This window comes from Microcebus murinus, chromosome 3 (genome assembly GCF_040939455.1).
Source record: "Microcebus murinus isolate Inina chromosome 3, M.murinus_Inina_mat1.0, whole genome shotgun sequence".
Taxonomy (NCBI): domain Eukaryota; kingdom Metazoa; phylum Chordata; class Mammalia; order Primates; family Cheirogaleidae; genus Microcebus; species Microcebus murinus.
This window is the reverse complement of record NC_134106.1, coordinates 93,734,000-93,802,162: the sequence shown is the minus strand read 5'-3', so window position 1 is coordinate 93,802,162 and position 68,163 is coordinate 93,734,000. Positions and strand designations below refer to the sequence as shown.

At 43.4% G+C, this 68,163-nt stretch overlaps 2 protein-coding genes across 2 annotated transcripts; one reads left to right on the top strand and one right to left on the bottom strand.

Annotated features, from left to right (window-relative positions):
- Positions 1-13,417: 13,417 nt before the first annotated feature.
- On the bottom strand, positions 13,418-24,858 carry CLRN2 (clarin 2). The gene is made up of 3 exons (XM_012737533.2): positions 24,437-24,858; positions 17,157-17,336; positions 13,418-14,127 (listed from the first exon to the last, which is right to left on the bottom strand). The coding sequence occupies exons 1-3, from the start codon at positions 24,687-24,689 to the stop codon at positions 13,862-13,864; spliced, it is 699 nt and encodes a 232-aa protein (XP_012592987.1). The 5' UTR covers positions 24,690-24,858; the 3' UTR covers positions 13,418-13,861.
- Positions 24,859-29,345: 4,487 nt separating this feature from the next.
- Positions 29,346-49,733, top strand: QDPR (quinoid dihydropteridine reductase). The gene is made up of 7 exons (XM_012737534.2): positions 29,346-29,596; positions 30,469-30,561; positions 34,191-34,287; positions 36,791-36,931; positions 45,026-45,134; positions 46,573-46,656; positions 49,038-49,733. Exons 1-7 carry the CDS (start codon positions 29,495-29,497, stop codon positions 49,141-49,143), a joined length of 732 nt encoding a protein of 243 aa, XP_012592988.2. The 5' UTR covers positions 29,346-29,494; the 3' UTR covers positions 49,144-49,733.
- The last annotated feature ends 18,430 nt before the right edge of the window (positions 49,734-68,163 follow it).

The following is a 68,163-nucleotide window of genomic DNA, read 5'->3' as shown; positions in this document are numbered from 1 at the left end:
GGCAGGAGGATCACTTGAGCCCAGGAGTCTGAGGTTGCTGTGAGCTAGGCTGACACCATGGCACTGTAGCCCGGGCAACAGAGTGAGACTCTGTCTCAAAAAAAAAAAAAAAAAAACTGTTAAAAATGTTGGGACATTGGGATAAGAGGTTATTTATTTAAAAATTGTCTTATTATACCATGATATAATTTATTGCATCATATTTTTATTAAACAATACAAAACTTATTGTCATTCATAGTAAAAATTTGGCAAGAATACCAATGATAATGAATGTTTATTTTAGAAAGACCCAGATGACATGTTTCTGATAAATCTCAAAATTGAAGATTTTCAAAATTAGGTGCAATCTGCTAGCTGCTTGACAACTAAACACCTAATATGGAAAATGTTTGGTTTTCTAGCAGGTACTGCAGCAGCCTGCTGATGCCAACTTCTCTCTTTCCTCTGTTGCTTTGTCAAGGATGAGGTTGGCAAGAGACCTCTGCCTGCTTGCCATTCCTCCAGGGCGGGTAAACGGGTGTCTCTAATCTCAAATGGTTGGGGTGGTCTCCTCAAATCACCATGACAGCCCAGTAGTTGTTTTAATGGTGTTTCCCCTATAGTTTTGTCTAATATAAAACACTCTGGAGTTGCCATCATTCTTCTGATATCTATAACCACATATCCAGCTTCTTGAGATTCTATTTTTCATCTATAAAATGGGAACAATGATAGTGTTAGGCTTAAAGAATTCACCTTTCCCAAACTTCCATCCAAACCTCCTATAAAACCCACCACTCTCCCCTTCCTAGGGGTGTATTAGGCATGTAGCCTTTGCCAGGCTTCTAGAGAGATAAAGGAATGAAATGCAAGAGGGGAACTTACTTTCCTTATCCCTCCCAGTTGTTTGAAAAGAATTTATTACAGCAGCTGTTCTGGCCCAGTTGTTCACTGCCCCCGCCCCGCCCCTGAAAAACCCTCTATAAAATCAAAGGCTCTCGGCTTTTCTCTCATGGATGCCTTTTTTGGCCTCCACCCATCAGCACCCAGATGCTCAAACAAAACAAAACAAAACAAAAAACCCCAGCATTTTACTACACATGAGTCTTCGTTTATCTCTCTCTTGGCTCTGGACCTGACAGATAGTACTTACCTTAAAACTCCAACATCTGATTCCAGTGCAAAGTACTAGATGAGCCTAAAATTTTGCCATGCCCTAGGCAAGCAAGTGCTCAAAGATTGATGTGGGCATGTGGAAAAGAACGGGAGCTATTGTAGCCGGAAGGAATTCTCATTGGCCAAACGTGGGACAATTTGAGCTTCAAAATAAATAATAATAACAATAGATAGTCAACCAAATGAAATAGGAATCCAGTATATATACTGATATAAATATATGAATGAATGGGAGAGAAGGGAAAGCTCTTCCATATAGTAGAATGCCAACTAGCAAACATAGATGGTGTGATGGAATTAGAAAATGAACCATCTGGTAGCCACTATAGTAATAATTGTTTCAGGAAGAATCATTAATGGATGCTAAAACCATGGTTTGAATGGTGAGAATTTGATAGGAAGTAAGATATTTACAAAGTTTCAAAATACCTCTCAATGAGATATTGACTAATTAGAATGGGAAAATTATTAATAGTAACTATGGTGGAGAGACCCAGGGGTACTACTTCTTAAAGTGATTAAAGTTAATGTTGCTGCCCAACTAGTTTCATTTGCCCTCAGCCCAAGAGGAAGCCAGTACACTGAGACAGCAGGTGCTACAGCAGAGAAAGAGTTTAATAATTCCATATAGCACTAAGTGGGGAGACAGGAGACATTTCTGAAATCCACCTCCCTGAGAATTTGGGAGACAGGGTTTTTCTTTTCTTTTCTTTTTTTTTTTTTTTGAGACAGAGTCTCGCTTTGTTGTCCAGGCTAGAGTGAGTGCCGTGGCATCAGCCTAGCTCACAGCAACCTCAAACTCCTGGGCTCGAGCGATCCTTCTGCCTCAGCCTCCCGAGTAGCTGGGACTACAGGCATGAGCCACCATGCCCGGCTAATTTTTTTTTTTTTATATATATATCAGTTGGCCAATTAATTTCTTTCTATTTATAGTAGAGACGGGGTCTCGCTCTTGCTCAGGCTGGTTTTGAACTCCTGACCTTGAGCAATCCGCCCGCCTCGGCCTCCCAAGAGCTAGGATTACAGGCGTGAGCCACCGCGCCCGGCCTAGAGACAGGGTTTTTAAAGACAGTTTGGCGTAGGCAATTGGGTCTGCTAATTGGCTGTGTTCACGGTGGAACCATAGCGTTGTAGAAATTGTCTTCCTTGCTGACCTGGTTTAGGTAGAGGTCACAAAACCAGTTGAGTCAGTTCCTTGGTATGGGTTACTGTCTGGGTGGTCAGCTGTTTCATTGGAATGTGTGATGTGGAAAATATCTCAGAACCTAGCCCTAGGTTTCAGAAAGGTGATGTTATCTATGGAGAAAGCTAAGAATCCTTATAACCACCAGCTATGTGGCTCCAAGTGGCAATTATAGAGAAGCAAACAGGGGACAGTGGCTCATTATGTCATTATTATTCGCTAGACCCTTACCATAATTCTCACCTTGCACCCCGTTATTGATTTGTGTAAAGGGCAGTTTCATTAACATCACCAGTAACAGGACAAAAAAGATACCACGTGCCTTCTGTGCCTTCTGTGGGATGTCCTGAGGTGGGCACAATGACTTTGCAGGTATTCTTGCCAAGAATGCACACCTGAATCTAATCCTAAAGAAGCATCAGGCAAACCCAAAATGAGGGGCATCCTATAGAATAAATGTGCTGTGTCATTCAAAAATGTCATGGTTGTAAATGTTAGAAATGACAGAGGGACTGTCCTAGTTTAAAGAAAACTAAAGAGATATGAAGTCTAAGTGCAAACTGGACCCTGCATCAGGAGAAAACATTGAAAAAGAAACCTATAAAGGACATATGGAGAACCACTGGCAAAATTGGAATAAGATCTGTAGATTAGATAACAGAACTGTGCCAGTGTTAGTTTCTTGGTTTTGATCATTGTACTGTGGTTACTGTACTTTATTTTTTAAGAAAATACACACTAACGTGGGTAAAGTTGGAAGGTGTCTTTATCTTATTCTCAAATGATTCAGCAAAAATGTATGCACACACACACTTGCATATGCACACAGAGAGAAAGAGAGAGGAAGAGAAAATAGCAAATGTGGTAAAATGTTAATGTTTGGGGAATCTAGGTAAAGGATATGTAGGAAGTTTTTGTACTCCTTTTGCAACTTTTTGTAAGTCTGGAGCTACATCGAAATAAAAAATTAAGAACTTGCCATAGGAATTATATGTGATAATACAGGTAAAGCAGTTGGAGTGTTTAACACAGTGCCTGGCACATAGGAATTACTTTCTGCAAGATAGCTAGTTTATACATTTATCTGCCAATGTACAATCTTCTACTCTTTTCAGTCCATCTGTCTACTGTCTATGGAACACACTGGGTTTGTCACTCCTTCCACACTCTGCTTGCTTGTATTTCTGTCTTTGCCTGGCATGTACCCTGTAAACCTCCTGGCCAGCAGGGAACATTTTTAGTTGTACTCTGGTTCCTTTCCCAAGAAACTTTATTAACTACTACCTATACCCACCTCTCCCTTTTCCTAAACTCCTATAAATCAAATTATTGATCTAAAAGGTAAGCATTGGTTTATATTCTGTCATACGTGACTTTTTTCTTTGTAAAAACAAAATAGTGAGATACCATTAACACCTGTTAGAATGGTCCAAATCCAGAACACTGACAACACCAAATGCTGGTGAGGATGTGGAACAATAGGAACTCTCATTCACTGCTGGTAGGAATGCAAAATGGTGCAGCCACTTTGAAAGAGAGTTTGGCAGTTTCTTACAAAACTAAACATCCTCTTACCTTATCATCTAGTGATCACATTCCTTGATCCAAAGAAGTTGAAAACTTATGACCACACAAAAACCTGCACGTGGATGTTTATAACAGCTCTATTCATAATTGCCAAAACTTAGAAGCAATCAATATGCCCGTCAGCAGATGAATAGATAAAGAAACTGTAGTACATCCAGACAATGGAATACTATTCAGTGCTAAAAAGAATGAACTATCGAGCCATGAAAAGACATGGAGGAAACTTAAATGCATATTACTAAATGAAAAAAGCCAGTCTGAAAAGGCTACATATGGTAATACATACATATATACATACATACATACTATATATATACATATTTGTACATATGGCAAGATTCTAACTGTATGACAGTCTGGAAAAGGCAAAAGCATGTAGACAGTAAAAAGATCAGTGGTTTCCGTGGGTTAGTGCCAGGGGTTAGTGGGGATGGAGGGACGAGTAGGTGGAGTACAGAGGATTTTTAGGGCAGTGAAACAATTCTGTATGATACTGTAATGGTGGATACATGTCATTATACATTTGTCCAAACTCATAGAATGTACAATACTAAGAGCGAATCATAAGGTAAACTGTGGTCTTTGGGTGATAATGATGTGTCAATGTAGGTTCATTAATTATAACAAATACATGCACCACTCTGGTAGGGCTGTTATAATGGGGGAGAGGGGGTATATGGGATAGCTCTGTATGGACCTCTCAATTTTGCTGTGCACCTAAGATTACTCTAAAAAATTATGTCTATTAAAAAAGAAAATGAAAATGATTATGATTTCCAGAATTTCTCCAGCAGAGAGTTCCTTGATTAGAAACATGTTTGCAAACTACCAAACAATATGTAAATAAACAATCCATTGTGTAAGAAAAAAATTATGTGTATATTTAGAAAACAGTATAGAAAAATGTACATGTACAAAGGAATTTTAGAAATGGTTACCTTTTAGAATGAGATTGAAGGAAGAAAGGATAGACTTTCAAAAAAATGTGTATTTTAATTTTTTGTGTGTCTATTTTAAATAGTTTATTTTCTAAATAATTCAGGAATAGTTCTGGGTGCTTGAGATCCATCAATGAGCAAAAAACCCAGGAAGATCCCTGTCCTCATACAGACGGCATTCTCATGGGGGAAAACAGGCAATAAACAATAAGTATAATACACATATCAATTATCTAGCATGTTAAAAGATAAGCAGAAAGAAAACATCGCATAAGCTAGGGAGGACTGGCAACAGTGGGAAGGTCTAAGGCAGGTTTCAGTATTAAATTGGGTAGTCATTTTAGAAGATGTCATTTGAGGCAAGACTCAAGGTCATGATGTGACCTCAAGCCGTCTGAGAAGTCAATTCCAAAAATATAAGGGAGGCAATCCTAAAACTGTGAGAGATGGTGTATCATTTACTTGGGGAGTATGGGTCTTTTTGCCTGGACAAAGTTTAGAGTTAGGTATAAAAATATGTAAAAGAAGCAAAATCAAGGTATTGATATTTTTTAGTTTAAAATCTGTGCACCCTTATTATTTTAGGAATTGTTGATGATAGAGAAGCTGGTGTACTAGGAAAAAAAGGCAGCCTTATAATCCTATTGATTTGGAATCATACTCTGATTATATACAGTGTTGGAACATTTAAGAGAACTTACATTTCACAGCATTTTAAACTTTGATTTAGAAGTATTAAATTTTGTTAGTTAATTGAGTACTTAGAAAAGAAATGGAATTAACTTATATAGGCAATTTCAAGATTGTTATTTAATACATTAATAAATGGGACCAAATAGTAATCAAAAGCTCTTTAAAAGTGATCATTAAAATTTGCCAGCCTTAAATATAAAGATTTGTTGCTGAATTTCAATTTAAGAAAGAGGTAATTCTGTGAATTTATAACTTTAACAAATTGAATATTACCTGTCTCAATGTATTATTTTCATTTGTGCTGAAAAGCATAAAACCTTATATGTAAAGGGGAACTTGAAAAAAAATCACGCATTCCCACTCTTTGCTTTCTGAACTACAAAATGGTGTTTTTGCTATCATTTTGTAAACTCTACCTAACTTGTTAATATTTGCCATAGTGATGACTGAGAAAAGAGATGAGGCCTTCTTGGTGAGGGCCTTAAAAAAAAAAAAGTCACACAGGACAAAATGAAAAAAAAATCCATGACTCATTAATTTTCAAGGATTTTTCTTTTCATGATAAGGAATAACGTACAATGGTGGAACTCTTAAAGGAGGGCTTTTTAAATGGCTCCGCTGACCAGTCAGCACAGGAACATTACGTTTCAATACTAAAGTAAAACTTTGAGTGGCTTGTTTTGGAGACAGAAACCACCCTTAACAACATAGTTAATAAATAGCAGACATATGCGAAACTGCCTCCTAGGTAGGCCACTCGAGCTGGTGTTACCAAAAGTGAGCCTCAGCAGGGACATACAAGGTTCACTTGAAGATAGCTCACCACTGTCTTGAACAGTGTTGAGAATTTCTGTTGGCCTCACATAAATATCTCCATTGCAGTAGCATGAGTACTTTCTGTCCTATTCATTCTTTCCTGTCCCTTACTCTCTTGAAATCTTTAAGGTTGAGAGACTTGTTATGGAAGAAGAAAAAAACATATTACATCTAAATTTATTCTTCCCCAAGAGATCAATGGCAAAAGGAAACTCGCTGTTCTTATAAAGTTATTTATCACTGCTGCTTATTATTTTTCCCAAAATAAAAAGCAATAAGACAAATAATTATATACCCTGTTTTTACATTTGTTTTATTTAACCAAGAACTCAACCATGACTATCACAGAAATCCATATGCAGTATATTCAAAATATAGTTGAATTGGAGGTTGGAATCTTCACAATGTTTAATTATTAGTGTATATAGACAGCATCTGCACTCACATTGATAATCACATATTACCAAATATCATACACGAAAATGCCTAACTTATTGCCCAATATATAGTTAGTTAGGTGCTCTATTCACTATAAATCTGGATATATGATATAGTATTAAAATTTTAGAATGGGATAGAAAATTAGACATCATCTTAAGCAACTTGGTTATTTTACAAATGAGAAAACTTTGTTTCTAATTCTTTAACTTGTGAATAAATGTGAAGCTGAAAGAAGCAATCCTTCAAGATGAATCCTGAGTGGCTAACTGGGCCTAAATTTAAAATAGAACCAAGAGGCCACCTGCTGACTACAGGTCACACAGGTACTCTGAGTTTCCTGAAAATCCACACCTTTTTAAGCTTAAGACTTTCAGAGCTCACTAGAGCCAACCAATCAGAGCTCACTTGCTTCAACCGATCAAGGCTCTTCTGTATCAACTAATCTGAGCTCAGTTACATCAACCAATCAGAACTAAGCAAGTTTGAACACTTTATTTGCATAAATGGACCTGATAGAGAACCTGGGCGGGAAATTTCCAATAAAACTCAAACCCTCTTTTTGTTTTCTAGAATATATCTTCATTTTACATGGAGTGCTGTCTCCCTCCAGTTTGCAAACTGTTCAGCAGAATAAAATCTCTTTCCTCCAGATTCTTTTTCAGAGAACTTTTGTTCACATATTCAAACACTGATAATAAGAGCAACTAATTTTCAGGGTTTTTATGAGGATGAAATGAGATAATGCATGTGGAATACTTAGCACAAAGCCTGGCACCTGGCAAATGCTCAGGACTGATTGGAGCCTTAATCTTGCCAAGTTGTGACTCTGTGTTCTGACTCATTGTTGACAGTGCAGTAGAAAAGAAAATAGGATCATATGAGCAAGGGAGAGCATAAAACCTAGTATATATGGCAAGAATGTCATCATAGGTTTCTTAGGAAGCTCTACTCTTATTTTAACAATGAATGCTAAAAGGAAATGAAGGTTGAAATATTTCACATGTAGAAATTCACCTAAAATTTAGAAATTCATCTAAACTAGGCACAGGGACTTCTCTGACTTGGTGTGTACCTCTCCAGCATCATGTCCTGAAGTCCTGAAATCATGTTTCACCTTTGTGATCCCCTGTGCCTTGCCTAGCTTGCTAATTCTCTATGATTCCCAAGGATGTAGCTGGCCTAACATATGTGTTTGAAGTAGGTGAGCACCCCATTCCCAGCAAGTGTTTTCTAAATATATGTTCCCCCAAAGATGTCCTGTATTATCCGGGTGGGCTGAGTGTAATCACAAAGGCCCTTACAAGAGGGAGGCAGGAGGGTCAGAGCCATCATCACCGGTATGATGGAAGCAGAGCCTGGATATATGATATGGGACCATGAGCCAGAAAATTCAGGTGGTTTCCAGAAGCTGGAAAAGGTAAAGAAACAAATTCTCCCCTAAAGCCTCCAGAAGGATGGCAGCCCTGCCAACACCTTGATTTAAACCCAGTGTCCTAGTCTGTTTTATGTTGCTATAACAGAATACCACAGATTGGTTAATTTATAAAGAAAGAAATTTATTTCTCACAGTTCTGCAGGCTGGGGAGTCCAAAATCAAGGCACCAGCATGAGGGCCTTCTTGCTGCATCATAACATGGCAGAAAGCATCACATGGAAAGAGAGAGAGAGAGAGAGTACAAATTAATCTATTCACGAGGGCAGGGTTGAATCACTTCTTAAAGGTCCCACTTCTCAACACTGTTGAATTGGGGATTAAGTTTCCAAAACATGAACTTTGGGGGACACGTTTAAACCATAGCACCCAGGAAGACCCATTTTGGACTTGTAACCTCTAAAACATGTCTTAAGATGATAAATTTGTGTTGTTTTAAACCACCAAGTTTGTGATAATTTGTTTCAGCAACCATAGGAAAATAGTGTAATTGTCGTTTTGGATTATGTTGCAGATTTTTGCTTAGGTCTCCTCATTAATCATAAACTACTGTGCAGTGACATTATGATACAGGAAGTGGAATTTTTTTAAATGAAAGAGCTAGTATTTTTATTACATGTGTTTGGAAGCTTGAAGAGTTGTTTAATCCAATCTTCACAGGCTTTTTATTTTTCTTGAAAGAGAGAGAAGTATATTTGTAACATAACTCTGCTCTGATTGGACATGAAAGTGTTCTTACCATACAAAAGTCTTTGATTAATTGTATATGTTATTGGTTATATTTTCATTAATGAAAATCATGTATTACTCATTTTTTTACAGAGTGAACATAAAGTAGAACTTCTTTTCACTGATAGCAAATTACTCTTCTTTTTTTTTTTGAGACAGAGTCTCGCTTTGTTGCCCAGGCTAGAGTGAGTGCCGTGGCATCAGCCTAGCTCACAGCAACCTCAAACTCCTGGGCTCAAGCAATCCTACTGCTTCAGCCTCTCGAGTAGCTGGGACTACAGGCATGTGCCACCATGCCCAGCTAATTTTTTCTATATATATTAATTGGCTAACTAATTTCTTTCTATTTATAGTAGAGACAGGGTCTCGATCTTGCTTAGGGTGGTTTCGAACTCCTGACCTCGAGCAATCCACCCACCTCGGCCTCCCAGAGTGCTGGGCAAATTACTTTTCTTAATTACAGCTAAGTGTTATTGCTTTAGTCCCTGCAATTAGTATTAGTAATAATATCATATCATTAATAAAGCATATAAATGTATACACATGATAATTATCTTTAAGGGACATATGAAAATCAATCATCATTAGCACAAATGATGTCATAAGATAATGTTATGATTAACATTTTGACTTTACAGAGACTGGTAGGCTGAAAGGGTCTTGCACTGCAAGACTGTAAGGCGATTAGACACCTGTGTGAGCATTAAGACAAGGCCCCGCTCTGGGCAGAAGCATCCCTGAGGATGCAGGTCATGACAAACCAGGAGAGCAGGGGCTAGACTTGAGCAGTTACTTGCCCCTTTTACGTGCACCTCCCTTGGGTGGGGTGCAACTTGCACAGCCATTTGCAGAAACCACAGGAAGGAGCCTCAGGACTCATTCCAGAAAGGCAATCCTGGTGTAGTGGGAAAGTGGTGGCCTCGACATCACACAGATTGGGGTTGGATCTTTTCTCTGTTATTCATTAGCAATGTGGCCGAGCAAGTTACCTAAGTCCTCTGAACCTAAAATTGCCCATCTGTAAAATTTAGATAATAATACTCATCTTGAATAATTGTTGTCAGAATTAAGGAGAAAGTATGCCCAGTGCCTGGCCCACACAAGATGGTGGCCTGGCTGGGTGTGGTGGCTCACACCTGTAAGCCTAGCTTTTTGGGAGGCTGAGATGGGAGGATCAATTGAGGTCAGGAGTTCTACACCAGCCTGAGCAAAATAGAAAGACCATATCTCTCAAAAACAAAAAATTAAAAATTTATCCAAATGTGTTGCTGTGTCTATAGTCCCAGCTACTTGGGAGGCTGAGGCAGGAGGATCGCTTGAGCCCAGGAGTTTGAAGTTACAATGAGCTCTGATGATGCCACTGTGCTCCAGCCTAGAAGACAGGGTGAGACTTTGTCTCAAAAAGCAAAAATAAAAACAAAAACAAAAAATGGCAGCCTCTGAGAGGAAAAAACCCAAAGTGTGTCTTTGCTCTGCTATCAAACTGCACTCAACAACAACAATCAACACCGAGAGAAGACTTCCGTGACCCAGTGTAGGAGATTCCTCCCCTTCACGAAACAAGCAATCAAATCAGTCACCAGCTCGGTGTCCTCTAATTCAATTCGTTCTCTACGGTTCGATTCCTACTCCTACGGTTTCAAACTTTTAAGGTATTATACCAGCGGTGGCTCACACCTGTAATCCCAGCACTCTGGGAGGCCGAGGAAGGAGGATCATTTGAGGTCAGAAGTTGGAGACTAGCCTGAACAGGAGTGAGACCTCATCTCTACTAAAGATAGAAAAATTATCCGGGTGTGGTGGCCTGAGACTGTAGTCCCAGCTACTCAGGAGGCTGAGGCAGGAGAATCACTTGAACCCAGGAGTTTGGGGTTGCTGTGAGGTAAGCTGATGCCATGGCACTCTAGCTTGGATAACAGAGCAAGACTTTGACTCAAAACAAACAAACAAACAAACAAACCAGAACTTAAAAAAAAACTTTTAATGTGTTATGCATGCTTCTGAAACTCTTTTGAAATCTATGGACTTTTGCACACATGTAGAAAAGCCTGCCCTTTGATTCCTTAGAACACATCCATCTTTATCAAGGTCAACCGTAATTCTATTCTTAGAGGCAAAACTGAATTCATTCTGTCCCCTTCTTTACATGTCAGTCTGCACATGCCTGAAGCCAGTGAGCAGGTCATAGGCCAAGGCCGTGCTAACTTTGCATAGCTACATCACAAGCTGTCTCAGTATGAATCACTCCCAGCTGCTCAGAGAATGAAATCCTTGGAGGGCAGGAATTTTTGTCTGTTTGTTCACTGCTCTACTCCCAGCACCAGATCAGTATCAATACTTGTTGAATGAATAAATGTGCCAAGATCCTCAGATAGTTATCATATAAACTGTTGACAGATTCTTCTGTATTTATGTTCATTTTTCTAAGAACCCATCACCAGGATGTTGTGTTCAAACTTGATATGATATTGACACTTCCTCTTGTTTTTAAGACAGCATGGCAGACTGCCACTATCTTATGGATCCATCTCCTATCACATTAACTGTCTCGTCTAGCCATGTGCCACCTGCATCTTTAATGAGTGACATCAGTTCACTGAATAGTACGGATGCTATGCTTGGGATAAGAATAGGGGCTAGAAGGGACAGACAGACTCAGCAGGGAATCATAAGCATTTAGAAGAGAGAGATACAGTGATCACTTCCTGCTTCCTGGTCACCAAATCAAGTGTCATTTAGATGGAGCTAATTTGGGGGATTAGATAGCTTTTGTTTGGCATGAAGGTAAGAGACCTGGGAAAAGATTGATCCCAGCTAGCATTATGGGAAAATGAGTTAATAGGGTTGTGTACCTGTGTTAGTCAGGGTTCTCCAGAGGAAAAGAGCCAACAGGATGTGTGTGTCTGTGTGTGTTCATGTGTGCACATGCACACACATATAGAGAGATTAATATTTTAGGAATTGGCTCTCATAATTGCGGAGGCTGGCAAGTCCAAAATCTGCAGGGTAGGCAGGCAGGCTGGAAACCCAGGGAAGAGTTCCATTTCCAGTCCAAATGTGGTCTGCTGGCAGAATTTCCTTTTCCTTAGGGGAAGTCAGTCTTTTTCTTTTAAGGCCTTCAACTGATTGGATAAGGCCCAACCATATTATGGGGCTGATCTGTTCTACTCAAAATCTATAAATTTAACTGTTAATCTCACCCCAAAAGTCTTCATAAAAGCATCTAGAATAATGTTTGACCAATTGTTTGGGTATTATGGCCTAGCCAAGTTGACACATAAAAAATTAACTATTGCAGTGCTTAAGAAAAACCGACACAAACAGCTGGGTTTCTCCAGCAGGCCGATGAGAGCAACATTCCCATCTTGCTGGGTATTCACATACTTCTAAGCCTTGTAATTTCATGCCCTTTGTCTCCCCTCCTCCCTGACTCATCCTCGAATGCCCTTCTCCAACCTTGCTTCCTTTACCACTGGAAATAGTCTACTCATCTTTCAAAGCTCAGATCAAATGCTAACTCTGTGATACTTTCTTTAATACAACATTCCAATCTGAATATTTAATTCTTTCTTTCATCTTTTATGCCTATACTATTATAGCTCTTATCACATTGCATTGCAATTGCTTGTACGTCAAACAACAGATTAGCAAAGTGGTTAAAAGTAGAGACTCTGGTTCCAGACATTGTACTGTGTTTCTCTGAAAATAAGACCTACCCATAAAATAAGCCCTAGCAGCATTTCTAAGCATTTGCGCAATATAAGCCCTACCCCCAAAATAAGACCTAGTGATGGGTGTGGCTACGCAGCGCATCTGCACAACCCATGCATTTCGTGGAGGAGCGGTAAAGAAGATGAGCAGCCCTTCTCACCTGCCCCATGAGAGCTCTATTGCTTGACATGAGAGATTGGGGCCAATGGTTCTAAAGGAAATAGAGCTGCAAGAAATTCAGGATGGAATTCGGGGTTTGGAGAGTTATGATGATGTTCCAGAAGAAGACGACTTAACTATATTTGAATAAATGTAGGTTGTCGTACCGTACTTAAAAAAATAACACATCCCCTGAAAATAAGCCCTAGGGTGTCTTCTGGAGGAAAAATAAATATAAGACCCTGTCTTATTTTTGAGGAAACATAGTAGATTTAATTCCTGATATCAGTAAGTTACCCAACCACTCTATGCCTAAGGTTCTTCATCTGTAAAATGGGGCTAAAGTAGTACCTAACACCTGAGTTTGCAGGGAGGACCTAATGAGTTATATGCAAAATTATTACAACAGTATCCAGCAGATAATAACCACTCAAAAAAAACCACACAAAAAATGGTATTCATTCTCATTCTTAGTGTTATTGTTGCTGTCCCATTCTTGTGTCATGTGGAAAGATTAGGTCTTCTGGATAGCAGAGACATTACCATATACTTCTTTGTATCTCCCCCAATATTGTTTGGAATAGACCAGGAGTCTATAGACATTTATTGGACTTTATATTTGTGTAGACCTTATATTTGTTGAGTGCTCTGCAGTATACAAAGGCTGGCAACATTGTCGTCTGTTCAAACGTCACTACAAGTTTATTATGCCCATTTTACAGATGAGGAAACTAAGAAGTACACATTTAGGTGAACTGTCTAATGTCACATGCAGCTGGCAGGTGGCAGAGTCTCCAACTCAAACTCCAAGGTCATGAGAGAGAAGTGCAGGGATGCAGGGGACTGGGGGAGGTTTTCCTTTTCTGGTCCAGGCACCAGCCTTGGTCCTTCCACACTCTTCTTTCTGCCAAGAACAGAGTAATTATGGAGTGGGAAGGCTGCAAAAAAAAAACAACGATGCCTCCATTCACACTACAGGACTGATTTAGGAAAGCGTGTGAGCAGGAGAAGGCCATTAATACAAGATATCCTCGGCTGTGACCGTGGCCTCTTCGATTTTGGTCTTGATCTCAGGGAGGGGAATTTGACTGATGGCCACCACCACCAAGTTTGCCGCATGGGCAGAAGCGCTGGCCACGCAGATCCAGAATGACTCCTCGTACTGTTCTTCCACCACGACAAACCGAAAGAGCCTCTCCTGGAAGTTGGCGATCTGTTCGGTCAGGTCGTGAAACTTCACCGCGGCCATGAAGCTGGCGATGGCCAACGCCACGACTCCACCTGAAACCCAGAAAGGTCACCCTCATTCATGGCTCCTTTTTTGCAGCTGTGACGACTCCACATGAGTTAGCATTTTCTGGGCCACGTGTGACAAACTCATTTTGAGTTTAAAAAATTACGAGGGCGGCATAAATTTTAATTTGCCTTTAAAAGCAGCGTATAACCCACACAGTGTAAGGCGGAAAGACAGGGTTGAGGGGGAAAAGAGAATAAGTTTTATACCACATTGGCCTTGAATCCCAATCCCTGCATTTTTTCCCCCTTACCCACTACCATCCTTCCTAGGGGATCCACATTTGGAGAAGTATGATCTGTAAGTATCTTGGGATTTCTCGGTCGATCATGAGGGCTTTTTGTGGCAAGATGAAAGAAAACCATATTGTGCTGCTTGGGGTTTCACCCTAGGGCTAGACTGTGGCTGTCCTCTTCTTTTTTTTTTTTGAGATAGAGTCTCCCTTTGTTGCCCAGGCTAGAGTGAGTGCCGTGACATCAGCCTAGCTCACAGCAACCTCAAACTCCTGGGCTCAAGCAATCCTGCTGCCTCGCCTCCTGAGTAGCTGAGACTACAGGCACGCACCACCATGCCCAGCTAATTTTTTGTATGTATATTAGTTGGCCAATTAATTTCTTTCTATTTATAGTAGAGACGGGGTCTTGCTCTTGCTCAGGCTGGTTTCGAACTCCTGACCTTGAGCAATCTGCCCGCCTCAGCTTCCCAGAGCGCTAGGATTACAGGCGTGAGCCACCGCATTCGACCAGTGTGGCTGTCCTCTTTAATTATCCTCTTTCCATGTTCAAGGATAAGAAGAGGACATAAGAGAAGGAAGGCCATAGAAGAAGGAAGGGAAAGCAGAGAGTGGAAAACTGGAAGAATTCCAGACTTCATTTACTCTCCTATCTGTTGCTTAAAACTTTTAACTTGATGGTGGGTAGGGTTTGCTCAAGTGTGTGCGTGCTCTCTCTCATCCCTGCTTGGATTTTAATTAATATTAAAAAAGCCACATTTGTTATGCTTTGCTTTTTTTGGACACCAGAGAAAATCATATACATGAAAATGCAAATTTACTTTTATCCTAAAAGCCAGGTTTGATCATTTTAGTATATTTCTTCACATTTCTTTTTGTTTAGTAAAATGAGCATTATAGTGGTCTTACTTTTATCTTAAATTAGATTATTTTTCCCTCACTTGATCATTTTCCTATATTGTTAAATAGTCTGTTGTCTGTCTGTTGTCTAGCATGACTTCAATAGGGGCATAATATTTTACTCTGGCTACGCACTATAATTGACTTAACTGTGGCCTTACTTCTGGATGTCTAGGTGACTTCTATTTTTTTTTTTTTTTTTTTTGAGACAGAGTCTCACTTTTTGTTGCCCTGGCTAGAGTGAGTGCCGTGGTGTCAGCCTAGCTCACAGCAACCTCAAACTCCTGGGCTCAAGCGATCCTCCTGCCTCAGCCTCCCAAGTAGCTGGGACTACAGGTATGCGCCACCATGCCCGGCTAATTTTTTGTATATATATTTTTAGTTGGTCAATTAATTTCTTTCTATTTTTAGTAGAGACGGGGTCTCGCTCAGGATGGTTTCGAACTCCCAACCTCGAGCAATCCGCCCGCCTCGGCCTCCCAGAGTGCTAGGATTACAGGCGTGAGCCACTGCGCCCGGCCCTATTTTTTTGATATTGTAAAGTGCTACAGTGAATATCATTTTATATACATCTTGTGCTCTTGTCCAGTTATTTCCTTAGCATAAATCCATATGTGGAATTGTTCAATTGAAGGATATTCATATTTTTATACCATTTGGCACTAAAATTTTGTCAAAAAGGATAAAAAAAAGTTTTGCCTGTTTTTAACACTCCCATTATTAGAGTTTGAGATTATTATCTCTCTGAGGAAGGAAATCGACAGAGATAAGCATTTATTTAATAAGCAGGATTGAGCACTTTTTACATGCCAGCCACTGTGAGGTTTCCTGCAGAGGTAAACAAGACACCTGTGGGCCAGACAGTGGTGAGCCATGTATATAAATAATTCTACAGCGTGGTCACTATCTACAAACAAAGGCGAATTCATAATAATTGATGTCTTGATATTACGTTATAATACATGATAAAATAACATTACCTGCTTTTATACTTTATGGTAACCATGTATAAAGTAAATGTCATGAGGGATTATTTCAAATGGCACCTTGACCATTTAACCTGGCTTTTCTGAGAGAGCCCTCATTTCATGGGATTTTGTTACTTTCATTACAGATGATTAGTGTACAATTAAATGCAAATTAATCTCCATATGTCAATATACTCTCAGATCAACACACACATTTTTTGGTCTTAGTTTTTGGCTTGGAAAATAGGTCACGATTGGCATAAATGAGACCATGGATCAAGGAAAAGACGAAGGGCTTAGAATTAATTAGACTTGGGTTGGAATGCCACCTTTGCTACTCATTGCTGTGTGCCCTTTTAACTTCTCTGAGCCTCAGGCTCTTTGTCTATAAACTTGGGTCTAATAATACCTCCTTATAGGGAGGCGGTGAGGTTTAAATGAAGTAAGGCATGCAATATCCCCAGGTCCGTGCCGAGCCCTCCGTGGGTGCTCCATCAGTAGCATCTAGTAGAAGTGAAGGTGTTTGGAAAGGTGAGAGGAGGGAGAGCTCCATTAGCCAATGAGCCCTGTCTGCATCCAGGTGCCTGGGGACTCCAAAGACATTGGCCACTAGGTGGCACTCATTTCCCCCTCAACTTGGAGCCCGGACCCAGCAGCCTTTCACAGACCCTCTCCCGCTCACACCTCCCACCTGTCCCTGACCTCTCTTGGTGGCTCCAAATCCTCAGTCACAAATGTGCTTTAAGAGTATGGTTCTTTACAGACTCTGCAACTTCTAGTAAAGAAGACCTTCATGACCATGGAGAAGACCCAGGGAAGTCAAGGCTGAGGGGGGCATTTTAGTTCCTTCGCACCTTCTGCCCAACCACTTGGTGAGGGTGTGGCCACGAGCTTCTCTCCAGAGGGGACGTCTTACCTGCGAGGATATTCCACAGGCAGATGCCCCCAGGGCCGTTGACTGCCCGATATGGGACCTGGACCATGTTGAGAATGGCAAAGCCCGTGCTGACCAGGGCCAGGGCCAAGGCCAAGAACAGGAGCAGCAGGATGGTCACGTGAAGGCCTGCGTTGAGCTCCCTCACCAGGTGTGGGAAGACTGGGGAGAGAAGACACAGCCGTTATTTCCATGTCAGAGCTTGGATGGCTGTCACAAAGCCCGAGCTTGCTCACCAGGAAGGCTCTGATCGACTCGGATGAGGACAGGCAGCACGTGTTGGGTTTTCACACGGCGGGAGGCTTCCTGCGCTGGACTCACAGCCCCCAGAGTTGCCACTTGTCACTTGACCAACAGTCCTCTCTGGACACAAAATCAAAATGTGCCCCAGTTGTCAATTTAAGTTGCATCGACCCTGCAGCTCTGGGATCTGATGTGATCTGATATACACAAGCCCCAGATGGTGACTCAGCATGGCAGACGTGTCACCCCCATGTATGAAGGACACGTCGTTCTCATGTTGCACAAGACTTCGTGAAAATATTAATTTGCCGTATGAATGTGGCAGAGTAAGTTAGGGAAATATTAATTTGTCTTTGTTGTCTCTGTGGACCAGTACTAAGCTGTGGAGATGAAATGATTATATAAGAGAGTCCTTCAAATACTGCCGGGAAAAGAGTCAGTTCTGCCTGGGAAAGAGTCAGTTCTCAGGAATGGCGGCTGTGCTTATTGCTGTTAATATTTTGACTCTCTGACTTGGGAAAGTCATGTGACTTCACAAGCCTCAGTTTCTCCATCAGTACAATGGAGAGAGTAATAGCTGCGTATGAATCGAGGATAATCGACATTTACTGAGCACAGTCATGGGCTAAGCATCTTACACCTATGACCTTATTCAAGATATGAGGTAGATTTTATCAGCTCCCTTTACCCACGGGCTTGGAGAAATTAAATCCCTTGTGTTTGGGCAAGGCAACCCTAGACTCTATATGGCACTGCAGTCCTATATACTATATGGTATAAAGAGTTTTGAGTCACTATTTTTAGTAGCTTAGTCACTATTTTTAGTAGCTGTAAGCGAAGAATTTAAAATTATGAAAGCTAAAGAACCCCTGAGCATAGCTATTCCTCTGCAGCCATTCTAAGGTTTGTGCAGAATACCTCCTGGTGGAATCTGGGTCCATCTCTTGGACATCGGACCTCCTCACTTGTCACCTGATACCACCGACCAGCCCTCAGGTGTCTCCCCTCAGGAGCGGATCTCAAAGCTTTTCTGGTTCTCCTCTCCCTCCTCCAACTCCTCTCCCCTCTGCTTCCTTTCCTGGCTCACCTGCCTCTCTCTTTCCCCTGAATCTCCCCACCCTGACAGCTACAGTATTTGTCCCTCGTCCTGTAAAGTGTCCTTTGCACTCACAAGTTTCCAAGCACTCCACATTTACGTCTTTAGTTCCAATCTAACTTTCTTTCCAGTTCTGTATTTCCATTTATTTTTTATCTCCCTATGGTTATCTCATCGGCATTGGAAACTTTACCCTGGAAGACAAGCTCCTTTCTAGGGTGTTTGTCTTCCTTTCCTGTGCTTCCTTCCCATCTCAATGTCCTTTAGATTTTTTTTTCTCTTTTCAAACCCACAGCCCCTTTTTATTCCAGACACGGTAGCATATGCCCCATTTTTAAAATTGTTTCATTATCCCCTTTCTTGGCCATGCAATCCTTAGAGCACATGACTAGCATAGTAATGCTCACTAAACCCTTAAAATAGAAAACAGCCACTTATGTGATTGGCAGAGATCAAAGCGTTTGCTAATACACCGTGTTGACGCTAGTGTCGGGGGAGGCACTCTCTAATTTTGGAGGGATATTAATTCATGCAACCTTGTTAGAGGGCAATTTGGCAACATCTATCAAAGCAAACTTACTTCTGGGAATTTATTTTCCATAAGCACTCCCATGTATGCTCAAAGCTTGGATCAAACATTGGATATTCATTACAATAACAAAAGGTTGGAGAAAAACCAACATGTGAATCAATAGGAGATTGGTTTAATAAATTAAGGTATCAATAATGCACATGATTCAGCTATTAAAAAGAAATAATCATACCCACATAATGATATGAACCGGTATCCAGATTTGATTTAATAAAAAAAATGGAGAAATAACCATATTAGGATGATGGGAAAGAGGGAATTTTGGACATGTAGAGTGATATAGAGAAGGTGGTAAAGAATGCCCAGTCCTCAACTTCCACAGTGGGAATTGAATTAACTGTATTAAAAAAAATCTTTATTGGTAAAGGATAAATTTCATTCAACCCCCACATTCATGTGCCATAGCCCAGGACTTAGGATCTCCCAGTTGAGATCTTATTAATTTTCATATATGTTACTATTTGGAAACTTGAATCTTTTCTTAGGAACTCTGGGGTCTTGCTCTGTCACCCAGGCTGGAGGGTAGTGGCTTGACCATAGCTCAGTGTGGCCTCAAATTTCTGGGCTCAAGTGATCCTTCTGCCCCATCCTCCCCAGCTGGGACCACAGGTGTGTGCCACCATGACTGGGTAATTTTTATTTTTTGTAGAGATGGGGTCTTTTTTTTTTTTTGAGACAGAGGCTTACTCTGTTGCCCCAGCTAGAGTGCCATGCTGTCAGCCTAGCTCACAGCAACCTCAAACTCCTGGGCTCAAGCAATCCTTCTGCCTCAGCCTCCCGAGTAGCTGGGACTATAGGCATGCACCACCATGCCTGGCTAATTTTTTCTATTTTTGGTAGAAACTGGGTCATGCTCTTGCTCAGGCTGGTCTCAAACTTCTGAGCTCAAACAATCCGCCCACCTTGGCCTCTCAGAGTGCTAGGATTACAGGCGTAAGCCACCATGCCTGGCCTCTGAGATGGGGTCTTGCTATGTTGCCCACGTTGGTCTCAAACTCCTGACCTCAAGCAATCCTCCTGCCTCATCCTCCCAAGGCACTGAGATTTAGGTGTGAGCCACTGTGCACAGCCCCATTTACTTTTTGAGAGGTGGCTCTGCATTTGGTCCTGTCCCACAATGCTGTCCCAGGAAAGCTGAAGCTCACTCACCTTTCATATTTGTACCCAGTTTGCAAGAGTTTTAGATGTTTCTGACTTAAGAATGAAATTTAAGTTTCCAGCTTAAAATCCATAACCACAGAAGCACAGGATCCATGATGATAAATGACAACAGTTGCCTATACCGGGTGCAGACTCTGTGCCGGGCACTTGCATGGACTCCTTCTCTTCCTGCTCATGGACACTCTCTCTCACTCTTACTGTGGAGAAAACTGAGGCTCAGAGGAGTGAAATAGTTTAGCCAAGGTCCTACAAGCAGAAAGTGTTGGCTTAACTTCTCTGTTATGGGGCTTATAGTAGAAGAATCAGAAAATTTGGATAAGCAGAGGTTTAAAATTCTAATTGTAGTGTCACTTGAATTCTAGAGGTCTTATTTTATTTTTTTTTTTTGAGACAAAGTCTCACTTCTGTTTCCCAGGCTAGAGTTCTGTGGTGCGTCAGCTTAGCTCACAGCACCCTCAAACTCCTGGGCTCAAGTAATCCTTCTGCCTCAGCCCCCCGAGTAGCTGGGCCTACAGACATGCACCACCATGCCCGGCTAATTTTTTTCATATATATATTTTTAGTTAGCCAATTAATTTATTTCTATTTATAGTAGAGATGGGGGTCTTGCTCTTGCTCAGGCTGGTCTCGAACTCCTGACCTTAAGCGATCCACCCGCCTTGGCCTCCCAGAGTGCTAGGATTACAGGTGTGAGCCACTGCACCCGGCCAAGAGGCCTTATTTTGATTTTAAATAAATATTCTTATTTTGTGTGCATCAGAGCTACCTTACTTGAATATCAGAATTGATTGATCATTCTATCAGCATCTAAAACCATTAGGTAATTTGCTTGCTCCGGATCCCAGACAAGCCTGGCAGTTCCTTTTGCCCCAGCAAGGACAATAAGAAAAGCGGGACATTTGAAGTCCAAGCCAGGTCCTGGCAATTGGAGGGATACTTGGGGTAGGAAGTAGGGAGGGAATCAGAGCAAAATACTGCAAAGCAACCTACTATGTTAGGTGCTTTTACAGAAATTCTTTTAGGTATTTATATCTCTGTTGCCCAATTTCCTCATCAGCAAAATGGGCATAATAACATTTCTCCCCTATCATAGTAAAAACTGAAGGAAATGAACTATGAGAGGTGGCTTCAGATAGTAACGTGTCCTGTGCCTAGTACACGTTTACCCGCTTCTCTTACCAGATAGTGAGCTTCTCCAGGGCAGGCACTGGTCTGTTTTGTTCATACCTGTTTTCCTAATAATACCCGGCCTGTAAATACTGAATAGGACAGTTGAATGTGAATGTGTGGACATCGCTAAATTAATGTTCGCCTCTGTCTTTCTCCGGCCACCCAAACAGCCAGGTTGACTTCTTTTTATTTCACAAGGTCTCAGTACGAAAAAGAACCTTAATCAATTGTCTGTGATGAATAGTTCTTTGGCTTTCTCCATGACCGGTGTGGGAACTGATTCCCTTGGGTGACTCTCTGGGAGAGCTCTGGGATGAGGCAACAGGCTGTTAGTAAATGAGACCCAATAAAAACTCCCTACTCCACAGTTTACAAAGTGCTCTCCCGTCCCCATCTCTGCTGATCTGCACATTCCCCAAAAGCAGGGATTTTTTTTTTCTTCAGATCAACAGTAAGTGGCAGAAGTAGGTAAACACTGACCGAGTTGGGGGTGGGAGGCTGTGACATACCCCATAACTGCCTTGAGGTCAACTGTGCTGGAATTAAAGGCGGTTATTCTACAGGAGACTAGCTTGGAACTGGACAACCTCAGATGCAGGCAATGTCCCCAAGCTGCAGTGTCAAGTCTGCCAAACACCTGAGGAACCTGGCCCCAGGCTCCTAGGAAAAGATTTCAAAGGGAATTGCAAGCAAGGTACTATGAATGGGTGTTTATATGTCCTCCTTTGGGACAACCCGGGGCATCAGGAAACAAAACCTTCTCAAATACTATGCTCCTCTGGGCTAATAATAAAACATTCTTCATGCATCTCACGCAGTTCAGATGTTTCAGAGACCAGACTGTGGGTTAGGTGAAGGGGGGGGGTGCAGATGTTTCCCGGCTGTGCTCAGAAGGAACAGGGAGGAGCGCAAGCAATGTTTACTGAGTTCCGCCAGTGGGCACACATTTGCTCATTTGCTTCTGGCTTCCAACTAGAGGTAGTTTAAATTTCTGTGAGCTGGGAATGGCGGGGGTCTAATCATTAGGCTAACCATGGTACGGGACTGCTGTTTAATCCTCTCACCCCATTCAAGTTTCACCACTGTCCTGCTGGGTCTCAGAAACCCATACCCCAAAGCATGGCGCTTTGACATGCTGAACCAAATAAGAGGTCTCAACGTCTCTCTGACTGTCCCCCCTCCTGTCTCTCAATGCTCTGTCTCTCCCAAAGCACAGGACGAAGTTGTTCTCTGAAGTTCCCTTATCTGCCTAAAGTCCAGACTCCCCAAAGAACAAAACAATGACCTCTGGTCCCTTCCCTAAGTTTTCTTATCACGAGAAGAAAGATTAAAGTCTGTCAGCACACCTGGATAGAATTTTGACACAAATCATTGTCTGCTCTGTCGGCTCAACAGACTTTGTGAATATGTTGTTCAAATCCATTGAATTCCCCTAAAAATCATTTACTATGCCCTTAAAATCATCCATACTTTCCCATCTCCCTTTTTCCTAAGAAGAAGGGTATTTAATCATCTGTACCCCTTTGAGATATGGGGCCATCATTCTGTGGGGATCTCTGGCCCCCCTTCCCCTTTTGTGTACCCTAATAAATTTGTATACAATTTCTCCTATTAATCTGCCTTTGTCCAGGAACCTTTAGAGAGCAAAGGGGAAGTTTTCCTTTAGCCTCTATAGTCCCAATGGCATCCTTTATAGCAAAGAGATCTGGTTCAGACTCAAGTACTGCATATATTTGTCATGGCTCCCTTTTATCATTGCTTTTATCTTTATTTTTTGTTTATATGTATGTATTTTCAACTTTTATGCTATGTTTTCTTTTTCTTTCTTTTTTTTTAAATCCTTTGAAGAATGGTTAATATGCCATGTTTTTAATGGAGCTATTTTTCCAATATCCAAGATCCAATTTAAAGAAATATGCCCCAGATTTTTTTCTTGAATATATATAATATATACACATATTTTTCATGTATATAAATGGTGACAATTTCTGTCTTTTCACATTTAGTAAGAGTCTTACCATGGCCAGGTTTCTGAAAACTACTACAATTCTGAAATGCAGAAATCAGTAATGAATGAAATTCCTTATCCCCTTTCACTGGCATGGTGTTTAATTATGGTTTTGTAGGACACCGTTCTCACCAGTGGTCTAATTGATTTTAAAAGTTTGAAGAATATTGTCCTTTTTGGTTTTGTTTTTTCCTTCCTGGAAGACCCTTCCTAAGCCTGGCTTGGACTCCTGCCTCACTGGCGTTTGCGCACACCTCTCTGTTTACATCCTGAGCAGCGACACCCAACCTGGGCCAAAGTCCGTGCCTGATCACGTTCACGGAGGACAATCTAGGGCCATGCTTGAGGTCTCCCCGCCTGGGAATGTCACAGTTGGGCTATGAACTGGGCAGTCTGATTCCAGTGCCCCTTTGCTTTATCTCAAACTACGAGGCTTTTATAGAAATAGATGTGGAAGCAGTTATCATGCTTCTTGAAGGTTGTTATTTCTGCAGGCAGTCTCCGACTGCCTTTTGTTGTTGAAAATATCCAAGTCACGGGGCCTGGGTCTGGGGTCTGGCTCTGCTCTTTCCTGGCTGGGTGACCTCGGGCAAGTTATGTAACCTCTCCAAGCCTCAGTGTACTCCTTCTACAAAACGGGAACATTAATCATTCCTTCTTTATAAATTCGTTGTAAGGCTTAAAAGAGACAAGCGGTATGAAGCATTTGTGGAATGCCCGATGCATGTAAGTATTCAATATTTTAATAGTCATTATTAATAGAAGTAAACTACAAAAATATACAGATCCCTATTTCTAATGTTTCTATACACCTCTATAGAAAAAGGGAGAAAGAAAGGAAGAATGGTTTCTTTTCGGTGCCAAACAAGAATCCTTGGCTTTGACATGCCTGACTTTGAGGCAGCAAATTCCACATTTAGACGTAAGCACCCTTTACAAATTAAAAAAAAAAAAAAGATCTAAACCAGCCTTTATGCCCCGAACATACTCACTTGTGAATTGGGACTGGCGGCCCCCGAGCCCGCACTGCCGAACCTTACACCCCCGGAAGAGCCCGTAGTAAATGTCCCCAATGAATTTGACCAGCTCCAGGTCCGTGGCATTGACCAGATCTACTCCCGTCTGGCAAAGGATTTTCCCACTCAGCCAGTGGGGCACCGCCAGGGCAATGATGATCAGGATGAAGGAGGAGAAGCTAAGCACCGACGCCAGCCCATACCACGCCTTTTTGAACCATCCAGGCATGCTAGTGTGTGCAGGTCATCCTCAGGGTCTCCAAATGGCAGCAGGGGTTGTTGACATCTTCCAGACACCCGGCAATGCCCTCCTCCAAGGTCAGCTCTTCCAAATGCACCATTTCAAGGTTTCAAGTCCATCTCCTCGTCCTGCCTCAGCTGCCTCCACGGCCCATGTTTACTACAACCACATCCGGAAGCCTCTGCAGAGACAATCTTCCCCTGACTGTGCAGCGGACTATGTTACTGAGGAAGTAACCCTATATCTTCCACTAGACTAATGTTTCAGCGGAGGGTTTAATTGTTCCTCGTTTCAAGTATTTAAATAACCCTGGTGTGGACCTCACAATGATGAGAAAGTTATTAACAGGCAAAAACCAGGTAGATCCAATGACAAAGAGACGATAAGCAATCCCCAAAAAATGCACATGGCTGAAGGAAAACACAAATGGAATTGTTAGCACTCGCATGTTGCCAACAACGCCCAGTATCAAATGTTGATCTCTTTGCTGTGTGCCCTGGCATTTCTTTCTCTAAAATGTCACTGCTGTCAGAATCCCCAGAACTGTCATTAATACCATGAAATGACCCCGGTTCTTAAGGCTTTAATTGAAATGTGTAAACAGGGCTTTGTGGATTTATCTATCACTGGGTGAATCTGCCCAGGGTAGAACTGACCATAGCTGTCATTTTGTGACTGCTAGGGCAGCCTGGACCCCAACAGTTAACGTTTATCTCCCCTGCATCCCCTTTTGTGTCCCTGAAATGGGACAGAAAAATGTTTTTCTCATGTGTTAGCAAATTGTAGCCCACTGCTGGGGTGCTGATCTCTTCTAATAGTGAAGATCTGTCTTTTTCTTTTAATCTGTAGACACTCGGAATGCACTTGGAATGAAATATTCTCTAGTTTCCATCTTATACTGTGGCTTTTTTTTTTTTTTTTTTTTTTTTTTGAGACAGAGTCTCACTTTGTTGCCCAGGCTAGAGTGAGTGCCGTGGCGTCAGCCTAGCTCACAGCAACCTCAAACTCCTGGGCTCAAGCAATCCTTCTGCCTCAGCCTCCCGAGTAGCTGGGACTACAGGCATGTGCCACCATGCCCGGCTAATTTTTTGTATATATATTAGTTGGCCAATTAATTTCTTTCTATTTATAGTAGAGACGGGGTCTCGCTCTTGCTCAGCCTGGTTTCGAACTCCTGACATCGAGCAATCTGCCCGCTTCGGCCTCCCAGAGTGCTAGGATTACAGGCACCTGGCCTTTTTTTTTTTTTTTTTTTGAGACAGAGTCTCATTCTGTTGCCTGGGCTAGAGTGCAGTGGCGTCAGCCTAGCTCACAGCAACCTCCAACTCCTGGGCTCAAGTGATCCTTCTGCCTCAGCCTCTTGAGTAGCTGGGACTACAGGCACGTGCCAAAGTGCCCAGCTAATTTTTTTCTATTTTTTTAGTTGTTTGGCTAATTCCTTTCTATTTAGAGTAGAGGCGGAGTCTCGCTCTTGCTCAGGCTGGTCTCGAACTCCTGAGCTCAAGCAATCTTCCCTCCTCGGCCTCCCAAAGTGCTAGGATTACAGGCGTGAGCCACTGCACCATGCCTATACTGTGGCTTTTTACATTTTGACTTTTATCGTGTTGCCAAATGTCAACTTAATGTCATGTGAGATTGGTAAGAGCAACTCTGTCCATACCTTTGGGGAGCAAAATTGAGCAGAATTGGCAGGGTAACATTTTTTATTTGGTTGCAGGAGTCTGGAGAGAGGGTCTAGGAAGTTGCATTGTTAACTGATAGAGGTCCCAGGAATCTCACTTGGAAAAGAGGGCTAATGAGAATGTTAATGAGAATGTCAGTTTCCTTCTTTATAATGAGGGCTCACTTCTGTAGCCTCTCCCCAGGAAATTAAAACAGACGATCTCCAAGCTTGTCTGGTGCTCTACCATACACAACGGACTTTTACTACATGCACCATCATGCCTGATGCTCCATCAACCCTCCGTGGTAGGCAAGGGATGTACTAGTCTAGCCATTTTTCTTTCCCCTAGGCAAACTCGGTATCAGTGCTGCAGTTACAATTCAGGCCTTTGAAATACAATGGTCCCTCTTCATCACAATGACCTTGAAATAGCAAATATTTTTCTGGTAATAAATGACATAATACATATAAAAATCTTAGAAGACTGCTTGGCACGTTAATAAATGATCAATAATGTTAGTTAACATTCTTATTTTAACATTAAGCAGGATTTGAGAAGGCAAGACATGTTAATATCATTGAGTCATATTTCTGCCTTAAATGATGAACCTATGTCAACTTTTGGTGTTTTGGGGGGGTTAAACTATTATTTTTAGAAAAACTCTGTGGGAAACACCTGATTCACAACATGCGCTTGCATGCTGAATGGAGGTGTGGTTAAGCAGAACTCTAGCTACTGAAGACCTGGGTTCAAATTGCTATTCTTCTGGGCAAATGTTCGAGGCTCTCATGCCTCAGTTTACTAATCCGTCATAGAATTACTGGGTGGAGTAAAGTGAAATAGCACGTGCAGATCACTCAGCATGGCGCCTGGGATATAGAGGGCACTAAATAAATGGTGCTCTGTCTCCATCCAGTCTTCTAGCAATTCTATTTCTGATAGTGAAGCTTCTGGCAATAAAACATGCTGCTGGCTGCATCCTCTTCTCCAATGACGTATTTCTGTGTGCCTTATCTGCTGCAAGTTTATTAAACCAACATCTGTGTTTGCTGTGTACAAAGCACTGTGTACAGTGTGTGGGTGGGAGGTGCTATAAAGATGTATAATACTGGATCTTGTTGTCAAGAAGGTTACATTTATGTTGGGGTGCTGCTTCTCAACCAGTGATGATTTTACCCCTAGGTGACATTTGGCAATATCTGGAGATTTTTTTTTTTTTTTTTTTTGAGACAGAGTCTCACTTTGTTGTCCAGGCTAGAGTGAGTGCCATGGCGTCAGCCTAGCTCACAGCAACCTCAAACTCCTGGGCTCAAGCGATCCTCCTGCCTCAGCCTCCCGAGTAGCTGGGACTACAGGCATGTGCCACCATGCCCGGCTAATTTTTTATATATATATCAGTTGGCCAATTAATTTCTTTCTATTTATAGTAGAGACGGGGTCTCGCTCTTGCTCAGGCTGGTTTTGAACTCCTGACCTTGAGCAATCCGCCCGCCTCGGCCTCCCAAGAGCTAGGATTACAGGCGTGAGCCACAGCGCCCGGCCATGGAGATATTTTTGATTGTGATGACTGAGGGGCCAGTGCCTGCTACTGACGTGCAGTGGGTAGAGGCCAGGGATTCTGTAAATATCCTACAATGCACAGACAGCCCATGTCACAAAGAATTATCTGGTCTAACACGTCAATAGCGCTGTAGTTGAGAAACTCTTGTGTTACAGGAACAGGCCATGGACAGAACTAATATGTCAGGGAGAACATGCTAGAACTGTGACTGGGAATGGATGTCGTGTGATAAAAGGCCCATGTGGATTAATGGGTATAAATATACAGTTAGGTAGAAGAAATAAGACCTAGTGTTCTATCGAGCAGTAGGGTGACCAAAGCTAACAATAATCTATTGTGTATTTCAAAATAGCTAGAAATGAATAATTCCAATGTTCCTAGCATAAAGAAAAAATAATGTTTAAGGTGATGGATATCCCAATTATTCTAATTTGATTTTTAAATATATGAATGTATCAACATATCAAATGTCCCCTCAAAATATATACATCTATTACATATCAATAAAAAAGGAAAATTAAAAAATTATTCTGAAAAAAGGCTCATTTGGTTGGGCTCAAACATGGATCTTTAATACTCTAGTTAAATGAGGCTTACATACAATTACAGAGGTACAAGGACAGGACTAAAGCATTACAGTGTTAAACTTGTGTCCCTACCAGATCAAAGGCCTGTTGTGCTGTATGAACTAATATTTTTTAGGGATCTTGTAATGATTTTCATGGTAGTTTTTGTTTTAGGAGCATTGCTTAAGAGTATTGTTTTAAGAGCATTGAAGTGTAAACATTCAAAATATAGTATACTACAATTTTTGTATTACTGTTTTGGCAACTTCTTATTTTTAAATATGCTCTAAAGTGGAGATTTAAATATACCCCACCTGCCAAAACGAAAGAGGCCTGGAACTCACCATCTCTAAGAGGCTCAGTGAATTTCAACAAAGTAGTGGTTAAAAACAATAATATTCATAATAATCAATCGGCATTTATTGTACTTATATGTACTTAGCCACGCATTGCTCTAAATATCCTACTGTCACCTTTTAAAAATCTTTCCCCAAACCCTATCAGGACAGACCATTATTATTCCCATTTTACGGGCGAAGAAACTGAGGCACGGAGCAGTTAACGATGTCGCTACGACCACGCAGCTATTACACAGTAGGACCAGGCAGTCGGGCTTGAGAGTCCTCTGATTCAGAGGAAAAATATATTTTAGGTGGCATGTCTACACTCGCGCACACCGCTCTCCACTCGTGCTTGCTGCCCACAGCCCAGCGCGCCTTGCACGCCCGGGTGCCCAGCTCCTCCCCGCGGGCGGCGGGGCTTCCCCGTGTCACCGCCCCCGGGGCGGGGCGGGGCGGGGCGGGGCGGGGGGGGGCTCCGGTTCTCCCGGCGGCCGTGCTCCGACGCGTGGGTGCGCGCTAGGCGGCAGCATCGGGCGCGGAGCGGGGCGCGGCCGGTGCGCGGTCCCTCTTGGCGGGGTCGGCGGCCGGGGCGGAGCGCGGTGCGGCGCTCGCGCTCGGGCTCGGGGCACTCGAGCTGCGGGAGCCGCGCGGGCGGAGCAGGATGGCGGCGGCGGCTTCGGGCGAGGCGCGCCGGGTGCTGGTGTACGGCGGCAGGGGCGCGCTGGGCTCGCGATGCGTGCAGGCGTTCCGGGCCCGCAACTGGGTAATGCGCGGCTGGGCGCTGCAGGGTCTCCGCCGTGCACGGTGGTGATTGCGGGCCACGGGGCTTTCAGGTGCAGCCGGGAGGCAGCCTGGTTAGGCAGCCGGGGGCCCCCGTGCACCCCTGACACGGGTGTTTGCACGTGCACGCACGGGTCTACACCTCTATTCCTGTCCCCGAATGCGTGCGCACGCCGGGCCTTCCTAGGCTCGGGGCCTTTGCTCCGCGAGGTGGGCGGCGGTGCGGGATGCGTCCTCAGCCTCCGTCAGGCCCACAGAGTCCGGGAGGACTCTGGAGAAAATTCCAAAAGGGGAGGTAGCGGAGCTGGGGCGAGGGAAAGGGAGCGAGAATGCAGAAGGAAGTTACTGGAATGGGATCGCCTGGCCCGGTTTACTAGTCCCATGACCGTGTATATCGATTACTTAACACCCTCAAACCTCAGTTTCCCCATCGGTAAAATGGGAATAATGATAGCCATGGCCATTTGTGTCCCCATTTATAGCTATGATTTGAGTAATTGCAACAGACTATATGGCCAGCAAAGCCTAAAATAATCAGTATCTAGTCCATACAGAAAATTTGCTGACCCCTGGTGTCTCTAGAAGTGCAGAGTTTGGCTTTTAAAGGTGAGCGAGGAGGAGGAGGAAGGGGAGTGTTTGGAGGCAGGATGGGCTGGGATGGGACACAGTTATGGGGTAGCCTGGCCAAAGCCAGACGTCCCTGTAGGGAGTACGAGAAGACGGTTGCTAGTTACTTTCTCTAGTGGGATTTCATGTAAGTGTCCTAATCTGTCTGCACTCCCCCGTTTTGGATGTGGATCTTTAAAGGAATAACAAACTGTCTCTTGACCTAAGCAATTATCTCCTTTGCTCCAGTGGGTTGCCAGTATCGATGTGGTGGAAAATGAAGAGGCCAGCGCTAGTGTCATTGTTAAAATGACAGACTCATTTACCGAGCAGGCTGACCAGGTAATTCTAGAAAGGCCCTCCAAACACTGTGGTAGGGGAGCTCTGGCAGGGGTGTCCACTGGTTGTGTGTTCTTCCTTTTTTCCCCCAATGATTATTTCTCTAATTATGAAAGCCATTTGTGCTCATTGAGGAAAATTTGGAAAAGTGAAAATAAAATACAAATGTAAATTATATAATAATTTTGAATCAGCTCACAGTTAACATTTTGGCCTATTTTCTTGTCTTTCCTGTGCATAGTATATGTTATTACTTTTACAGGTTGAGGTAATTTTGTATTAATATTTTATGACCAGCTTTGTTTTAACTTAAATGCTTCTCCAGATTACTTAAAAATCCTCTTTGCAGATGCATAATTTTTCATTTTATTAATTGGCCACAATTAACCTAGTTTCTAATTATTGTTCCTTTAAGTTTGTGTGTGTTGTATGTGTGCTTTACTATTATCAAGAATGCTGTGATGCACATCTTTGTTTACATATCTATCTAGGATACATTCTAAAAAGTGGAGTTACCTAGCTCAAAGCATGAACACTAACAAAATAGGTTGTTTTCAATTATAAAATTATATGCATATTATAAAACAAGAAGTCCAATAAAACTATATAAATATATAGGTAAACTGTGAAATACTGCTTTTTCTCCCCAACCCAACATAGTGTCACTCCCCAGAAGGAAGCACTGTTAACAATTTGATGGATATGTTGGTATAAATATTCTTAAGCAGTTCTTCCTTTCTTGAGGAGTCCTTGCAAAGAGCTGCCTAGAGGACTCTGTTTTTTTTTTTTAAGAGTGGGGGTTTTGCTGTGTTGCCCTGGTTGGACCTGACCATCTGGGCCCAAATGATCCTCTTGCCTCAACCTCCCGAGTAGTTGAGACTACAGGTGCAAGCAACTGCACCTGGCTGTTTAATGGTTCTTATGCCAATGTTCCAGCCCATGTTCCCAAGGAAAACTCCATATCATTCTTTGTGTGATGTACCATATTTTCCCCAACCACTCAATGAGGCAGGCAAGCAGGCAAAGACAGGGTTGCAGAGACTAAGTGACATGGCCAACAAGCTTGCTAGTAGGGTAGTCGGTTGCATGGGTCTCCGAACATGAACTTTAATAAGTTCAGGTGCCACTTGGTCCGTAAGTGGTCTACTTTTCATTTAGTTGTGCTCTCTGTAGTGATCTTAATTAACATTGTTGGATGTGTTACGGTGCTTGGCTGTTTTTATAACAAATTTTCAAATTTCAAAAATGGCACATGTATGCTGTAGAAAATACAGATAAGCAAAAAGAACTGGGAAATCATTTATAGTTCTACCATATAGCTAACCTTTTTAAAATATTTCTTTCCACTCCATCTCTCCAAAACATACATGTATAAATCTAAAAATGTTAAAAAGTGAAACTGTGAGCATAACTTTGCTACTCATTTGCTCTTTCTAAAGCGTCAGTTTGACATAAGTTAGAATATAAAAGCCAGCTGATTTACTCCAGAACATATATTTTTGTTCTTACTTTTCTTAATATGGTTCTAGTGTTTCCTATACCTAAACGATACAGATTGGCCTTACAGAGTTTAATAGTAGAAGTTGATGTGGCATCATTAGTTGCCAGGCACCATTCTATGTGCTTTATTTACATTAATGCACATAATCTTTGTAACACCCGGAAAACAAAGTTTCAAATTTTGTCCCCCTTTTAAAAATGGGGTTGCTGAGGCACAGAAAGGCCCTGGCATTTGTCCAGGGTCAAGCAGGTAGTAGGTGGCATAGCCAGGTTTGATGGCTGTGCTTTTAACCACTGTGCCAAGCTGCTTTGAAGCAGAATAGCTTCATGTGAATCAAGGAATAAAAGCCAAAATACCAAGTGGAAGGGTAGTGTGGAGAGCAGCAGCCGGGCCAGGTGTGGTCACTGTAATCAATGTCTCGAGTGTCTCTTCTGCTGTGGTTAACTGCAGGTTTCCCGTGTCCCTGTGGGTTTTTGAACATGGAGGTTATCGCCACCTGAGACTTGATGATAGAGTGCTTCTGTAAGACAGAGATTGAGAAATGCCTTAGCTTTTATAAGCTGAGCTTTAAAATTCTGTATTTCTGGCCGGGCGCGGTGGCTCACGCCTGTAATCCTAGCTCTTGGGAGGCCGAGGTGGGCGGATTGCTCAAGGTCAGGAGTTCAAAACCAGCCTGAGCAAGAGCGAGACCCCGTCTCTACTATAAATAGAAAGAAATTAATTGGCCAACTGAGATATATATATATAAAAAAAATTAGCCGGGCATGGTGGCGCCTGCCTGTAGTCCCAGCTACTCGGGAGGCTGAGGCAGAAGGATCGCTCGAGCCCAGGAGTTTGAGGTTGCTGTGAGCTAGGCTGATGCCATGGCACTCACTCTAGCCTGGGCAACAAAGCGAGACTCTGTCTCAAAAAAAAAAAAAAAAATTCCCTATTTCTTTCCACTCTTCCCCACCCCCATTCAGAATTTCTGAACAAACAACATGACACTCATTTTTGTTGTAAAACTGGGGAGAGAGGTAATAGACTAATATAATGTTGATGCTGAAAGAGAGATAGAGTCTTGATTTAAGTCTTAAGAAGGTTGATTTTTTTATTTTTTTTTTTGAGACAGAGTCTCACTCTGTTGCCCCGGCTAGACTACCGGTGGCTTCAGCCTAGCTCACAGCAACCTCAAACTCCTGGAATCAGGCTATCCTCCTGCCTCAGCCTCCCGAGTAACTAGGACTACTACAGGCATGCACCACCATGCCTGGCTAATTTTTTCTATATATTTTTAGTTGTCCAGCTAATTTCTTTCTATTTTTAGTAGAGATGGGGTCTCACTCTTGCTCAGGCTGGTTTCGAACTCCTGACCTTGATCAGTCGGCCCACCTCGGCCTCCCAGAGTGCTAAGGAAGGTTGATTTTAATGAAGCCATTGGGAGGCGTCACCACAGCCATTCCAGAGAAATATGGACGAGTCGTGTTTAATGGCCAGAATCACCTGTCTTGCCAGACTATTCTTTTAATAAATTATAACAAGGGGGCATGGACATATTTTCAATGCTTTAACATTTCAAACATAGAAGTAGAGAAATCTTTAAAACAAACACCCATGTGCTCAGTATTTACCAACATATTGCCATTGACTGTATTTTTTTCTTGCTTTTGCTTTTTCCTATAATTTTTCTTTGGCATTTTTTTTGGATTTGTAGTTTCATAGAGTTTTGAATTGGGAGGAGCACAGAATTCATCATCTTGGATTATGATTCTGTGATTTGTGAAGAAGCCTGGAAAGGAATGTACCAGAATGTTAGCTGTGGGTGGTGAAGGTCTAGGTGATTTTTGAAAAAAAAACCTCTTCCTGTTTTTCTTTATTAATTGTTTTGTTTCAGTGGGTGTTTACATCCCCACATTTCAGAGTGTTTATAAGGAGACTCTTAGATTGCTTTATAAAAATCACACTGAAATGTAGTTGGGCTTCACTGTCCAAAATGCTCGTTAGAGATTTGTCCTCCATCTAAATTTTCAGTGTTAATTGCCCGGTACTGTGCATTGGCTTAAAAAGAAGAGAAAAACTGAGGTTTCTGTAAAGAGCCAGCCTGTGTTGGTTTACCTTGCAATTTACGCATCTTTTTGTTCCTGTGTTCAAGGTGACTGCTGAGGTCGGAAAGCTCTTGGGCAATGAGAAGGTGGACGCGATTCTTTGTGTGGCTGGAGGATGGGCCGGAGGCAATGCCAAGTCCAAGTGTGAGTCCCCTCCCGGGTTAATCATTCATGCCGCTCTGCTCTTTGTCCAGCCGGCAGGGATTGGGTATAGACTAGGGGTCAGGCCAGCTGTTTTTCTGTGCATCTCCCAGAAACTTTACAATAGCTCTGTGAGGTAGTGATTAACTCCTCTATTTTACAGATGGAGCAGAAACTTCCCATGGAGGTGGTGAGCCCAGGGGGACATGGGGTTTGAAGTTCCAAGTGGGGGCAGAATGAAATCAGCCTGGTTTCTGCCCTGAGCCTGCAGGTTTATTCAGGCATTGGTGGATGTGTAGGGATTGGAGAGATCATTCCAAAGGTCAAAAGAACTCACAATTGCGCTTTTACTAAAGCTGATTACGTTTTCTCAACTTTTTATTATGAGCATCTTAAAACATACCAGAAAAGTTGAAAGAACAGTTCAATGAATACCCTTATACCCTTCATCTAGACTCAGTAGTTGTTAACGTTTGCCACACTTGAGCTGTCTTGCTTTCTTGTGTGTGCGCACTTTGTGTATTGTTTGGTTAACCTTCTGAAAGTAAGTTGATGCTTCAACGTATTTCGGCATGCATCTCCCAAGAATAAGCCCATTCTCCTACATTATCATAAAACTGTTATACCTAAGAAAATTAGCAGTAATTCCATAAGATTAATAATATTCAGTCCATATTCCCTGTCTGTTTATAGTTGTCTTTTTCCATAAACATAGTCCACTCAAGGTTTATGCACTGCATATCATATTGTTGCAGTTTTTAGTTTCCTAATCTAGAATTTTTTTGCCCCATGATAAGACTTTTTGGTGAGTCCCAGGCAGTTTTCATATAGAATGTCTCGCATTCGGAATTTGTCTGAACATTTCTTTTTAAGGTATTATTTGACTTCTTCCGCTAGCCCTGGTATTTCCTGTGAATTGGAATTTAGGTCCAGGGACTTGATTAGATCCAGATTAAGTATTTTTGAGGCTAGACTTCCTTATGAGTGATGGTGTGTACTTCATATTACATCACATTGGAAGCTCAGCGTGTCAGATTGCCCTACCCAGGGAGATGCTGAAGCAGATGTTTGGTTGAAAGGGTAACTGCCAGACTTCCATTGTAAAGCTACATTTTTCTGTTTGCAATAATAAGTTAAGTGTCTGTGGGATGGCAGTTTGGTATCTGTGTAAATATCCTGGTCTCTAAATACTATTCACCTAGTGGTTTTAAGCTTCCATTGATAACCTCTACCTGATGCAGTTACTGTATTGGGGGTTGGAAAATGGTAGTTTTCTAATTTTATCATCCCTTCCACATTTATTAGCCAAAGGCATCTAAAAAGAAATTGAAATTCTGTGAACTACACTTAAATGTAAGATTGGTATTTTGTGGGATCAGGTTGGAAAAATAGCCTGATAACCTTTTCGTGTATTTTGGGAGCAAGAGGTAATAAATGTGGATCCATCAATTTTTTTTTTCTAGTCTATTTTTGCAGGGAAATGCAATACCTTGGTTCTCTCCTACTACTTCTGCTCCTGTATCAGGAGGCCACTCTTTCTGGTTTTTTTCCTTTTATTTTGAGACAGAGTCTTGGTCTGTTTCCCAGGCTAGAGTGCCATGGCATCAGCTCACGGCAACCTCAAACTCCTGGGCTCAAGCAATCCTTCTGCCTCAGCCCCCCGGGTAGCTGGGACTACAGGCATGCGCCACTATGCCCGGCTAATTTTTTCTATATATTTTTAGTTGGCCAATTAATTTCTTTCTATTTTTAGTAGAGACGGTTCTCGAACTCCTGACCTCAAGTGATCATCCCACCTTGGCCTCCCAGAGTGCTAGGATTACAGGCATGAGCCACTGTGCCTGGCTGGCCATTCTTTCTATATCATGGGGTTCTACGTGCCCTGTGAGTTGCCCAGTTGGAGTAATATATGTTACCACTTGTTCTTCCTTATGTTTTTGGCAAGGCTAGAGAGTTAAAACAAGTGTGACATGGTTATTTCAGCTCTCTTTTTAAAGAGTCTTTAAAGCTGACATAAAACTTTCAACCATAAAAAATGTAGCTCTGTAAAAGCCCTCTTTATGGCCATATAATAATAGTCCCTTGGATATATTTATCTCGGGGAAAACCTGATGTATTACATAGACATATAGGTGCTTATTACAAATCTTATCCTTCATAAAGTAAAACAATCTTTGAGTTAAAGCCAGTCCAGCAAATCAGTTAATTCTAGATTTATTTATTTATTTATTTAGATTTATTTATTTGCTAAAAGTTACTGGCTAAAATTTTACCAGTTTACATTACAGGTGAGGAAGCTGAGACTCGGGATCATATGGCCTGGATCTGTACCCGTGTCTGTCCAACCACCCAGCCCTGTGCTGTTTGTATCAGAACTTGCTGTAGACAGAGACCTGGGGACCAGGAGGGGCTGAGAGGGCTTCCTTGAGTGTAGGGCTGTGTGTGTTGAGCTCGCCTTTTGGTTTCTTTTCCTGGGAATGCTTAGCCCACATGTTTTCTCACTCAGCTCTCTTTAAAAACTGTGACCTGATGTGGAAGCAGAGTGTGTGGACGTCGACCATCTCCAGCCACCTGGCTACCAAGCACCTCAAGGAAGGAGGCCTCCTGACCTTGGCTGGTGCAAAGGCTGCTCTGGATGGGACTCCTGGTAAGCCTTTATTTCCCCATCTGTGAAATGGGAAAGCTCACCTTGCTTACATGGGCCCCTGGGCTCTTCTGTGGGATGAGGACTATTAAAGCCCTTAGCCCTCCAGGGTGATTTACAGATGGATGGATTTTGCTTCCTTTAAAGCCTGAATCTTTTTAGGGAGAGGAGTTCTGAGTCCTTCATTTGCATCTGTCCTCATGGTTCATGGTGGTTAAGGAACTCTGTGATCCGACACCTCCCCCATCTGATTAATTTATCCATGATCCACCCAGGAGTTGGATGTTGTAATATTAAGAGATATTAATTAGTTAATAAACACTTATTATTATTATCACATTGTATCCAAGGGTCCCAGGGAAGCAGCTTGGCAGCTGGAAATAGCGTAGGCTTTAGAAGATGAGAGGCTGAGGGTGGATTCTTCACCCTAGATGTGTGGCCTTGAACCAATTCTTTGATCTCACTGACCACATTTCTGCTATAGTTTCCTTAATTGTGAAATAATGACAGTAATATCTAACTTGAAGAGTAGCTGTAAAGCCATGGAGGTGTTGATGTGTAGAAAGTGCCCACCACATGGCAGGCACCAATAAATGGTAGGTCTTAACTATATTCATAGTAAGCGGTAGGTCTTTTGTATTCATTGTCCAAATTTCACATATATTTTCAGTTAATACTGAGGTTGGCATCATTATTATCTGTTTCAATTTATAGTTTAGGAAACTGAAACTTAGAGAGTTAAGGAACATGTCTGGGTTTATACAGTAAGTTGCAAACTTACTTTGAGTCAAAACCCTGATCATGTCCAAATTGTATGCTTTTCCCATTACATCACGAAGACCCAAGTTTGCTTTGCATTTTTTACTCTCGGTGTTAGTTTGCTAAGTCTGCAGTAGGCTGGGTGGCTTAAACAACAGAAATTTATTTTCTCACAATTCTGAAGGTTAAAAGTCCAAGATCAAGGTGTTGGTTGCTTTCTCCTTGGCTTGTAGTTGGCTGCCTTCTGCCCGTCTTCATGTAGCCTTCCCTCTGTGCATGTCTGTGTCCTCATTTCCTCCTCTTGTAAGGAAACAGATCATTTTGGATTAGGGATTAGAGCCCCACAATGAGCTCTTTTTAACCGAATTATGTCTTTAAAGACCACATCTTCAAATACAGTCACATTCTGGGGTACTGGGGGTTAGGCCTTCAACCTATCAATTTTGGGGAGATACATTTCATCCCATGCCCCTCCCTTTGGGATAGGGCTAAAGGTATTTTAGTGAGGGATTGAGGGGACAGCATAGAGAAGCAGAGAGTGTCTCCCTCCACTACCTAATTTAAACTCTTCTTTTAAAAAATGGGAGCTCATTTTGGACCTCTTTAGTAAGTGGTAGAGACTGGGCACCTTCTCAACTTTTTTTTTTTTTTTGAGACAGAGTCTCACTGTGTTGCCCAGCCTGGTCTGGGACTCTTGGGCTCAGGCAGTCCTCCCGCCTCAGCCTTCCTAGTAGCTAGGACTACAGGCATGTGCCGTTGCACCTGACTCTACCTTTTCAATTTTACTGTAACTCGCTGAACTGTGAGACTCTGACTAATTAACAGTTTCTTGCCGCTCATTTTCTTCTTCCATTTCTTTTTTTTTTTTTTTTTCCATCTTGGAACTTACAACTTTTAATCCAAAGTACTCTTAATTTTATTTTTTACCAATTCACTTATCTGGTTCTCTTTGGGCTATACTAGGTTATAAAAAAGATCCTGAATTTCAGCTCCACACAGTCATTAATAGGGCCAATCAAACAACATTTAGGGGTCTTAACATGTTCCTAAAATAAAAATTATAATAAAAATTTTAAGTATTGTCAATACACATAGATGCACTCAGACTGGGCTGTAGGAAACCTTAAGAGGCATGCTGCAGGGAGATGCCCAGAACTAACCATGCTGGTTTGGCATTAATCATTTCCTTTTAAAAAAGCAAGTTAATCTGTTAAACTGCTACAGTGTCACCATTTTAAAAATTGAGACAGAAATCATCTTTCCACCTACATCTTGTTTGTAGTATGTGCCCATCAAATATGCGGACATGTGATTTTATAAGTCTGTGGCCTTTGCAATAATTAAAACTATGTAAATATTAGGCATCTGTCCAGTTGAGATCTGATTTTTGTCAAAGGTGACACAGAGCAGAGACTCCAGAAAGTAAATAGAGAAATGAGTGATAGCTTGACATTTAAAAAACAAGACCCTAGGACTGAAAGTCTAATTTTCCTAAAGGACAAAGCAATCTCCTATTTCCCTTTGGTTTGTAAGTATCCTTCTTGGTTTACGTTTTTGGATAGTGATTAAGGGCTGCAGGCTCTGAAGCCCTACAGGGTGGTCTTCTGTTGGGTCCCTGCCACTTACTGTGACACATATGAGCAATTACTTAACCTCTCTGAGCCTCTGTTTTATCATCTGGAAAATGAGGATAAGTAGTAATGTCTCCTTTATGTGGTGGTTGTGCCTTGTAAATTTCTTAGTGGATGTAAATGGCCTAGAAATGTGTTACAGAGTCAACAGTAAATGTGAACTATTATTAATTGTTTACTCCACGCTTATTTTGCCCGCCGACTCCTGCTTTAGATGTTAATCTTTATTTTTTATTTTTTATTTTTTTTTTTTTGAGACAGAGTCTCACTTTGTTGTCCAGGCTAGAGTGAGTGCCGTGGCGTCAGCCTGGCTCACAGCAACCTCAATCTCCGGGGCTCAGCGATCCTACTGCCTCAGCCTCCCGAGTAGCTGGGACTACAGGCATGCGCCACCATGCCCGGCTAATTTTTTGTATATATATTTTTAGTTGGTCAATTAATTTATTTCTATTTTTGGTAGAGACGGGGTCTCGCTCAGGCTGGTTTCGAACTCCTGACCTTGAGCAATCCGCCCGCCTCTGCCTCCCAAAGTGCTAGGATTACAGGCGTGAGCCACCGCGCCCAGCCTAGATGTTAATCTTTAAACTTCGTTCATCTTTAAACTCTCAGGTTAGATGTTGTTACACTAATTTGAGTCTTGAGACCTTTTAACTTTGCTGCAGACCACAGAAAAATCTGGGAAATTGATCTATAATTTGAAAGCAAACAATAAATCAGGCTGAATAGTCCCACGAACCCAAGTCGATCTGTTCAAAAATGAAAAGTTTTTCACTCAGGAAGGTACTGAGAAAACCCTCACCCTCTAAGGTTGTATTTGTGGACTGTCTTCCGTGGGATAAGCTGTATTAAAATGATGGTGATTACTTTTGTTTACTATTAAATCGTCTGTATTCCGTGATTGGAAAATCAGTTTTTAGGGACCACATTGATCATTTTATAATTCAGAAGTGTTCACCTTCTCAGTAAAATAATCTTTTTTTTTTTTTTTTTATATCTTGCAAATAAATGATCCTCCTACCCATATGTGTGCCTGAGGAAGATGTTCTGTAGGATTAAGCTGTTAGGGTTGCTGGTTGCTTGTCTCTTTTCCTTCCTCATATTCCCGGCTCTTGTGCTATTCAGTTGGAATGAAGACAGAGCCCTGGGGCTTCGCTGAGGCCGGGGCCTGGGTTGATGAGCCTTTGTGTCCTGGTTTATTTAATCACTGAAGAGTTTATTGTCTTTTTATGCTACTATTGGCCTCCTGCCCTCAGATTAAACAGAGAAGCCAGGGATGGTGAAATGTTCTTCTTGTGGTTCTAAATAACTGTTTGAGGCCTTGGCTGTCTTTTGCAATTTGAGGTTGTTGATGCAGTTTTGTGACTGGTTCCTGGGCTGGGCCACGATCCCTGCATCTCCCCGTGGACTTGCGATGCCGCCACAGCTATTGTACTTTCAACAGCATGGGAGCTGGTGGTTTGAAGGAGGCTGCTAGCCTCTAGTGGTGTTCAGAAGGAGGAGAGGTTTACGGGGATTATCCATTCCTTTCTTATTGCTGTGATTTTCCATTCCTTTCTTATTGCTTATTAGTGAGCAGTTGCAGTGGCGTGTGTAGTGGTGGGGGAACATAAAGAGGAGAGAGACCCCATCCTGCCATGTGCCTATGGTGCCTGTGGGGTAGATGGAAACATACCCTAATATAAGGCATCCCTTGCTTCAGTCAGTAAATACTCATTGAATAGTGGGAGGAAAGGGAGACCAATAGGTAGCATGTATGTGTGTGTCAAAAGTTTGCTCAGATGATACACCTTAAACATGTTCAAGTTTATTGTATTTCAATAATAGCTCTGTGAATTTATTAAAAAGATATTTTTACAGATTTACCTCCTAGGTGCTAGGCTTGTTGGGCCAAGCCCTGTGTATGCTTATTTTGTCACCAGCCTGTATATGCTTATTTTGTCACCAGCGTTACTCGTAAAGTAGGTGCTATCATTGTCCCTTGATTACAGAGAAGAAAACCAGAGTCCAGTGATTTTAGGTGACTTGTCTGAGACCACCGTGCTAGTTAGTCGTAGATTGGTCTGAATGATAAATTGACTGATTGGCTTAGTAGTCGTGTGAAGTGCCTGCTCTGGCGGCAGAGGTGCAGAAGACCGTGCTGAATGAGGGTCTAAGCAAAACGCACTGTGGGAGCAGAAGGGAGAGGTGGTTCCACGTCTGGGAAGGTTTTGTGGAGGGACTGATTGGAGCAGGGTCTCAGAAAAGGATAAGTAGGACTTTGACAAGTAAAGCTTAAGGGAAAAGGTGAGAGGCAATGAATTACTTTTTACTTAATAATTTACTTAAATAATTACTTTTTACTTAAATAATTTTATTAATTGGTTTTTAAATTATGAAACTAACCAGTGCATGTAGTAAAAGTTCACGTGGTGCTAAAAGAAATACAATGAATAGTGAGACTCCCTCCCATTGGAAACCCTGATCTGAGCGGCTCTCATATGTCTTTCTGGAAGTTTTCTGTGTGTGCACACACATCACACTTACTTGTACATTCACATGTTTTAACACTCTTCCTGGCCCAGTCACTGGGAACATCTCCCAGGCGAGGTGCTTAGCAAAGCCCCTTATGGAGCAGGCTGGGCTGCCCTGTTCAGATCAGATCCTACGTGAACCTTCCATGGTTCGTTCCCAAGGCCCTTTCCTGGATACGGTCTCCTTTGATCCTCAGCACAGCCTTGTGAATAAATGGAGATCTGAGCTACTGATGCAGGGGGTGCCCCAAAGAAGGGAGGAAGGCTCCCTGAACTCACAAAGTGGATTTTTGGCTTTGTACCAGAATTTTAGAGCAAGCTAACTAGTGACAAAAAGTTTATTGAGATAGAGACAAACAACAGATCCTACTCCATTGACAGAGTAGGGGTCCTTTCCCAGGCAGGAGGAAGACCCCTTATGGGGCAGTGGTAACATTTTTAAAAGTTCAAAACCCCATTAGGAAACAGCTGTATGTGCATTCAGCATTTTCTGTGGTCAGGCTGTTAAGGTTAATCATAAACTGCTGTCACAGAAAGGCAAGCACACACTGTTTGTAAGGCATACAGCTTAGTAATTAATTCATCCTCTGGTGGTCCCGACCCGCAACTTGTTGGTGACTTCTCGTTCAGAGGGCTAAGGGTCTGGTGTGGGCCAAGGTGGCTGCACTCAGGCTCTGCCCTTCCTTTCCTGCCTTATCCCTGCATTAGTGCCACTGCCATTTACAGATGGAAGAATGGGCCCGGGGAATCTTTGATTTTTCTGGTGGTTGGTAAAGCAGAAATTAGAGCCCCCACTTTTCTGAATTTCATGTCCAAGACACTTTCCACTATTCCTTAGTGCCATCTGAGGAAAAAGAATCGCCAGCGACTGCACCAAAGTCATGAAATGACAGTAATGACCAGGATTAACTGCTCAGTGTTCAGTGCCCAGCCCTGCGCTAAAGACTTTTACAGTGTTTTATTTGATTCTTATATTGCCCTTTTTATTTGGGGTTGTCATTCCCATTTTCTGGAATGGAAAACCAAGGATCCCAAGGTTAAATAGCCTTGCCCGGAGGCAGTCAGCTCTCAAGCAATGGAACCTGGACAGAGGTAGCCAAGTAGTTGGATTTTAGGCCATGTTATTGTCGATGGGAAAGTAGCTGAACTCTGTAAAATAATTTAAAGAGGTTTATTTTCAGCCAAATTTGAGGACCATGGCCTGGAGCCATGCCTAGGAAGCCTTAAGCAAGTAGACTCGCTGTGGTTGGGTTACAGTTTGGTTTTGACATTTCAGGGAGACAGGAATTATAGGTAAAGTAATAAATCAATACACGGAAGGCTTACATTTGTTTGGCCCGAAAGGTGGAGTATCTCAAAGTGGAAACTTACAAGTCATAGGTGGAGTTATGGATACTTTAATTGACAATTGGCTGAAAGAGTTAGGTTTTGTCCAAAAGACCAGAAGTCAATGGAAAGGAATGCTTGTGTTAAGATAAGGGTCTTCTGTCTTTTACATGGTGCTATTCTGGACTGAGGGTGGGAAGTAAACCACATCATAAAAACCTGTTTACTGTGACTTTATCACTTGTAGGCATGACTCACCAGGTCCCCTCAGAAAGGAATTTTTGGGGCAAAGAAAAAGATCAGAGTTCAGTCCTCGTTACTTCTATTAGTTTGATGGGAAACATTCATTGAGCGCCTACCCTGTGCCAAGCATATACCCAGAATTCACTCCTGTATCCTCCAGTGCTAGAATAAGAAATGTATTTGGTCTTTTTCTCTGGTTCCTGGTCCAGAACTCCTAAAATCTTTGGAATTTCCTGAGTGAGGGGAGGATCTTTTGTTATGCACAATGAGCCCTTTGGGTCACCTTTGATTTATGCTAATGAGGTGACTTAGGTATGGCCCCTAGATAGCCTAGGATGGGGCTGCTTCCTGGGAGGACCAGGTGGTAAGAGGGTTGGAACTGGAAGGGAAGGGGCCTGGAGATTAAGCCCAGTCAAAATACTTGAGCTTCTGGGTTGGTGAACTTTTGGCAGTGCTGGGAGAGTGTTGTGCGGGAGTGTTGTGTGCCTGGAAAGGACACAAAGCTTCATGGCCACACCCTTTCTTAATCTGCATGTGCATCTTTCCACCTGGCTGTTCCAGAGTTGTTTCCTCCATAATCAACCTGTAAATGTAAGTAAAGTGTTTGCCTGAGTTCTTTGAGCCATTCTAGCTCATTGAACCTGAAGAGGGTTCAGTAATTGAATATTGAACCTGAAGAGGGCGAGAATCGCTGATTCAGAGCAGGTTGGTCAGAGTACAGGTGTCCAGGGACTTGTGCCTGGGGTCTGAAGTATGGGCAGCCTTGTGGGACTGGGCCCTGAAATCTGTGGTATGCGACACTCACTACCTGGTGTTGGAACTGAATTGTTGGATGCCCAGTTGGTGTCTGGAGAATTAGAGAATTTGGTTGTTAGTGTTGGAAAGCAGCCCAAGCCCATTTTACAGATGAGCAACTGAGAATTAGAGAGATTTAGGGAACTTGCCTAGGATTTCTTTAGCAGTGAGTTGAGGAGCTGGGATTTGAACCTATGTAGCTTGACTCCAAAGCCTGCACTGTAAGTGACTGCTCCATGATGCTGTCCCATTGAGCACCTCTGTGTGTAGGGTGCATGTAAGCAGTTAGTGATCGAAGCGTTCTAAACCCAGTTCTTGCCTGGGCTTTAACCTCGTGATCAGCTTGGGTACAAGTCTGTGTGTGAGCCTCGGCACATTGCTCAACCCGTCTGAGCCTTGCTTTCCTAAGAATAAAAATAAGATCAATCTCAGGGCTTTTGTGATAAATGTTAAGTGGTAGGTGAGTGCTCGGTGCACCTGCAATGTCATGTCCCTTCCACTTCCTCTCCATAAATGTCCATCCTTCTTTACTTCCTGGCTTCCTCTAGACCCTGAAGTGCTGTACTTGGGGGGCACACTGGTGGCCTCTGTGAAGCTCGTGCTCATGGAAACTGGCCGGAGGCCACTACCCTCTGCCCACCTGTCCCCACTCTCTCTTTGCTCACTGTCATTTTTTGGTGGGGGGTGGTGAGGGTGTCTTGCCTGAAGGAAGATGCCAGGCACAGCTGTTTGTAAGTTTTCAGGGAACAGAGATGCTCAGAAGAAGGCTGCATGTCCTTGCTGTCCCTCTGGCATCGGGAAGTCACCAAGCTGTCTTTCTCCCCGCTTCCCAGGGATGATCGGGTATGGCATGGCCAAGGGCGCCGTCCACCAGCTCTGCCAGAGCCTCGCCGGGAAGAACAGCGGCCTGCCACCAGATTCTGCCGCCGTCGCGGTACTCCCGTAAGTGCTTGGGGGTCTCCTACCAGCTGCTCACCTCTGCCCCACTGCCAAGGGTTAACGTTTATCTGAAAGTCACTTTCCATTAGGGACTTGTATGTGCCATCACCTTGGGCTCTGAAATTCACCAAAGGCCCTTCCGATACTTGTCTTAGACTGTTTGTGCTGCTACACAGAATACCTTAGACTGGGTAATTTACGAACAGCTGAAATTTATTGCTCACGGTTCTAGAGGCTGGGAAGTCCAACATCAAGGCACCAGCAGATGGGTGTCTGGTGAGGGCCCCTTCCTCTACAGAAGGCGCCTTCTGTATGTCCTCACAGGACAGAAGGAGCAGAAGGGCTCCTCCCTCCAGCCTCTTTTGCAAGAGCACTAATCCCATTCCTGAGGGCAGAGCCTCATGACCTATCGCCTCTTCAAGGCCCCACATCTCAACACTATCACATTACAGACTGTGTTCTGTGTATGAATTTGGGGAGGACATGCTCAGGCCATAGCAATACTAATTCAGGATTTCGGTTATCCTGGGCTATCTAGAATGGTTGGTTGGCTGGTGGGAATGGTCTGTCTTTTTGCTTGTTTCTTTCTTTCCCTTTTTTTCGTCTCACCCTCCTTACTCCCTTTAAAAATAGTCTACACTTTTTATTTTATCTTGATGTATGTGGTTCTGTCATTCAAGTCATCATAAGGTCTGTGTGTGTATGTTTGGGGGCACGATGGCAGTTTGGGGAAAGGTGTGTGGGAGAACATGGGAAGCTGTGGAGGGTGTTTCTATCTGTGATCAGGAAGACAGTCCCCCTCAGCTGTCCCAGGTGGAGGCAGCTTCTTTGGAGGGACAGCATTCTTTCTCACTGGAAGGATTCTAGCACCAACGGGCTTATTTCTTGCCTATGGTCCTGTAAAGGGACATTGGGACCACCCTTGGGAAATTCATACCTGAATTCATACATATCTGAATTCTCTATTCTCTTGCTGAAAATCTTAAGGTTTCATTGAAAATAGCCACATATTTAAAAATTTAATATTCCAGTATTCCCATATTTAAAGGAATATTGTTACACTGAGATCCTTAGAAATGAGTCTGCTATATGTTAGGGAGTGATTGAGGACTTAACAACAAACCAATTCACTTCAATAAAGACTGTATTAAAGAAAAAAGGCAAAATGTATCTCCTTCCATTTTGTTCTTATCTTGCCCTAAAGGGTGAGTCACAAAGTGTTTTATTAAATTATGCGCAGATGTGGTCTTCGTCCATGTGGACAGTCTTGGTCTCTCTCTGCTTATCCCCCTGTCTGATCTTCCCACGTAAATGTCACCCTCGGTGCAAGAGGCTCACAGTGGTCACACTGTATGTTTACGTTTTCCTGGCCACGGAACACGGGGCACCTGTTATTATAAAGGCGATGCATAAATGACAGGCTTATCTGTGTGCCTTGCAGGGTTACCTTGGACACGCCGATGAACAGGAAAGCAATGCCGGACGGGGACTTCAGCTCCTGGACACCCTTAGAATTCCTAGTGGAGTGAGTATGAGTCATGTCAGTGACTAAGCAGCTTCCAGCCGCCGTTCTCTGCCCACTGTGAGCCAAAGGATGAGCCCGGCTCTTGGATTATCTACTTGGCTGGTCTTGAGAGGTTGCTGGGTCTCCAAAGATACAAGGCACATCAGTTGGAGTCTGGGGGTAGCTGAACTTGGAGATGGGCAACAGAGTTGAGGGGTCAACAGTGCCGATATGAATCCTGGCTCCATCACTCACCAGCTGGCCACACTGAGCTCTAGGCCTCAGTTTCCCTGTTTGTTTAATGAAGTCTGTAACAGTTGTTGGGAGGATTAAATGTGGTAGCGTGTGCTAAGCACTTGACACGATGTTTGACCCGTAGCCAGTGCTCAGTGAACCTCTGCTCCTGTTCTTGTCATTATCACTGTAAGGAAGACTGGCTGTGTGAATGTAGGACACCAGGTGGGAGGTCTGGGGACCATGTGCCTGGGTCAGTGCTGAGCCACAGACCCATAGATGGTGGCCTTTGTATTCCTCGAGCTCCCACTGCAGGCCAGGTGCTGCGCTCGGCCCGGGGGTCAGGGTGATGAGTAAGACTCGGTCTCTGCTCTCACCGGGCAGGTGAGCCGGGAGAGTTGAGGAGGTGACTTCACCCAGCAGTGCCCGTGCATCAGCTGCTTTGATGACCGTACGAGATGTTTGCGAAGTTTGGGGTGTGCCTCTAGCCTGATTTTACAATCTCATTTAAATTAAACTGGGAGAAATTTGTGACTTGTATTTTATGTTTGAAACAGGTACTCACATAGAACTCTGTTGTGTGCCAGGCACCGTTCTAACCTGTTTGTAACTATTATTTACTGCTCATAGCAAACTCTTATCAGAGAGGTGCTGTTTTCCTTGTTTAAGGTTTGGGGACTTCGGGCATGGCAGGGGGCTAAGTCAATTGCTTGAGGTCACACAGCAGAGCTAGCGCCTGACCCAGGTGGTGTGGCTGCAGAGCCTGTGGTCCTAGCCAGTGTGGTGACAGTTATTTCCACCTGTGCCGGGAATCGTGCTTAGTGTGGATTTGTGAAAAAAAATTCGAAGTTGTGGAAGAAACAAAGCCTAGAATTGAGCTTGCATTTGGATGTCTTTCTAAAGGCCAGTGCTCCCAGCGACACTGGAGACATTCATCTGAGACCTAGACGCTGGAGAGGATAATATGTGGGGTTCCGTGTCTGAATCGTGCGGAGTCACAGACCCACGGTGGGTGGGCTGTCACAGGCACCCTTTGTTCTAGAAATCACGTTCACCCATCCGTGGCATTTGAAAACTCACCAGACAAGTTGGCATAAAGTTTGCTTTGAAACGTCTGAGCACACTCTCACCTGCTCCCCGCTGCTGGAGGGGGTGAAGGAGAAGTAAGACAGTTCACAGCGCGCATAACTAACACACAGACCCCTGCTGCACATCCCAGCGGGACTGGTCTCTTGCAGAGCCTTCCCCTAGCTGATCTCTGCCCTGCCCCAGAGATGGGGCCGTGACGTATATATGTGATGGTACTTTCTGGAGTTTTAGCAACGCTTTGTTTTTTGAGCCCCTGTATTTCCCTTGGCTTGTTCAGCCCCCAGCGTGGGAACCCAAATGACTGGACAGTTAAACATCAGCTCTAGCCTAGAAGGTTACAGATTGTCACTGACAGGTATCCCAGGAACTCCTGAGGGCTTTCCAGTTAAAGAAGGTCCCAGGTGCCAGCTCGTGAATTGTCAGAGTAGATGATGTTTTGTTTTGTTTTGTTGTTAAAAATTATCATCACTTGTTGTTATTTCTTGGGAATTTGTTGTGCCCTTTTTAATTGCCATCTTCTTAGAGGGGGTCTTCCCGACTGCTCCAAGTGGGGTTAGTTACTCCTCTCCTCACAGAGTCGTGAAATGCCCCCATTACTGTATTTATCATATTTTATTGTAATAGTCTGGTTTTTGTATCTGTTTATCTGTTGCTTGGCACAACTGTGGGTGCTTTATATATGTTTGCTAAAAAAAAAAAGAATTTCTTCTCTTTCTTTTAAATTGCTGAGAAGGTAACATAGCAAAGAATAAAGTGTTGTGCATATGTCTATCTCTTACAATTAACTAATTGAAAGTTTTTTAATCACTTAAAATCATAACACTATGTTATAAAGAATTCCAGCAATGCAGAAAAATATGAATATGAAAGTAAAGGTGTAAGTCCTGCCACTCAAAGTGAGAATGAGTTTGGCTACGGAGCTCACTGGGGACTCAGGTTTGTGTCCAGCATGCCTAGTGGCTTTTCCGCAGGGCTGCTGTGCCTCCCTGTCACCACCTCTGCCCAAAGCCATTGGTGTGAATGTAAGCATGTGTCAGATTTTTGCTTTGATAGTGTGAAACTTCTCTTCTTTGTTCTAGAACCTTCCATGACTGGATCACAGGGAAAAACCGGCCAAGCTCAGGAAGCCTAATCCAGGTGGTAACCACGGAAGGAAAGACGGAGCTTACCCCAGCATATTTTTAAGACTCATCCCAGTGCCTGCAAGGGGCCTGCTAGAAAAATCACTAACCTATCTCAGTGTGGCCTCATCTGGCCCTGTGTTTTCTGTAATTTTTTTCTGTAATTCTGTTCCTGGTACGAGATAGAGTGTCCTATTTTTCTCTCACCTAATGCGCATTTGCTCTCCTAGGGCAGGGTGATATGTTTATGTGAAATAAAAATGTGTGAATGGAGGCCTACAGGGAGCACCCGCCAATCTGCGTTCACCAAGTAAGGAGGTGTCTGAACAGCCCCAGCTATCCCTGTGTCATGTGGGATTGCTTTTGAGACTGTCTGTCCTGGACAGTGGCTGTCATCTCCACGGGTTCAGTGATTGTTTGCTACTGGGGTCGTTTTGAGGACCGAGTTATGCTTATGTCATAGATGTAGTTTTTGCAGCCTTGAATTAAATTGCCTTAAAACTCCTTTTGTGGCATAAGCAAGATCCCATGAACTCTGTCCTGATATCCTTTTCCTGTGCAGTTGCCAAGTGTGCCCTGGCCTACAGTTAAATGTGCAAGAGAACTACTTGTGAGTGTTTGGAGTGTTTTTTCCTAATAAATGCATTTCATTTATTGTGTCGTCTTCTTTAATCAAATCGCGTCTTACAGCCGTCATAGGTGAGTACACTGGAATCATGGTGTGCTGGAGGTCTTTTAATCTGCTGTTCTAGAAAGGGGGCGGATTGAAATCCTGAAATAAGTTGTTTCAACACAGCAACACGGGCCCAAACCTGTCTCGGACAATATTGGAGTCTGAGGGTGGTGGGATGGCCCTGCACATTTAGAAGCAAGCAGCTTTCCACGGGACCGATACAGGCTGTCCTGGCTGAGAACTAGTGATCTCATCTAACCTGGTCACTTTACAGATGAGGAAACTGAGGCCCAGACAGACACTGACCTTGTCATTGCAAGTAATTGGTAGAACCATGCTTAGAATCTCAGTTACCGGATGGCTGCTGTCTATAAACGCCTTGTATTTTATTTCTTCTTGTTTTTTTATTTTTTTAGTGAGCTGAAATTCACATAACATAAAATTAGCCATTACGAGGCGAGCAGTTGAGTGCCATTTAGCACATTTACGGCGGTGTACAACTACCACCTCTGTCTAGTTCCAAAACATTTTCATCACCGCAAAAGAAAATCCAGTGTCCTTCCGTCCTTCTAGCAGTTTCTCCCCATTCCCCCTTCCTTAGCCCCTGGCAGCCACCCATCTGTATTTTGGTTCTATGAATTAGATATTATATATAAATGAAATCCTACAATATGTATCCGGCTTCTTTCATTTTGCATAATGATTTCGATACTTTTCCGCATTGTAGTAGGTATCAGTACTATATTCCTTTTTGTGGCTGGATACTATTCCATTATACGTGTAGACTGCAATTTTATTGATCTGTTGATCTATTGATCCACATTTGGGCTATTTCTGCCTTTGGGCTGTGGTGAATAGTGCTGCTGTGAACATTCGTGTACAAGCATTTGCATACCTGTTTCCAGTCCTTTTTGGAAATACATGTAGGAATGGCATTGCTCCATCATATGGTAATTTCTAGATTTATCTTTTTAAGGAGTCTCTTGATTCCTGTCACTATACTTCAAGGTGATTTTATGCGAGTGTTACAGGAAAGAAGATGGGAGCTCAGAAAGGTAGGATTGATTTCTCCAAGTCACCCAGCTAGGGAACTGCACAGCTGGGACTGGAGCACAAGTCCAGCTGTTGAGAGCACCTTGCACAAGTCACCCAGCACTGCACCTCACGTGTCCCTCCATCTGGGCCTCCTGTGAATACCTAGGATTGATGGTTTCCATTTTTTCAGAGAAGAAACTGTCCCATATGCTAAATGATTTGCTGAGGTAGGTAGTTTCAGCAGAGCTGGTAGTCTTCATTCTATTTAGAAACCACATCTGATACTTGACTGTCGAGGTATGTTTCTTTTCCTTTCCTCAGGCCTGCATAGCCTGGTGATGTGCAAAGAGAATAGAAAGAGAAAGGGGGGCTAGGAAGAGGGATTTTTTTTTTTCTCTTTAGCCAATCATTCAACAAGTAATTTTTTTTTTGGAGACAGAGTCTCACTCTGTTGCCCGGGCTAGAGTGCCGTGGCGTCAGCCTAGCTCACAGCAACCTCAAACTCCTGGGCTAAAAGCGATCCTTCTGCCTCAGCCTCCCAAGTAGCTGGGACTACAGGCATGCACCACCATGCCCGAATAAGTAATTTTTGAGTACAACTGTGTACCAGGCACTAAACTAGGTGCCTGGGACTTCTCATAAACTAAGTAGACAAAGACCCCTGCCTTTAATAAATGAGTTTCATTCTCATGGGGGGACAGGGTGGCAGACAGTAAACAATAGGGTAATATATTATGAATACATTTTAGAATATGTGAAAAAGGTGAATTCTGAGAGAAAAGGAACAAGGTAAGGGGGTCAAGGAGTGCTGGGGAGGGTGGGGTTGCAGTTTCAGATAGGGTAGTGTTATGAACTGAATGTGTGTATACCCAAAATTCATATGTTCATGCCCTAACCCCCAATGTGGCTGTACTTAGAGATGGGGCCTCCAAGGAAGTATTAAATAATTTTAAGATTCAATGAGGTCATAGGGTGGGGCCTGGATCTGACAGGATAAGCGTGTTCATGAGAAGAGACATCAAAGAGCTCTCCCTCTTTCTTTCCATGTGTACATGTTAAGGAAACACCATGTGAGGACATAGTTAGAAGGCTGCTGTCTGCAAGCCAGGAAGAGAGCCCTCACTAGAAACTGAATCAGCTGTAACCTCAATCTTGGACTTCAGCCTCCAGGACTGTTAAGAAAATGAATTTGTGTTGTTAAACCACCCAACTGTGTGGCATTTTGTTATGGCAGCCCAAACTATAATAATACAGTGAGAGAAGACCTCATGTGAGCAGGTGCTATTTGAGAAAATCTTAAAGAAAGTGCAGCCTAATATTAGCTGCTTGAATATCTGATGTGTTTTAAACAAAGGAACCAGGCTTGCAAAGGCTCCAAGGCAGGAGAATGTAGGCACGGCTGAGGAGCACAAGGAGGCCATTGTGGCTGTAGTGGAGAAAAAAGGAGCAATTTTAGGAGATGAGATCAGAGAGACAATTGTGTAGGGCATAGGTGTTCCCAAACTTTCCAGGCCCATGGTTCCCTTAGCGTGTCAGTGACTTTTATAATGCTCCTGTCAAAGAAAATAACCCAACGGATTGGTTTTATAAGTTAGGTCCTAACAATTTGATAGTAGTGATCTGACTCATATTGCTGTGCTAACCTAGAAAATGGAATATGCCCCATAGTGTCCTGTGAATTCATTGTGTTGCCCTAGAGTGCCTTGGCACACAGTTTGGGGATGGCAAATGTAAGGTGGTGTTGGCCATTTTAAGGACTTGGTTTTGAATTTTGGGAGCCATTGCGAGGATTTGGAACAAAAAAGTAGTTTGATGTATTTTAAAAGATTGCTCTGGTTGTTGTGTTGAAGTTAGTACTGAGGCTGTTGCAATAATTCAGGCAAGAAATGACAGTGCTTAGGGTGGAAATGGTGGACGTGGTGAGAGGAAAGTTAGATAATGGCGTATGTTTTAAAGGTAGAGTCAGGAAAATTTCTGGGTGGGTTTAATGCAAGGATGAGTGAGAAAGGAGTCAGTGATGACTCTAAAGTTTTGAAATGAGCAAAAGGAAGGACTGAGTTAGCAAATGTGTTAGAAAAGGCTGTGGGTCACACCTGTAATTTTGGCACTCTGGGAGGCCAAGGTGGGAGGATCACTTAAGCTCAGCAGTTCGAGACCAGTCTGAGCAAGAGTGAGACCCTATCTCTACTAAAAATAGAAAAATTAGCAGGTGTGGTGGTTTGTGGGGGTTGAGGCAGGAGGATCACTTGAGCCCAGGAGTTGGAGGTTGCAGTGAGCTATGATGATGCTACTGCACTCTACCCAAGGTGACAGAGCAAAACTGTCTCAAAAAAAAAAAAAAAAAAAAAAAAAGGAAAAAAAAGGGCTATGGATACAGCTAGTTTTGTTAGGAGTATCTGGAATGTAGTTTTTGACATATAGGTTTGCTTTATTAATATCCCAGTGGAGATGTCAAATAGGCAGTTGTATTGAGTCTAGAGTTCAACAGAGAGATCTGGGGTGTAGATATACACTTGGGGGCCCTGAGCATGTCAAGCTATGAGACTAGATAACATGATAGAGGAATGTGTCCAGGAGACAAAAGCCACATGGTAATGTGAACGGGGCAAGTGTGATATAAAGAAATATTGAGGGCCGGGTGCAGTGGCTCATGCCTGTAATCCTAGCACTCTGGGATGCCGAGGCGGGCAGATTGCTTGAGGTCAGGAGTTTGAAACCAGTCTGAGCCAGAGCAAGACCCCGTCTCTACTATAAATAGAAAAGAAATTAATTGGCCAACTAATATATATAGAAAAAATTAGCCGGGCATGGTGGCGCATGCCTGTAGTCTCAGCTACTCGGGAGGCTGAGGCAGAAGGATTGCTTGAGCTCAGGAGTTTGAGGTTGCTGTAAGCTAGGCTGATGCCATGGCACTCACTCTAGCCTGGGCAATGAGACAGGGCAACCCTGTCTCAAAAAAAAAAAAAAGAATTATTGAGTAGCAAGGATGAGCTATAAAAGGCTAATGAGAACTCTGAAGCATACTTGTGGGCTGAGGGAGAGCACTCAAGGAAGGACAAGCCTGGGATCTGGACCTCATTGGAGGAAGTTTGGTTGTGGCTCCCTGGATGGCAGAGTTTGGCAGGTTGGCTGGGCCAGGACTGTCTACAGACATGGGGGAAGCAGGAAGCGCACTGCCAGGGTACAGGTGTACTGAGGGTGGGAAGCATCCCCACTAGGGCACCTGTGAGACTCACTGGGAATCCTGTGCACAGACTGCTGCTGAAACTCAATGGGAAGCCATCCATGGGGATGCTGTCGGATGTTCCTCACGTACACATGGCAGCCACTTGGCAGGAGCAATATGAAAGCACACCAGAACCTGGCAGAGGGGAGCCCCTTTCTCCTGCTGCATCCCTCCAGCACCCTCGGTTGGCAAAACTGAACATTGTGTCAGGTGTGCAGGAAAAATGCATACAGGCCCATCTCCATTGTTGTGGAATAGGCAATGAAGGGTGGCTTTGGAGCAGAGAGCCAATGAACTGGTTAACTAGCAATATACTAAACATGTGCAGAGAAGAGAAGAAGATCAAGGACTGAGCTCGCTAAGAGATTAGGAGGAAGAGAAAAAAAAATCAACAAAGGGTACTGAGAAGGAACAACCAATAAAGTAGGAGAAAAACTAAGAATGTGGTGTCCTAGGAGCAAAGTGAAAGTGTATCGAGAAGGAGGGAATGAACAGCAATGTTGAATGCTGTTGAGAAGTCAAATGGGAAGAAGGCTAAAAGCTGACCATTGAACTTAGCCATGGGGAGGAGATCCTGACAAGCAGTTTTGGTAGAGTAGTGGGGGTAAAAGAAGATTGGAGGCCGGGCGCGGTGGCTCACGCCTGTAATCCAAGCGCTCTGGGAGACCAAGGTGGGAAGATCGCATGAGCTCAGGAGTTTGAGACCAGCCTGAGCAAGAGCGAGACCCCATCTCAATTAAAAAAAAAAAAAAAAAAAGATTTGAGTGGGCTTATAAGAACACAGAAGGAGAGAAGTTGGTGTACAGAAAACTTTAACTCAGTTTAGGTACTTTGTTGGAATCTTCTAAACTTCATCCTTGAATAGAATGAGGAAAACTGTACCAGGATTTTGGATCTGCTTTGTTTTCACAGATATAATTTATTGCTGAAACCATTTCTTGGGGAGTTGATCTGCTACATGAACTTTGAAGCCTGGCTTGTTGAATTTCAGGTTCCCTCAACCTAAGCTTGCCTGAAGAGTGCCTGGCCCTAGCTGCTCATTTCCTGACACATTCCAGGCTGTGGCTTCTGCCCATTCTCCTAATGGGCTCTCACCAGCTTGGAGGTCAGCCTACACACTCCTAGAAGCCAAGAGTGTATACAGCTTCTAGGAATGGTCGGGAGGCAGGTCATGGGGCTGTGGAGTGCTGGCAAGAGCCCACTGTGGTCTGTTCCAGTACACAGTTGGGATTTTTTCTTTGAAACCTTTGGCTTGAATCCAACCTACACCCAGAAGCTTTAAAGAGTAACACAGGGACCCTGAATCAGACTGCCTGCATTTGAAGGTGGTTCTTCCACTCATTGTAGAATTTTGAGCATATTCCCTAATCTCTCCATGCCTCAGTCACATAAGAAATGGGCACAACAATGGCAAAGATCTCTAAGGATTAAACAAATGAATGCATGCAGACAGAAGTGCTCAGAAAGTATTCGTTGTTATTCTTGTGATGCATCTCTAATTTTGTATCAAAATATGATGGGAGAATAAGACTCATCTATGTTGTAGCACATGTCAAGACTTCATGTTTTTATTGCCAAACAATATTTCATTGTATGGATATATTACTTTTTATTTATCCTTTCATAGACACTTGAGTTGTTTCCACTTTTGGCATTATGAATTATGCTGCTGTGAACATTCATGTGTAAACTTTTGTGTGGACATATGTTTTCATTCCTCTTGGTTGTACGCCTCTGGGTAGAATTGCTGAATGTCAAATGGTAACTCTATGTTCAACCGTTTTAGCAATTGTCAGACTGTTTCCAAAACAGCTGTACCATTTTACATTTCCACCAGTATTTTATGATGGTTTCAGTTTTTCCACATCCCAGACCTACGTGTGTTATTGTCTGTCTTTCTGATTATAGTCATCCTAGTGGGTGTGAAGTGGTATCTCACTGTGGATTTGATTTGATTTGCATTTCCCTCAGAGCTGCCTATGGTAACACCTTTTCATTTGCTTATTGGCTGTTTGCATGTCCCCTTTGGTGAATGAAATGTCTGTTCAGATCCTTTGCCCAATTTGTAATGGTGTTGTCTTTTCCATATTGAATTCTCATATTCTTTATACGCTTTAGGTACAAGTCCCTTATCAGATAACGGGATTTGTAACATTTTTCTCCCATTGTGTGGATTGTCTTTTCACTCTATTGATGGTGTCCTTTAAGCACAAAGTTTTTATCTTTGATGACTTCTAGGTAGCACATAAACTTTTGTTTCTGACTGTTTTGTAGGGAACCTGGACTAAGACCCTGAATGAGGTGGATATTAGTTCCATTCTACTGGTAAGGAAACTAAGGGTCATGAGAGATTAAGCAATTTCCCCATAGCTAGTGTAGAAAGAAGTCAGAATTTGCATTGAAGTCTGTGAGATCCCTTGGCTCTGCTCTTAACCTTTATGGACGAGGTGGGACATAGTAAGTGTGGGTTGAGAGTGCACATTGGCACTTGGTCCCTGAGGGTGCTAATGTTAACATAGCATTCCTGGACCGTCTGCTTCTGCATGAGGCTTTACATGCATTCTTCTTGGCTCCTCTTCCTCATATACCCTTAAGGGATTCACATCTTCAGCCTCCAGGTGGTTGGAGAGATCGGGGGCATGGGAGAGGGAATAAACTGACTGGACCATATGGACCAGGAGCAGGTCCACTGCATGGAATTTGGGCTGTGTGGGTCTCACACTCCTTCCTTCTTCTTGCCTCAGAGAACTGATTTATCACCCTCTGCCTTTTTGCCTGTTCCCGATAGGTTAGAAACTTAGAGGAGAGGAGGGATGAAGATTAGATTCTCTTAGCCCTGGAAGCATTATTTTTCATTCAGCCTTAGAGAAATTACCTCTCCTGCACGTTCTTGCCAAGTGGTGCAAGTAAGCAACAGAGCCTGGGGGCCACACCTCCCCACCCCTGGTGGTTTCTAGGAAACTCTGGTTAGGGAGGCACAGCTGTGACAGCCCCTCTTGCAGCCACAGCTCTTACACTGTCTTATTTCTGCCTTCTGCCGCTTTGTCCACCTTTAACCTCCTTGGTTGCTTCTTCCATGCTGCAGGTTGGCGGATTCAGGCGCCCTGTGTTTCAGTACCTGGCCCTGCCACGTAACGGTTGTGGGACCATGAGCGATGGGCAGGTCATTGGCCTCTTTTCTCAGATACATTCCTTCCCCTTCTAGGTCCTGGTCTGCATTTCAGGAACTGCATCTCCCAGGCTCCCCTGCCTACTGGCTTCCTGTATATGTCCAGGCACTGCCGGCCCTGGTGGGAAAGGGGAGGAGCACAGCGTCACCTGCACCTCTCCCGCCTCCGTGGCCCCTCAGGGTGCAGTGCCATCGTTGGCGGTGGCTGCGTCTCCTCCGTAGCCCCAGCTCCCACCGGCCACCCCTCCCTCTGTGGGACCAACTCCCCTCGCGCCTGCGCACTGGGTAGCAGTGGCTTCCCACTGTTGCGGGTCTGTGCATCACCTCCTCATCCCCTGTTTGGATTCTGGATTCTTCCGTCTCCAACTTGTTAAATTCCCCCAGTTAGAGTAGCTTCTGCTTTCTGGCTGGTCCCCAACTGATGCAGTTTCCCCATCAGTAAAGTGGGATCGTTAATGTCTACCTTATGGAGTAGCTGTGGATATTTAATGGGATAATACCCGATTATTGATTATCGATGTTACTGTACTTTGGGGAACATGGTGGGCCTCTCCTGGGAAACAGCACGCTTTGCCTTCTGCATTTTTAATTTGCCCCAAAGCCACTGGTCCTTAATTTCACAGCGTCTACTTCTCGCTCTGGGAGAGCGGTTGCAATATCGCCACTCACCGATCCCAAATAGCCTGGGGCCTGGGCCAGGAGCTCCACACCAAGGACCTGGGCAGTACAGTGCTGGTGCTGCCACCTGTGAGCCTTCTCAAGTCACGGCTGTTTAAAAGACCAGCAAATAGACAGGGGGCAAGTGAAGAGAATGGGGAAACTGAGGCCGCACACTGCCATTGGAAGTGCAGCCGACACCCTCTCCTCGAGGCTCAGAGAGAGAATTGGCAGAATTAAGTTCCAGGTCTCTCTGTCTGTGGAATAAAATTGGAGCTCAGTCCAAGTTTTTCCCCCCCCACAGGCCTATTTCCACTATAACACTTAGATGTAAAGTAAATATGATTTGGGACATTTTCGAGAGAGAGAAAGGGAAAAACAAAGCTCTGTGGAGACTAAAGGAAGCCCATTAGATAGAGAATCTTCCTCTGCCAGGGGCTTCTGCTGTCCTGGGACTCTGGATCAGCCTGTGTACAGAGGATTGCAGTAGAAACCTGGTGTGTTTCTGGAATGTTCTTAGCATCGAGAGAGGCTCTGTGTGTCCTGGGGATACTCCTGGGTTAAACAAGTCCCTTTCTGGCTTTTGCCTCAGTTTTCTGTTTCTTGGATGTATCGCTCTATTTTCAGGGAGAATTTCCTACTAAAATTTTTGAAAATTATTTTTTACTTCTGGATAAAGTCATTTGGACTGAAAAATCTGAATAAGAGAAGAATTAAAATGTCTCATCTCATTGGTTATATAAGAACTGCAAATTTGAAACAGTGAGACAGCAGTAGTACTAGTTACCAGACTAGTAATGGTTTTGCGTGCAAGGGGTAATGTGTCTTTTCAAACCCTGCTAGTGAGCGGGCTATGTAGCAGAACTTCTTTAGGAAGTAATTTGATGGTCTCTATCAATACTCTTGAAAGTTTATGGCATTTTATCTAGTAATTCCTTATCTTAAATGCTATGTAATAATCAGAAACAAGGACAAAAATTTATAACAAATCCAATTCCTACATAATTACTGAAATCTTGGAAACAACCCAAAAGATCGACAACAAAGTTTTGTTAAGTACTCACTATTGTTAACATTTATTGAACACTTAACTATGCAGTAGGCCTTATTTTATAAGCATTAACCATTCCTTACAACTTGAATAAGGGAACTTCTATTATTATGTCCATTTTGCAGTTGAGAAGAGTGAGGCATAGGGAGAAGTTACTGAAGTAGCCAAAGCCAGCATTTGAACAAGCATTCAGACTACAGGGTCTGCACTCTTAGCCACTGTGTTATACCAAACTGCAAATAAACCATATGATTAATTAGCACAACCTAGTTGTGCTCATAATAAATGTATCCCATTATTAAAAGTTACATGTACGAATAATTTTTAGTGATACGAGAAAATCCTCATGCTGCAATGTCAAGTGAAAGGCAACTTCCATGGTATATGTTATGATATATCATGTGACTGCAATTATATTAAAATACATTATACTGTATTTTGTCAAGGCAAAGACACACCTTTGTATATTTCACTATCACTAAAACCTGAGGTGCTTTACAATTGATAGCGTATCATACTTCAGTTGACAGTATTCAGTGGCACATAAAGTAGTGGTGTATCTTAAAACCTAACTATGTCATGGATTCAGTGAAATACTGTATAGGCAGAGGTGGGACGAACTGGAAGGAAGTTACACCAAAATATCAACAGTGAGAGTTCTCTGGGCTGTGTGTGGGCGCCTTAATCTTATACCAATGAGGTGCATCTTCAGCATTGGCCCCTGCCTTCCATCAGAGAAGTTTGGTTCATTTCCTCTTGTCTTTGTTTAGTTGATTATATATCCTAATATGTTTATCGTCCATCTTGCTCATTGGGTGTTCACTAACAATAGGCAGACCGTGTTTATCTTGCAAAACACCATGTCCTACTGTTAAGTTAGCTGTGGATCTAGCCAAGGGGTTGGCATACACCAGGGGCATAAATGCTGGCTCATTGACTGACTCACTCCTGGATCTGTAGGACGGTGATAATATATGGCATCTACTATGTGCCAGGCACCGTTTTATTTCTTCACATCATTTATTCCATCCTCACAACGCCCTTATTGGACAGGCTCTATTAGTTCCCCATTTTACAGATAAGAAAACAGGCACAGAGAGAGACTGCTGCATGCCCAGCACACTGGTATGGGCAGCAGACCCAGAATTTCCTCTCGGGAGGATGACCCCAGGCTCTGAGCTCTCACCCAGCCTTTTGGGAGTTTGCTCTCAGAGGTGTGATTTGGACTGGGAATGTTCATCTAGTTTAACTCGATCCAGTAGGTTAAATAACCAGCCTAAACATACCACAGTTTGCTGATCCACGTGGGTGAGGAAGCTTGTCCAGAGCTTAGGTGGATGGGGCATGACATGCTCCCTTCTGCCCTTGGTGTCTGATCAGCTTTCTCTCTCCTCCCCTCTTTTTTTTTTCTCCCTTCTTGATGGTCCTCACTTCCTGAAAAATGGTAAGATCTTTAGAGCACTGGTTGCCTGTTAGAAAGCTATAGAATTAAATCTCATATCTGAAAGGTCAACCTCCTCTTAAGTGCTTTGCTGACTTCAGAAACGTGGCTTAGGAGGCTACCCGTTCTGGCTCCTACCATCCTCCCTCCAGAAGGGTCTCTACATGCCGGCTTCCCTCTGCCCCATCGCCCCGTTACTGTCTCCTTGTGTCACAGCTCAAGCATCACTGCTGGGGAAAGCCTTTCCTGGCCCCCGGAAGGCAGATCCTGAGTCAGAAAGCTGATAAACAAGCTTTCATAGTGCTTCCCAGAACTGCAATTTCATACCCGGTTCTGTAGTTGTGATTAACATCTGTCCCCCTATCAGTGTCTGTTCCATGAGACAGGAACAGTATTGTTTGCTTGTCTGTTTTAAGCTCACCCTCACATCTCCAGCACGTGGCACAGTGCCTGGCACATGGTAGGGGCCATAGAAGAACAGTTGAATGGGAGGAGTTGCCCTGGAGAATGAAGGAGGTCATGGTCCTCCCTGGGGGGTGTGGGCTGCTGTGAACCCATGTGAGGGTCTGTCTGACCTTGAACCTCATGTGCTGTAATGATTTGCCTGGAGGCTTCAGTTTCCTGCCTGGCTCCTCTTGCCATCTGTCTTCCTCCGTATTGTGCCAGAGTGACGCAAGGGACCGGACCCAGTGTGGCCCAGGAACACTGGTGCTTGGGTCCAGCAAGGATGACCTTGCTGTTGACGGAGTGGATGGCAGTTCATCCCTCTGTGGTGGCCTTGTCCATTTCATGTGAAGCAACACACAGGGGTGGGCCTGGCGCCTTTGTTTGCTTTTAGGGAGACAGCAGGGACACCAGGATCAGTAAACTTTATGTCGATGTCTCACTCTACTGTCCCCCACTCAACCTCCAGTCAGCACATTGTCACCTCACTCTTTCCATGGTCCAGCTGCTCTGTTCTGCCTCCAAGGGGCTCCAACAAGCCTTGCTGGGGTATGTGGGCCACCTGGGAGGGCTAAGAATTTGGTGCTTCATACAGCAAATATTAAAAATATCTATTGTGGAGAAATCAGTTTTTGGTTAATAAAAATTTCATGCAGAATGCTTTTCTTTTTTTTTTTAACTGATTTATTTCCATGGAGAGAAGCAGATCTAGCATTCTGAAAATACTTTTGTACCATCACTTTTTAAAAAATGTTTGTTCTGTACTTAATTTTGCTATCTGATCTTCTAAACCAGACTTCTTGGGAGGTGCATGAACGGGTTTGTAATTTAGGTAGTCAACAGCTGGTAAGCGGCAGAGAGGCAAACATTATCTGAATCAGCAGTTCAGCTGATGGTGGGCTTTTAGCTGCAGGTGACCCCAAGTGTACAGGAAAAAACTCAGGTGAGAGGAGTTTTTAAAATGTCCACTGGGTGGAGCTGTCAGTTTAGGTGGAAGTATCATTGGTTTCCTTCGCTACAAGTTATTTCAGCAAGGTTTCAGTAACTCTTAAAATTGATACCCAGACCACTTCCTCTAGCTTCTTCAAAGCCAGATCATAATGACAACTAAACAGCATTGGTGTGACTGTTGTCTGTTCCACCCACAGGACTGTGAGCTTCACGCAGGCACCGAATGCCAGCATTCCCAGAGATGCTGCTTGGTCTTCCTCTAACTTCAGTCAGTCATCAAAGGACTCACCCAGGGAGCTTATTAAAAATGGATTTCTGAGACCCTCCTCAATCCTGATTCAGTCGTTGTGGGATGAGTTGAACGCGGTGTTTCAGAGCTCAGTGTCCATCCTGGGAGACAAATTCCCCTCTTTTCTGTCTTGGGTGGAGGCACTTGGATCAGAAACCACGTGTTACCCTTGATCACTCTTACTCCCTCCCTCTGAACCAGGAACTCCCCAAGCCCTGCCAATTTTACCCCCAATCATCCCTAGAATACGCCCACCCCCCTTTGCTCTTCCTGCATTGCCCCAGCCTCGCCCTTTCTCGGCTCTCCCCACCCTGATTTGGCTAACTCCTCTTAGACATGGTGCAGTCCTCCACGCCAGGAGCCCTTATCTGATGAAACCCCATCCCTTTGCCCACAGGCTGGGCTGGGCTAGCTGCCCCTCCTCTGCTCCCACAGCCCCCTGCGCCATCTGGGGACACCTCTTGTGCGTAGCCTTGCGTCCTCTCTGCCCACATTTATTCCATCCATTGCTGCAGCTTTGAGTAGATGAGAGCTGACCGTGCTTCCCTGCTTTCTGTGCCAGGGCTTGCCTGACCTTGAGACCTGGACGCATGCAGAAATGTGCCGGGGCCAGCACACGCACAAACCTGGGAGAGCAAACAGTTAACGCCCTAAGAAGCAACTCCTGACCACGGGGTGGGGGTGGGGGTGGAGGGAATTGGGGGGTGGGGAGGGTGGGGTGGGGGGAGGGGGCTGGTGGATGCACATTTCCCTCTTCTGTCCTTCTGGCCATCAATATAAGGCATGTTCCTCCTGCGTCCCCCAGGGGCATCCGTCCCCAGTTGCCCAGGGCGTTATACATTGTGATAAAGCGCTGGGTATTGGCTTTACCTCCTGCCCAGGATCACTCTTCTCAGGTTTCCAGGCCCCCCACTGCTTCCTAGGACCTTTCCCCAAATAGATTAGTATCTATAGGTTCTTATCTTAGGTTTTGCTTTTTGTGGGAGAGGAATTCAAGCTATCTTTAACTGGACCACTGCCTTTATAAAATTAAAAATTATTTGTCTATATTTATATAGACAAATATTATATATTATATATGTATATAATTATATACATATATAATATATATATTTGTCTATATTTCTGTCTCTTCACCCAGCTGCAAGGTCTTTAAAGCAGAGACGGTGCCTTATTCGTCATCCAGGTAGTTTATGATCAGTGCTTGTTAAATGAACAGCTCAGAGGTGAAGAGAACACGATGTGTTTACACATAGCAGCTAAAGCGCACAGGGGGTGTCTTACCTTTGTATGGTACTTTTCCTGCTTTATGTCATTTAACTCTACAATGACTGTAGGAGGTAGGTGCTATCATTATCTCCATTTTTCAGATGAGGAACAAGCTGTGAGAAATTAGATAAACTTACCCAGAATCACACAAGTAGGGGGGAAAGGATCTGAAGTTTGAACTCTGGTCTGATTCCCAAGCTGGCCTCTTATCAACTCAATCATTGGGGAACTTTGGGGGCTTATTATTGGGGCACAACATACTGGAGGAGGGGAGAAGGTGTCTTGGTAGGCAGGGGCTACATCATGAGGGATATTTCCCAGTGATTTTTATCTTGCAGGTAATGAGGCGTCTTCGGAAGCTTAAAACATTTTCTCAACATGAGCCTTTTGAAGTTATCTTGCATTAAAAAAAATAATAATAAAAATACAAGCAGTTTGAAGAACTTCCACAAGGGGGCAGGCATTGGCAGCAGATGAGAAAACTGGCGTTGGAAACCTGGCGTGGGAAACTTGGTTCAATTTTCTTTTCCTAGCGGGGCCTCTGCTCAGCTCTCTGAGTGGAGCTAAGATCAATAAGTCACCTCAAGCATTGGAGAGCTGCTGTTGTTCATTCTGCCTCTTCTTCCTGCTCTACCGTCCTGTCTCCCACCCCCTCACTTTCTCCTCCTTGTTGTTCCTCCCGTTTACTTTCTTTACTCAAGTGGAAGCAGTCAGGTTCAAAATCATGGTATGTAGGAGCTTCCCATGCATCACCAAGCTTGCAACATCTTAAAAGTCCAATTCACATACAAACAACAACAACATGGACAACAACAGCACCTACAGCAACAGTTTAGACCAGCAGTGTCCACCAGCCGCTAGGAAAAGGTGTTGTTCCGTGTGGTCCTGTATCAGGAGACCCTTTTATAAAGGTTTCATCTGCATACTTAGAAAATGGTTTTTGATTCCAACTGAGACGCAACTAACATTTACTGAATATCTACTGTGCGTCAGGCTTGGTTCTGTGGATCCAGCCCATGTTCTTTCACGGAATCCTCACACTAATAGTTTGAACTAAGTAGGATTTTCCCTATTTACAAAGGAGGCAACTGAGTCTCAGACAGGGTAAGAGCATACCATTGGCATGTCCTGGGGACATATTTAAATCAGATTTTTGGACCCCTGCTCCCATCTTCCTGATGTTAAGCCACACTGGATGGGTCAATTTTTATCATCATCTCTCCGTGTGACCAATGAGGAGGGGGGAGAGGTTAAACAGCTTTTTTTTTTTTTTTTTTTTTTTTTTTTTTTTTTATCTCAACTAGGCTCAGTGTGCAGATGTCCAGAGGGAAAGAAGAGGGGTGGAGAGAGGGGGTTGTCATTGCCTCAAACTTCAGCTTTCCGAATGCACATACAGGCTGGAGAGCGCAGGTGAGAGGAACAGACCTAATGGACCAGGGAGTGGAAACCCTGGGCCGACCCAGTGCCATGGGCTGTCCTGGATACTCCTGGTGGCCAGAAGAGGGCTAGGGTCCAATAAATATTTATTCTACTGAATGCCTCGTACAGAGAATACTAGGGACCAGGAGTGTCAAAATGGCCAGTCCAAGGCAAATATGTGGAAGAGCCAAGTGTGGAACGCTTTCGAGTGTCCCTTTGTATCACAGTTTTCTAAAGTGACATCCAGGCTGTGCCATTGCGCAGGCATACAGAAGGTAGGGGTGGGACACAGGTGCACACTTTTTAGTTAATAATCATGCATTTATTTTGATGAGTATTAGAAAAATACTTACAACCACTTTAAAACCATGACTCTATGGACCCCCGCTCCCTCCTCCTCCTCTTTTCTTCCCTTCCCTCCCCTTCCCTTCCCTTTCCTTTTTTTTAGACAGAGACTCACTCTGTTGCCCAGGCTAGAGTGCCGTGGCATCAGCCTAGCTCACGGCAACTCAAACTCCTGTGTAGAAGTGATCCTCCTGCCTCAGCCTCCAGCCTAGCTCACAGCAAGTTCAAACTCCTGGACTTGATGGATCCTTCTACCTTAGCTTCCTGAGTAGTGGGGACTACAGGCACGTGCCACCACACCTGGATAATTTTTTTTATTTTTAGTAGAGATGGGGTCTTGTCCTTGCTCAGGCTGGTCTTGAACTCCTGACCTCAAGCAATCCTCTCACCGTAGCCTTCCAGAATGCTAGGATTACAGGCATGAGCTATTGTGCCCTGCCAATTCTATGGATTTTATTGTTAGGAGGAGGCTAAAGTAGACTAAATAAAAGGTGGATAGATTTAAACAGTACATAAAGAACACATTACATAATATAACATATATGCATAAAGTATTAGTTTCCTATTGCTGCTGTAACAAATGACCACAAACTTAGTGGCTTAAAACAATATAAATTTATCTTACATTTATGGGGTCCAGAAGTCCTAAAACCATGATGTGACAGGGCTGCATTCCTTCTGGAGGCTCTAGGGGAGAATTCGAATCCTTGCTTTTTTTCTGGCTTCTAGAAGCTGCCACCATTCTTCGTTCATGGCCCCTTCCTCGTATCACACCTGGTTTTCTCTGACTTGGACCCTCCTGCCTACCTCTTTTAAAGGGCTTTATAACTCCATTGGGCCCAGCTACATAATGCAGTATAATCACCCTGCTTCTAGATCCTTATTTCATCTCATCTGTAATGTCCCTTTTGCCACATAAGGCATCATATTCTCAGATTCTGGGGATTGGCATGTAGACATCTTTTTTGGGGAGGCATTAATCTGTCATAATGTGGAAATGGTATGAATATCTGGGAAAAACCATGTAGGTCTTGTTTGAATGAGTAGAGATTGGAAAATTCCACCTTCCACTTCAGGCCAGTTTTGGACTTGACACCAGCTTTCTTGGGGTCTTTGTAGTTGGAGGATTAGGCAGAGAAAAACTTCGCTATTTGAGAGCCTACTTGCCTGATCATGAGGGCAGATGGTGTCATGGGAAAGCCATTCGGAGGAGAGCAGTAGACCTGGAGTTAAATTCGGGAGTTGGGGCTGCAAAGAGCTGACTTACTCCACACGAAAGTGGGAGAAGAATTAGAGCGAAGGACAAGCCACAGCTTGGCTGAGCTGGTGTGAGACTGAGGCACACTTAAAGAACAGGACGCCTGATATTTAATCTGAAGTTGTGTGATCAGAGAGACCAAAATAGATACTCCTTTATCAACTAAGATGGACCCTTAGGTTAAGGAAACAAAGATTACCTCTAGATCTAGGGTTCAGGGTTCGGCTGGCATGGCAACCTAAATTCTTACACCTGCAAGAAAAACCACACTCTTGCTAAACTCTCTAATAATAGGAGCTAGCAGGCAAATTGTCAGACCCTTCCTAACTCTGATTTACAGCCCAGACCACTACCACTCTGATTGGACAGAGGACCAGCCTTACAGAAATTTCTTCCCGATAAGCAACTGCATACCTCTAGCCGATTTCAGCCAGCTCACAGACACTGCACACAGCTGTCTTTGTGGCCTGTTGTTCACCTTTGGATGCAAAGAACCAAATTTCACCTCATTTTAGCGCTAAAACCCTGCCCCCAAATGAACATGGGATGTATGTTACATGTATGTTTACCCATTGTGCATGTGCTTGACTTCTCTCATGCATATATAGAGTTTTCCCCCAAACCTGCTGATGTGTAGGACTCTATTGTGTAAAACAGACCCTGTGAGGCATCAAAACCAACCTGCTCTTTTTTTTCCTCTTTAAAGAGAAAGCACCTTTGGTATGTGCCAGCAACTGTCATCCAAAACAGAACCAGTAGGGCTAAAGAGTAGAGGAGAGTTTTGCTGGTGATGTCAGTTTGCAAACTGGGAAGAGAGACTCTCTTAAGGGACAACAGTTGTTTTCATGCTAGCCATGTAACGTCTTTGTTTCATCTCACGCTTGGAAAAATCTATAAAAATGCTGTGTGTGTGTGTGTGTGTGTGTGTGTGTGTGTGTATGCCTATGGGCTTAAAAAAACAATGACTGGCTCCTACTGGCCAAAAATTTTTATCCCTGCCTCTTTGCTCCCCCCAATTAAGGGAAAGGCACAGGCAACTGCGAGAACAAAGCAGATGCAGATATCTCAGGGGAAGCTTTGGGCTTCTTTGTGCATTATCTCAGTTAATCCTCACTAGGACCTCTGAGATCCAGAGAGGTTATGCAACAAACTTAAGTGGACCAGCTGGGATTTTAGTCATGTCACTGTGAGTCTAAGGCCAGTCATGGAAATTTTTGTTGGGGACAAATATGCCCGGTTACTGCTTTCTGGGGACCTGGTAGCCTCAAATCTCACATGGACCTCATTGTTGCATCAGTTAGATCCTTCAGTATCAAATTTAATGAGTATTTCCTGGGGGCTTATGATGGGTGGAGAACTGTGCCCGCAGGTGGAGTGCCTAAGATAAACAAAGCTGGATACTAGTTAATGGTCAGGACAGATTTTTTTTTTTTTTTTTTTTTTTGAGACAGAGTCTCGCTTTGTTGCCTAGGCTAGAGTGAGTGCCGTGGCGTCAGCCTAGCTCACAGCAACCTCAAACTCCTGGGCTCAAGCAATCCTTCTGCCTCAGCCTCCCAAGTAGCTGGGACTACAGGCATGCGCCACCATGCCTGGCTCATTTTCCTATATATATTAGTTGGCCAATTAATTTCTTTCTATTTACAGTAGAGACGGGGTCTGGCTCTTGCTCAGGCTGGTTTCGAACTCCTGACCTCGAGCAATCCGCCTGCCTCGGCCTCCCAGAGAGCTAGGATTACAGGCTTGAGCCACCGCGCCCGGCCAGGACAGATTTTAATCAGTAATATAGTGGTCCTCCCTTGTATCCAACGGGGTACATTCCTTAGACACCATTATCTTAAGACCATAATAGGTGTCTGT

What these genes read in the sequence shown, in the direction of transcription:
- QDPR (XM_012737534.2), top strand. Translation starts at nt 29,495, where the DNA reads ATGGCGGCGGCGGCTTCGGGCGAGGCGCGCCGGGTGCTGGTGTACGGC. An exon ending in CGTTCCGGGCCCGCAACTGG is followed by an intron (nt 29,597 to 30,468) that starts GTAATGCGCGGC and finishes CCTTTGCTCCAG; the next exon opens with TGGGTTGCCAGTATCGATGT. An exon ending in GCCGCCGTCGCGGTACTCCC is followed by an intron (nt 45,135 to 46,572) that starts GTAAGTGCTTGG and finishes TGTGCCTTGCAG; the next exon opens with GGTTACCTTGGACACGCCGA.
- CLRN2 (XM_012737533.2), bottom strand. Translation starts at nt 24,689, where the DNA reads ATGCCTGGATGGTTCAAAAAGGCGTGGTATGGGCTGGCGTCGGTGCTT. An exon ending in CCGCCAGTCCCAATTCACAA is followed by an intron (nt 17,337 to 24,436) that starts GTGAGTATGTTC and finishes TTCTCTCCCCAG; the next exon opens with TCTTCCCACACCTGGTGAGG. An exon ending in CCTGTGGAATATCCTCGCAG is followed by an intron (nt 14,128 to 17,156) that starts GTAAGACGTCCC and finishes TCTGGGTTTCAG; the next exon opens with GTGGAGTCGTGGCGTTGGCC.